This window comes from Aegilops tauschii, chromosome 3 (genome assembly GCF_002575655.3).
Source record: "Aegilops tauschii subsp. strangulata cultivar AL8/78 chromosome 3, Aet v6.0, whole genome shotgun sequence".
Classification (NCBI taxonomy): domain Eukaryota; kingdom Viridiplantae; phylum Streptophyta; class Magnoliopsida; order Poales; family Poaceae; genus Aegilops; species Aegilops tauschii.
The window spans coordinates 59,029,772-59,101,290 of record NC_053037.3 but is presented as its reverse complement, the minus strand read 5'-3'; the positions used below and the strand labels follow the sequence as shown (position 1 = coordinate 59,101,290).

The 71,519-nt window shown below is 44.7% G+C and overlaps 6 protein-coding genes and 1 pseudogene across 6 annotated transcripts; 5 read left to right on the top strand and 2 right to left on the bottom strand.

The window, feature by feature from the left end:
- Window positions 1-9,830: 9,830 nt before the first annotated feature.
- Window positions 9,831-12,169, bottom strand: LOC123497546 (uncharacterized). The gene is made up of 4 exons (XM_073495895.1): window positions 11,629-12,169; window positions 11,056-11,161; window positions 10,512-10,961; window positions 9,831-10,142 (listed from the first exon to the last, which is right to left on the bottom strand). The coding sequence occupies exons 1-4, from the start codon at window positions 11,904-11,906 to the stop codon at window positions 9,939-9,941; spliced, it is 1,038 nt and encodes a 345-aa protein (XP_073351996.1). The 5' UTR covers window positions 11,907-12,169; the 3' UTR covers window positions 9,831-9,938.
- A 19,043-nt stretch (window positions 12,170-31,212) lies between these two features.
- LOC123497545 (protein FAR1-RELATED SEQUENCE 5-like) lies at window positions 31,213-31,725 on the bottom strand. The gene has a single exon (XM_045234129.1). The coding sequence runs from the start codon at window positions 31,723-31,725 to the stop codon at window positions 31,213-31,215; it is 513 nt and encodes a 170-aa protein (XP_045090064.1).
- Window positions 31,726-33,143: 1,418 nt separating this feature from the next.
- Window positions 33,144-37,586, top strand: LOC109749511 (uncharacterized; annotated as a pseudogene).
- Window positions 37,587-41,813: 4,227 nt separating this feature from the next.
- LOC141042709 (uncharacterized) lies at window positions 41,814-47,427 on the top strand. The gene is made up of 2 exons (XM_073511587.1): window positions 41,814-41,957; window positions 46,900-47,427. Exons 1-2 carry the CDS (start codon window positions 41,814-41,816, stop codon window positions 47,425-47,427), a joined length of 672 nt encoding a protein of 223 aa, XP_073367688.1.
- Window positions 47,428-48,123: 696 nt separating this feature from the next.
- On the top strand, window positions 48,124-48,720 carry LOC141020924 (uncharacterized). The gene has a single exon (XM_073495894.1). It carries the CDS (start codon window positions 48,124-48,126, stop codon window positions 48,718-48,720), a length of 597 nt encoding a protein of 198 aa, XP_073351995.1.
- A 4,231-nt stretch (window positions 48,721-52,951) lies between these two features.
- LOC141042708 (uncharacterized) lies at window positions 52,952-58,559 on the top strand. The gene is made up of 2 exons (XM_073511586.1): window positions 52,952-53,095; window positions 58,032-58,559. The coding sequence occupies exons 1-2, from the start codon at window positions 52,952-52,954 to the stop codon at window positions 58,557-58,559; spliced, it is 672 nt and encodes a 223-aa protein (XP_073367687.1).
- Window positions 58,560-59,257: 698 nt separating this feature from the next.
- On the top strand, window positions 59,258-59,854 carry LOC109749510 (uncharacterized). Its single transcript, XM_020308461.1, has one exon. It carries the CDS (start codon window positions 59,258-59,260, stop codon window positions 59,852-59,854), a length of 597 nt encoding a protein of 198 aa, XP_020164050.1.
- The last annotated feature ends 11,665 nt before the right edge of the window (window positions 59,855-71,519 follow it).

Below are 71,519 nucleotides of genomic sequence, written 5' to 3'. Positions count from 1 at the left end.
ATCGATCGATAAATCATCATTGACGTGCCGTGAGCTTCAGAACTTTTTTGATTCATAGTCACGAAAGATGGCAAAACTTGTTCGCAGGTGCATCCATGCACTACTCCAAAACGTCCTAGCGGTATAGTAAGTAGTGCAAGTGCAACGCACGAAGTAGCTATATTTTGATGTAAAGAGGCATACAGCCAACAATCATATCCAAGTAGAATGCAACAAGGTGTACCGGCCCGCGGCGTTGCGGGTGTCCAGCACCAGCGGGGACGCCAGCACCGTACGCGCGGCCGCGACACTGTGCTCGACGCGAGAGCAGCCTTCGCGCGCCCGTCGCGCCACATACACGTACATCGCCTTCCATTGCGGCGGCTGCGCCTCTCTCTCTCTCTCTCTCTCTCTCTCTCTCTCTCTACTTCCGCGTCTGGTTTTTTCCAACAGTTGCTAAATCTTAGTGAAATGAGACTTGGTTATGTCTTGGTTAATAATAATCGTGAGATCTTATGAGATCCATCAAGTCCTATTTTGGTACACATTATGTCACTTGACTATGATTTAGTTAAATCTCATCCGATAGAACAAAAACATAAAATAAAATTACAGCAAGGTATATTTGAATTTTAATATATGATAAAAATGGACCCGGGGCCCATAATTTTCACTAAAGACTTCTCTTTTGAAGATAGCATACGGTGGGTAAACAAATTATTGTTGAGCAATTGATAGAAAAATAAATAATCATGACGATATCCAAGGCAATGATCATGTATATAGGCATCACGTCCGAGACCAAACCGACTCCTGCCTGCATCTACTACTATTACTCCACGCATCGACCGCTATCCAGTATGCAGTATTAAATTTCATAAAGAACTGAGTAACGCCTTAAGCAAGATGACATGATGTAAACAAAGTAAACTCAATCAATATGAATAAACTCCATCATTTTATCCTTAATGGCAACAATATAAATACATATCTTGTCCTCTTGTGTCACTGGGATATAAATCACCGCAAGATTAAACCCATCACAAAGCACCTCTCCCATTGAAAGAAAAATCAATCTAGTTGGCCAAACCAAATCAGTAGATAAGAGAGAAATACAAAGCTATAATAATCATGTATAAAAGAGTTCAGAGAAGACTCAAATAATATTCATGGATAATCTGATCATAAACGCATAATTCATCGGATCCCAACAAACACACCGCAAAAAAAGATTACATCGAATAGATCTCCAAGAACATCGAGGAGAACATTGTATTAAAAATCAAAGAGAGAGAATAAGCCATCTACTCCCTCCGTTCTAAAATAGATGACCCAACTTTATACTAACTTTAGTACAAAGTTGGGTCATCTATTTTGGAACGGAGGGAGTAGCTACTAGCTATGGACTCGTAGGTCAGTGGTAAACTACTCACACATCATCGAAAGGGCAGCATGGTTGATGTAAAGCCCCTCCGCGGTCGATTCCCCCTCCGGCAGAGTACCGGAGAAGGCCTCCAGATGAGATCTCTCGAGAACAGAAACTTGCGGCGGGGAAAAAGTTTCGGGTGGCTCTCTCATGTCAGGGGAATATTTGAGAATTTATAGAGGCGGAATTACGTGAAGAGGTGCCACGAGGGGCCCACAAAGCGTGGGGGGCGGGGGCTTGCTCACCCCCTCGGGCGCGCCTCCCGAGCTTGTCGCTCCCTCGTGGCTTTGTCAGGTCTTCTCCCTTTTTCCTCCGATTGGACTCCCGAACCATCCAGGGTCTCTTCTGGTCCAGAAAAAATTAATCCAAAGTTTTTCCTCCGATTGGACTCTGTTTGATATTGATTTCCTGAAAGCCAAAAATAAGCAAAAAAAAAACTGCAACTGGCACTAGGTTAATAGGTTAGTCCAAAAAATGATATATAATTGCGTAATAAACATCCAAGATTGATACTATAATAGCATGAAACAATAAAAAAATATAAATACGTTGGAACTTATCATCTACTGGCAGTGTCCTCGCCCAGGGGTCTCTCACCACATCGGTTCCTCACCTGGTGGGTCGGGCTGAGGACCCGTAGGTCGGTCCCGTGCTAGACTGCATTGCACAGCCCATGATGCATTATACTAAGACTCCGAAAGATTTGAGGTAGCTGAAGATACGGGAGACGTGGAGGACTTTGACTCCACCGACATAGACGACTAGGATTCGTAACCCTAGGAGCCCCGGTGTGTTATATAAGCCAGGGTCAGACTCATCGATAGACACATAACAATCCCTTGATATTCACATGTACGTTGTACACACCCCAATTATAATATACACGAGTAGGAGTAGGATATTATCTTGATCATGAGGGCCCAAACCTGGGTAATTCCTTGCCTCCTGTTACCATCAAGCCTAATCGCCTAGCAGATATACCCTACAGAGGGATCTACCAGATTTAACTACATTTTGTGTGCATGTCCGAAGTATATTCTGATTCCGGCATAAAAGAAATTGAAATAAGTATTTATAATTTTTGTCATGTTAGGTATAGTTGTACAATATTTTGAAAAATAGTTTCGTGTTGTTTTTTTCAAGGGTAAACCATTCTCATAATTCAATTTGCTCTTCCTTAGAAAGAAAGTTTTCCATTGTTTTTGTTGTTGTTCATTTATTTTCTTTCAGGTAAGATGGTGAAAAAAAATTCTTACTCCCTTCTTTCTTGAAGTAAAATTTTACTTTTTAACCTACTTAAATAATAAAATATTACTAAAGTTGCACTAGTCTAAATTTGATCTTGCACAATGGGGAAGAGTGCTAGTTTTACGTAATCAATGTGCAAGTTTCCAAATATATTCTAATTCATGTGTGTCTGAGTTTGACAATAACTCTTTATGATATTTTCATGTTATCCATAGTTGTTTAATATTAATTTTCCTTTATTTTTTGTTGCTTTTAAGGTTAAGCAAGTCCCACAATTCATTCTACCGCAGGAAAGTAGTTGCTTCTTAATTTTGGTTTTTTTTTCCTTTTTTGTCTTCTTTTAGGGTAATAGCAATGTACTTAGTTCATTCTACCTTAGAATAACATATGATTTTGTTTTGTATTTATCATTGTTTATTAATAAGGAAAAATATTGTTTTTTGTTCTAATTTTTTTGCTCTTGCTTTTTAGCTGTTGCTTAGTCAATTTTTGGTCATTGAATTTTATCCTCATATTCATGCATGCGGCATCAGTTTGACACGGTTAAATTTGGTGTTTGAGACTTTAACTTGAATTCATTTTGTATAATAACTATTACTCAAGTTACAGCACTTCACAATTATTTTTTCACAACATAGAAGAGTGCAAGTTTTGTATATCTTGTGTTTAAGTTTGCAATATATTCTAGTTCCCGCATAAAAGAGAAGACCTTGACATAGGTCTTTATGATTTGTTCATGTTAGGTATAGTCGTATAGTATTTCAAAAAATAGTTTATTGTTATTTCTGTAAGGGGTAAACCATTCCCATAATTCATTGTTACTGAGAAAGAACGTTTTATTTGTTTTTGTTGTTTTGTAGCACAACATTTTATGTCGATTTTTAAACCATTTTTATACAATATTTAAAAAGTAGTTTCCTTAGAAAGAAACAATGCAGGCAAGTTCACCTCGGATATGACCAAATATATTACGTGCTTACATATATTTCAGTTGAGTTCTATTATAACTATAAAACATGTTATTTTCTTGTTGAAAATAGAAAATGCTATAATATCTTTTATGTTGAGTAGAAAAAGAGGTGATGGTTTCTACTGAGCGAGTGTCAATATCTGTAATTATCTATCATATTTGCAGATTCATTTCTAACTTAGTCAAAGCCACGACAGAATGAGTGTAGGATTGTGCTCTTTTTTTAGACAAGTGTAGGCTTGTACATGCATGTAATTCTGACAATAAAGGATTTTCCCCGCTTTATATTATAAAGCAACCATAGTCCCGGTTCGTGACTGAACCGGGACTAATGTGAATATTGCCCTGTGACGAAAGCCCTGTTTTGTACTAGTGCATGGGTCCGCCCGACGCCCGCGAGGGGGGCACGAGCGGGCAGGGAGGCGGAGGAGGAGGGGCGCGACGCGCGCGGCCGGCTGCCGGAGGCGGCGGGAGGGGAGGGCGGCCGGCGGCGGCGGGGGGGGGGGGGGGGGAGCGGGAGGAGGAACCCTAGTCCTGTCTCATGGCTACTTTATTAACTCATAATAAACTTACATCGTTTGCTAAAGCATTCAGAATGAAAAAAGAAGGTGTATCCGACCATACCGTCGGTGGATTACCCCTCCCAAAATTAGCTAGCTTATGAGCAACCATGTTCAACTCTTTACTACAATGTTCGATAATGACGTTCCGGAAATCTTTAAGCAAGTTATGGCAATCCTCAAGTATTGGCGCTGCCACCAAAGCATACCCTTCATTCATCCTCAAAGCATCCACGATAATCAAGCTGTCAGACTGGACCAAAATGCTATCACACTCGAGACCGCGTATGAACACGATACCTTGGTGCAATAAAATAAATACAAGTTTTACAGTAGTTGGCATTTTTTGGAGCCGTTCGTTTGTCTCGATCTAACGGCGCATACATACGTAGTACTCGAAAGTACGCGGATGAAAGTACTCGAAAGTACTATTAGTCTAGGGGCATTTTAGTCCTAGGAAATATATGACAAGGTGGGGCCCTCTCGTCCAATGCAAAACCGCCGCCCCTCTCCTCCAATGCAAAACCGCCGCCCCTCTCGTCCAATGCAAAGCCGCCGCCGTGCTCCTTCCCCTCTTCCATCACCATTGCAACCGCGGCCATCTCCTAGCCTTCTCCTCCTTCTCGCGGCTGCAACTTTGCTCTTCTCATCTTCCACATCCACCACCCTCTTCCATCCACGCAAGATCCTCGATGGAGCAGCAGATCGAGCACATCGGCGGCGGCGAGAATGCCGACTTCGTGGAGATCGCCGGCGGCGACCAGGTCAAGATGGCCAGGTTGACGGAGATCCGTTCTTGGTTTCACTACATATTGCAGATGAACTGGACGGCAATGGCCACTTTGAAGCAAATGACGAGGAGGGAGAGGGCAAAGCTTTCCCCCCCACCCGCACAACCGATGCACAAGGTCGAGATCCTCCTCTAGGCGATGGAGCAGGCCGATTCGTCTAGCCCGTGGACCAGGCATAGGTGGTGGGCGTTCAGATCCAGGGTAGAGCATCCACTGGATCAGGAACCCACGGTGCACGAGGTGCCGTTGCAGATTGTGGAGCCTCCAACCGAGTCGGAGATGACTCCGAAGCGCAAGAGGACGAGGACAGTGGTCGCGACATCGCTTCCCCGCCGTTCTCCACGCTTCCCTCGCCGCTCTCCTCGTCTGAATGGCGGCCGTAGCTATGTTTAGGGTATGATTGCTGAATTTCATTCATCATTACTTGCCACTTGCTTAATTTGATTCTCTGCAATATGTTCTTGCTACCTGTGTACTTGAATCCGTAGCCTCTGGATGGCAGCTTAGTTTGATCGACGAGGCTGTAATGAGTCTAGGCATATAGCATTGCTATGTTTACTTGCTACGTTTTGATGTGCTGGAGTTGTATCCATGATAGGAAATTTTGTCTGTCACCTCAAGAGTTGTGTTCAAATTACATGATGCAATCTGTGTAAATTGAACTGGCAATATTTTGGCTGCAAGCAGTGCCTCCAGAAAAGTTCAGTACACAGTTTAGAGTGATAGACTCTGGGTTGACACTGAAATATTTCAATACTGCAAGTTTAGTAGATAGTTGTAGGCATTGAAATATTTCAGTACTGACAGGTTCACACTGAAATATTTGAGTAGTGCAATTGCAGTACACACGGGTACGCACTGAAAAATTTCAGTAGTGCAATGCAATTTGAGTACACATGGGTAGACACTGAATATTTCAGTATTGCAGTTTCAGTACACGCATGCAACCCTAGAAATATTTCGGTGTAGCAGTTTCAGTACACGCGCGTAGCCACTGAAATATTTTGGTGGTGCTGTTTCAGTAGAAGCACGTAGCCTCTGAAATATTTCGGTGGTGCACTTTCAGTACATGCACGTACCCACTGAAATATTTCAGTGGTTCACTTTCAGTACACGCACGTACGAAATGAAATATTTCAGTGGTGCTGTTTTAGTACACGCATGTAGCAACTGAAATATTTCAGTGGTGCTGTTTCAGTACACACACGTAGCCACTGAAATATTTCAGTAATGCACTTTCAGTACAGAGATGTAGACACTGAAATATTTCAGTAGTGCCATGTCGGTGATCTTGCATCCAAATATTTAGGGCTTCCTAATGATTCAGCAAAAAAATAGACATAAGCAGTGAAATAATATGTTGGCTTACTCATGTTTTAGAGTGGTTGGGCTTTTTTAGAACCGTTCGTTGATGTCGATCTAACGGCAGACAAATACGAAGTACTGGGTAGTACTCCGATGCCATATCAATGTTGCTGATATGAATATGCATGTTTTCACCAAGTGTTTGCAGCATGCCTGATCAGTGAAGCAACACTGACGCGGCATGTCTGATCATTGCAGCAGCTAAATTCAAGCAAATCATACATCTAAGGAACCATAATGGCAAATTTAAGGGACAGAAATATAGATAGCAATATATATTACTACCATAGATAGCAGCATCCACACAGCACACTTGCTGATGCAGACACCTCGAAGTTCAGACCACTAGCATATTAGATATGTTTACACATGACAGTACTACACTTAGATAAAGTTCATACTACATTAGCACTAAAAGTTTCCACCATCAGAATACCACATAAAGTTCACCAAAAGAACTGAGGCTTCCTCCATCATACGACAACCAGGGTCTAGGGCAACTACATGTTAGGGTTTTTCAGGACCTTGTGGAGGGCAGAATGCTGAGCACTGATCTTGTAGTCATGACTGCTGATGGATGTAGCCCGACAATGCTCCATCAGATGCTCATGCAACCCAGACCTGGGCTTGGGCTTGCTGCAGTAGGGGCACCTGTACTTGTCCTTCCTCCAGTTGTAGTACATGGCAGATCCTTGGGCCCTGATCTTCTGCACCTCCTTCTCTTCAAAGGACTCGACGTTCCCCTCGTCCACATCATCTCCAGATTCATACTGCACACATTAATGACTGACATTAATACATTATGCATTCAAAAAACTATAAACACGTAATACTAACTCAATGCACAAATAACATTTCAACTAGGCCTTACCTCGTACGGCTCATCTTCATCAGAGTCATATGGGTAGAACCCAGTCTTTTCCCACTTCCTCTTGTTGCCCACAAGATCCTCCTCCTCCTGCTATATTGTCAAACAAGCACATCAATTAAAATGAATTGAATTGCAGTTAACAGAATGTCATTACAAACAAAATTGTGAATGTGAACCACATTGGTATGTTGCAAGTGACCAAATGCTTTCCTTATAAATAAAGAATCTAAGCAATCAATCAAAAGACAAATGATTTCCTTCATAAATGCTAATGAAAATGCAAGCTGGATTCTTGACATTCCCTGAATTTACCCAACACTTTTCTTTTGAGGGAATTCCCCCCCCACACTACTTAATGGAAACATATAGTATATTTTGTTGCTAGGATCCTGCCTTGGAATGTTTACTTCACACTTTACATATAGTATATACTAATTACAGAAGCCAACTACAAATTTCAATATGCACAGATTACTGTTTTTGGGATAATGCAGCAAAGCTCCTACACATATTAACATAATGCAGTAGTTAATTAGGTACAACTTCAACTATAAATGCATACATCTCCAACAAACATCTAAAATTTCATTACTTACCAAAACAACAACAAATTATACTATAGATGAATCTTGTATCATCTAAATCAATTCATTGGCACATCAAAATTAATGCATTCCAAATCAAATATGTTTCCATCCAGTATCATTGAACCACAGATCAAATCAAATAATCATAAATGTCAGCAGCATTGAACTACAGATCTAATAATCATATGACATCTATCTGACCTTAAATTCCCCCTTAAATAAGCTATTCAACCTCATACTAATTAAAATCTAACAAGCAAAAATTCAACTACTAATCTAATAAGCATCTGAAAAAACCCCAAGATGCTTTTATCTCTGAAGCAACGGCATTGCAGAGGATGTTCAATGCTGTCAATATGTCTGAAGCAACAACAAAATTCCACAACTAACCCAAACTAAATAAGCATAGACTGCCCCTTCCCCTCGACCACGCTTCCCCTCTCCTTCAGAAGCCCCAATCCAGCACACAAAAAGCCAGCCCTTGAGAAGCTCTTTTGGATTAACATGACAACACCCAGTACATGAGCACATCCTTCACTATATTTACAACCAAACTAATGCACCATCTAATCACCTCAGGTAGACAATTTCCAAATCACAAGGCCATGCACAAATCTAACCAAACAAAGTTCTGGCCACAAACACTACAATCTAAAAACTACCAACTAAAAGTGATAAGCAGATACCTTCTGCTCCGCCTCCTCCACGCCGGAGCCGGCCTCCACCTTCTCCACCTCGTGCGCCTCGCCACAGCACGCCCCCACCTTCTGCGCCTCGACAGAGCCCGCCTCCACCTTCTGCGCCTCGCCGGAGATCGCCAGAGCGGGCGCATCTGGCTGGACCGCGCTGCTGCGGCCCGGCCCCGCCTTCTCCAGATCTCCAGCGGAGGGAGCACCGCGCTGGACGCCGGCACGCCCCCTCACAAAGGTGCCCGCAGCGACCTGCCGCGCCTGCTCCACCAGATCTGCGCCCCAATCGGGGCGCTCGCCTCCTGCGTCCGCCATGGCGATGGAGAGGATGCGGTGAGGGAGACGAGGAGGTTGGAGAGGAGAGGGTTTTGGGGAGTGGGGAGTGGAGAGAGGGAGACGATGCGGCGGGGGGAAATGGTGGGCGATGCGGCCGGAGGTGGTTGCCGTCCACATTTATATGATGGGACAGTTTTGGCAACTACCCGTGACACGTGCTGCCCCACGCGCGGGCGGCTTCACGCGTGCACGAAAGGCCGCCGTATACAAACAAATACGTATACGGCCGGGCATACGATCCTATATGACGACCAACACGCCCGAAACCAAGGAAGCGTGGACCCGCCGTCCCTCGTGCGCCCTTAAGGCCAGCCCATGTGAGGGGCGGGAAGCCCCTTTCGTTTTTCCTTTTTATTTTTTTCTGTTTTCTATTTTTCCTTTTGAAAGTAATTCAGGATTTCTACAAAGTTGCAAATTGCGAAAAAATGTTCGCATTCCAAAGTTCTTCATGGCTTGAAAAAATGTTCAGGACATGATAAATCTCACAGATTCAAAAAATGTTCGTGATTTCAGAAAGTGTTCATATGTTAAAAAAATGTTCATGAATTTTTAGTAAATGTTCAAAATATTTTGAAAAATGTATGAATTTTTCAAAAATGTTCATGAATTCGTAAAAGATATTAGGAAATTCTAAAAATGTTCACAATTTCAAAAATATATTTCTGAATTTGGAAAATTTTCCTGATTTCAAGAACAGTTCATCGTTTAAAAAATTGTTCTGAATTCAAAATATGTTTATGTTTTTCTTAAGAAAGCGTGAATTTTAAAAAAATTCGCAATTTCTTAATAATACGAATATTTTTTGAAGTTGATGAAAAAATATAATTCATGAACATTTTTTAAACGATGTATGTAAAATTCTTCGGAAGCTTCAGCAAACATATATAACAGTTACCATTTAACACAGTGGAATAATCAAAGGTAGTAGAGCATTAGTTACCAGTTAATAATAGTTGCAATCCATCACAAGCAATAGTACCTAGATATGAGTGGATATAGGTACGGTAATACACGACAAGTACTTGCAAACAAGAGCTAACATAATAAGTTCATTTCACATTGATACATGGCCCACCCCAGTTCTAAATGAGGTGGATGGTGATCATCATCCTCAAGTCATGGCGACGGGTGTTCGCAACACTGAGTAGGATGGCCTGTCCTACCCGAAGATTCTTGGCACGAAGGAACTTCTTCCACCCTGCCCTGCTCAAGACAGTGCGACCGTCCGTGTCCACTGCATAGGCACAGCTGGTGATGGAGCCCGTTCTGGTAAGGCGTAGTCCAGCAGCCATGCCTTCTTCGTCCGGGTCGATGCCACAGCTATCAATTAACCTCTTAGGTAATTTCTGAAAACAGTTGACATGATATATGATCATGTCACGTGCAATTATCAACAAAGCATACACTTCAAGACACATATATCATTGGATTCAACACTGAGCATATATCATCACATCACTACACTATACGCCAAGCATCAAGTTACTACAGTAATTAGGCATATCATTAGATTACTGCGTACACTAAGCATATCATCGCATATTACTACACTACATGCATGTCATAAAATTCTTCACTAAATGAATTCTAAACTAGGCCTCTCATCACAGTACTACAACATGCATATCATATGAACTACTACACTAACTAAGCATGCATATCATGTAATTACCACACTAAGTAACATACCATGATATGCCGTTTAACATTCGTCCTTGTGAGGCGGGTCACGAATGGCTTCCCTAGGTAGTCTTCACGTAGCGGAAGCATGTCCCAGAGGTTGCCGATTTCCTCGTCGCCCAGTCTGAGTCCTTGGGCATACAGGTATTCAACAAGTGGGTTCTCGTCATCATCTGAATCAGCACCATCTTCCTCCTCATGAACTTCATCCTCACTATCCGGAATGAAATTTAGATAGATAACAGAAATCCTGGGCCTATCTGTTCTGAAGGAGAACCTGATCAATTCACCCCCACTAAGACGCATGCGGGCGATGAAACGATCCCAATCATCTCCTCCTATCTGGGTTATCTTTCGCCCCTTCTCGACCTGCATAGTGTATGGGCCCCCAAGAGCGTCGAAGGTCACGGTGTCTCCGATGAGCTCATCGAATGCCAATCTCACATTGCATGGTACGATCTGTGTTAGATAAAAACAAATAACAGACACAATACATTAGTGGAAATAGCAAAAAAAAAGAATGTACTGTCAGAAGGTTCATATAAATTGTTACCGCTGCAACAACAAAAGAAGGCTGGAAGTAGATGCCGAACAGCGTGGCAGTAGAAAGGCTGGTCCGGCACCGTGAGTTGCAGCGTCCACATGGTGCTTCCTCCATTCTACACAAAACATGTTGAACTCTAAGTTGAATTGTACATAGTACAATACAAAGATCATACATATAATAAATCATAGTGATAACCTATACTGGCAATGGCCAATCAATCTATTTACTATCATCTACGTAATAAAGCAATGCCAATGACAATGGCAATGCCCGTCTCATCTAAACCTGGGAATAGTTCGGCATCCAAACTAAAACCAGTCCAATCCACGGCACACATCAAAACCGAACCAATCCAGATATTTTCATTTAGAATCTAGACCAAACCAAACTATACATGCTCGTCATCCAACCCAGTCCAAACCGTTTTCAACTTTTGGATTGAATCCAAAGGTTCAAACCATAGAAACCAAATCAAGATCCAATCCAAAAACTAAGTTTTAGTCCAAACCAATCGGCTCAGATCTGCCTCCGTAGGGAGACGCGGTTGGGGAAGGGAAGAAGAGGGGAGATCTCACGTACTTGCCGGAGTTGGCGGCGGCCGCGCACCGGCAGCGAAGAGAGGGGTCGTCGGGAGATGGCGGCGGCGGCGGCGCTGGTCGAGAAGGGGAGAAAGAAAGATGTGGAGTGGTCGAGACGGGGAGAAAGAAAAATGTGGTACATGTGGTGGCGCGGTTGTGTGGATGACAAGGGGACCCACTTGTGAGACCGATAGCAATTGATGGCAAACCGCAGGAGGTGCACGACCGCGTGCACTTGTGAGACCGATAGTACTCTGTTTTTTGCTCTCTTTTTTTCATGTCAGAAGTGTTTTAAGCATTTTATCGTTGCAGGCCCGTGGGTGGTTACAGAATGGAACACGAACAGCACGAGCCCCACGACCCCCACGATCACGATAACGACGAGCGCCTCCCTCACGCGACGAACCGCCTCCCCCAGAACTCAAAAAGGCACCTTCTCCTCCATTCCTCCCTCATTATGCGAACCACGTCCATCTACTCCACAAACTGCAACCACCGTCTCTGTCTCAAAACCACCGTCGCTGGCGAAGGGCAATAGCGGATGAGCCGTCTACCAAGCGTCACTGTGGCGAGACGTCCGACCAGAGCATCAAGGAAGAGCAGAGCATCAACGAAGACGACGTTCAGGTCCCCGGTGAGAAGCGCGACTACACCACCAAACTTGACAAGGTGGAACTCCACGGCAAAGAGACGCTGGAGGTCGTCTACACTAGCAATCCAGACACTGCCGACGAAATGCTCACCAGGCTCTTCATGAAAGCCGTCGGCAGGTATCCTAGATTCGTCGGCGTTGATGTGGAGTATACCAGGGATGACGAACCTCCGCAGTACGCAGCAGTTCTGCAGTTATGCGTGGATGAACTCTGCCTGGTCTACCACATCGCTGCGGCCACAAAATGGTGAGCCATCCTACTCATATACCCTAGTTTCTCAACTACATCTACTAGTGTAGATTGTGAAGTGCACGCACTAGTGTGGTTTCTCAAGTACATGGACTGGCATAGATTTTTACCCTGATGCACTGGATTAGTATCTTAAAATCTTGCACCAGATTAATCACCAAACATGATATACTAGTGTAGTTTCTGATCTTGATGCATTAGTGTTGTGTCTACCGCCCGTGGATGCATTAGTGTTATTTTCTGAAGTTGATGCACTGGACTAGATGTATTAGTGTTGTGTCTACTAGTGTAGTTTCTGATATTGATGCATTAGTGTCGTGTCTACCGGTGTGGATGCACTGGACTAGATGTATTAAAAGTTGTTTCTGAAGTTGATGTAGTGAAGTAGTTTGCTGTAGTGTTATTTTCAACTGTATGATCCAAAAAGAGAAATAACATCATGTACTTCATGCATTCATCTTCAAAATTACTACTAATCTTCAATATGTCTCTCCCCTTGAAGGCCCAAGCGCCTCAAGAGCTTCCTCCAGGAGAAGAAGTTGTTCACCTTTGCCGGTTTCAGCATTCATAATGACAAAGAGATGCTGAAGATGTCTGGTTTGGAGATCAATCCCGAAAAGTACATCGACATTCAGAAAAACTATAGAGTTCCATATGCCGGCAGAAAGAAGCAGTACGACTCCTTGGCTGATGTTGCAGCCAGCGTCATCCATCCATTTTACCAAAACATGAAGAAGAAGATCAACAGGATCGAAGACCATAAACTGTGAGGGATCAGCCCGCTGCCAGACTACCTCATCGAGTACGCAGCGAAGGATGCGTACGCCACCTACAAGGCTTGGAAGATAATAGACAACATCAAATCAGGTGTGGAAATTTCAGAAGCACAGGAGGCTGACCCCTACTACCACTGCCACTACGCGGCATGAAGAGAGATCAAAGTCTGCCTTCAAGTTGCTAGCGCAGTGTCCTTTTATGATATCTATGTTTCTTTGTTGTTCGATGTGTCTGAACTTATGTCCTATGGTGTGTCTGAACTTATGCTGTGCGGTGGTTGATCTGCCGTTTATCTTAAGAGTTTGCTGCTACTCTGGTTTAGTGTTCCAAGTTGTTAATACTATTTTGGTGATGCATGATAAGCCTTGTACAATGCTTGATGCGTACGGTGGTGCTTAGAAAAATAAACAGGGTTTTTCTGAAACACTGGTGCCTATTTCTACAGGAGAGACGCCTAGTTATGCGTCTACCCTGTACAAATAAGCACCTGTGCTTAAGAAAAGCCTGGTTTATGACTATGGTAGTTATAGCTTGGCATGATTATGTTTAGTGTATAACTCAGTATGATTATAGCTTCACAAAATTAAACCATGCAAATGATTGCCGATTCCACCTATTGCCAAATCAAGCTTTGTACTGATGATGCATTAGATATTGCTATAAGTAGAGGATGCTCATGATTGCCAAAAGTACCTATTTCCACTTTCTGATAAGAACTAAACGTGTATGAAATGATGCTAAAAGTAGAGCATGAGCATGAGCATTTATCAATTGATGATCAATTGATGCATACTATTTGTGTTTGAATGGGCTCAATAAAGCTGGTGCTGGTTTATGCTCTCTGCGTGACCGTGATGGAAACGAAGACACTTGGTTGGCTATGGTCTTGCTGTCAAATTTAAGTTTCAGTTCTTTAAGACTCTTTGTTTTTGCTGCTTCCTTGGGATTGACTAGCTTTCTCGGGCGTCCACGTGCTCTCTTCCTTTTTGGGGAGTTGGGTGCACCGGTATCCTTCTGGGAGTTGGATGTGTCGGGTTCGTTGGAACCATCAGGATTGTTTACTAATTGCACGTCGTCTTCTGAACCATCAGGTAGAACTGCTTGCTGGGCATCGTACACCTCCTTCTGTATAAGAGAGAGTGCTGCGTTAGTTCTAATCATGAGAATTATGAAATAAATGATATATTCTTGATGTAGCACTAACCGTTATGGGGAACTTATATGATTCGAGACGAAGCGCGTTGCAATTTAAATGCAGTAAGGCTGTACATCTTTTCCACCTGAAAATATCTATCCTTGCCTATATTTGATAACCGACACTTATGTCAGCATAGCTTTCAAGCTAAACAAAGTACAAATGTTAATTAGGCATTCAATTACCTGGTTGAAAATATCGGTCATTTCATCCCCGTTCCATGACAACATGTACTGCAGTGTCCAAACCACACAGGAAGTCTTGCAATGTTTAGTTAAAGATCAGTAATCTTATTCGTGTAGGCAAATAATAATTTATGAGGCCATGCCTACCCATCGGTCTGTTGTGGTATGTTCTCATAGCGTTTTTTGGTCCATTCGGCAAAATTGATGTTCTTAGCTGGTGATATCAACCCATTCTTGACAGCTTCGTCGATGCAGAACTGAATCGAGTCCACCTAGGGTACGACGAGTTATACATAGGGTTACGGTACTTTGGGAGCTCATGTGCCATGCGGATCAAAAGAGGCAGCAAGAGAACACTTACAAGAGAATCTTCCTTGGTCTTGTCGCAATGATAATTCATGGAGTTCAGAGTCTGAATTTCTTTTTTTTTCAAAATTAAACATCATTAGCATCCAATGGTTTTGGTGTACATTCAGTGGGACATGCACTTGCAGTAAAATTTGGGTTGGGTTGAGAACTGAAATTTGTCGTGTACAGTGTGTACATAAACTATGAAACTGAGGAAAACATGTACCTTTCGGCGCCCTACAAATTTTTCTGCTACACGAGCTAACCACGAGGTTGCACGTCCAACAGGAACCACCCCCTTCATTTGTAACAGCTTTTCGGTTTCTTCAGGGGATATGATTGAGGTAGTATCATTCTCAATTTGGCTAATGCGAGCATATGCCATAATAACCTGCCAAATTTTCAATCATACAATAATAAGAAAGTTGTTGCAGTAATGATGTAGACTAGAGTATAATGGGCTTACATCACCATAAATGTATTCCTCGTCCAAATTTCGCTTCAGTTTTTCTGCTGTGAGGGTAATGTCTCCGATTCTAGCTATTTCAACAGGGTCGTATGTTCCGCGGAGGTAAACGGCTGTCTCTATGTCCTCATCCGTGAACTTGTAATCATTACCAAAGACAGGCTTCATCGGAGTTAATTCTGGATTCTCATTGTTTTCCGTCACATGTCTTGCACTTGGTGTAGTCGAAGTCCCTGCCGTGAATTGTATAGCCCTAGGAGTTCCTGTCAGTGATGAATTGCACACATTGACTTGATCCTACAAAGAACAAAGGTAGTTCATCATTAGTTTGTTACTTTTAGATATTAACGTGTTGGGCCATAAAGATCACCTGCACGCCTCCTTTCTGTGACACTGATTGTCGGTTGCTTCTAAATTCGTATTTTAATTCCTGTAACAATGCAAACAATAATGAACATGAAGGAACATATTCATACAAAATACAAAATGCACAGTATGACATACATGTAGTTCCCTCCTTAAGTCTTTAATTTCGTCCTCGGCCTTCGACAACCTAGGATTAGTGCCAGTTTTAGTCTTCATGTCGATCAAGTCTTCAGCTAGCGTCTGGTATTTGACATCAAATCTGTGCTCAATTTCCATTAACTTCCTGCCTACCTTCTTTTCATGATCATCTAAGCGTGCATTCATGGCTTCAACTACCATGTCAGTCTGTGTAAACCAAATAAAACCCCGTTGATAACAATAGCTAAATGAATGAGGTTCCATGACACCTATTTGTGATATTGCAAAAACAAATAGTCTTTGGAGTACATACTTGCTGGCTACTAAATTGCTGTCCTTGTGATGGTGCTCGATACGAATCATGTTGATGCACATGTTCATCATTTTTTCTTGGAAAATTATTAGAATTCTCAGACGGTCGTTGAGGAGCACAAATTTCCATGACAGCCTTTTTTAATAAAATATAATGAACCATTAGTACCAAATAAAAATTCGGATATAGAAAGTTCAATTGTAGATAGGTACCAGCCCGTTATGAAGACCTCCTTTGTCGTAAGCATCGCTTCTTAAAGTAGCCGTCGTTTCGTCCCATCGTGCGATCAATGGTGGGGGTCTAGAAGCATACATCAATCGGCCACTACGCACGTGCTCCCAGTACCAATACTACACAATAAATTAGTTCATCACCATACAGATATGCAACAGAACAATAATTAAAGGACATTAAGTAGTGATCTAGCACTAACCTGGAGCAGAATTAGATTTCCTTGTAGATTTACGTGATCTCGAGTTCTAAACTTGTGAACGGACTTGAACAAGTGATTAAGTGTGAAACATCCCCAGTTAAGTTTCCGAAGGTTTTGAAGATCTGTAACAAGGTTGAGATATTTCGAGTCCACATACTGTTGTGCTGGTGGTGCTAGTACAGTACCAATTGCGTACAGAATGAACCGTCTCAGGAAATCGCCGTCTGGGGCTTTGGAAGCTCGGATCGCCGTTTCAAGGTCAGAAATCAAAATTTGCCCATTGTTTGCATAGGCGGTAAACAATTCTGTGTCGGTTTGCATTTCCAGATGTGGCTCTATATCCTCCCCTTCTATCGGAATGCCAAATATACACTGCACGTCCTCTTTTGTTATAGGAATTGGCGTTTTTCCGATGGTAATGGATTGGGTGTCCATATCTATGCTCTTGGCTAGTCTAACCAACATTATGCGCCGTAGAGTCACTTCATGCATCTGGGTTAGACCGCCAAGACTGGTTTCTGATATGATGTACTTTTTGTGGTCTGGTGACAACAGTTTCATGGTTTTTCCGAACCTTGTCTGTGAGCATACTAACTTCATATGACCATGCTTTTCGTCGATTTCCTATTACATGCCATTAAATTATACTGAGTACACATGAATTATGTGTACGAAACGATTGTACACAAACAGTCAATTACTTACTGCATCGGTAATTTCGGAGATGGGCTTTTCTCCATTATGAAGGTTCGTATCTGAAACTGACATTGCTGGCTCCTATGCAATGATAAAATCCGGCTCAATTAATCTGAACAAAATTGGAAAATGTATAACAAAATTAGCAGCGAATTAATTTTAACAAAATTAACTGGGTCATTTAACATATGATCCACTTATGGGTTTAAGCAGAGAACCTATTTGGGTGCAAAACCTATGAGGGTTCAACTACTAAAGGAGCGGCCGACAACGATTATAAAGAGTTACGATCAGGTAATACCTTCTCTCGGAGACGGTGCCGCCGAGTAGATGGCGGCGGTTAGTGCGTCGCAAACTATAAGTGCCGGTATAGCGCGGTCGACGGCGCAAAGGAAAAACGGCGCGTTCACGCGAGGAGGAGGCGGCGAGAAGAACACTGACGTCCGACCCCTCAGATCACGTTGGCGGTGGGCGGCGAGTGGTGGCCGCCGACTCCTGTATTCCGTGGGCGACCGGCGTCTCCGATCTGATCTTGCAGCGGTCGTGGGAGGTGCGGACGGCCCGGGTGGTTAGAATGCGGAGCTGTAATCGCGGGATTTAGGGAGGGGTGGGTCGCGTGAGTTATGTGAGATTTGGATAAATGATATAAAAAATAAGAAAATCTTGTCAACTCGTTTAGGGGTTTAGGGGTTTAGGGTTATTAGGGTTTAGGGGTTTAGGGTTATTAGGGTTTAGGGGTTTAGGGTTTAGGGTTTAGTGGGGGGGTAGGGTTATCAGGGTTTAGGGTTTAGTGTTGACATGCAAGCCCGGAAATGTGTGTGTCAGAGATCGTACTTGCGTGTACATGTACTAATGATCCCAAACTTTCTTAATGGCATCCCATGACCACATAGAGAATGCATGCATAATGGTTTCCATGTGGGGCAAAATTTTGAATGTTGTTACGGTTTAGTGGGGGGGGTAGGGTTATCAGGGTTTAGGGTTTAAGGGTTTTAGGGTCGCCGGAACTATGTTTGTCTTACAGTGGACGTAGCACACACACCGGACATTGGTGGAGCGTTCGTCTACAATGGATTCCCTCCGGTAGCATCGATCCGGTCCGTTGACTGGCTCGGCCGACAAACTTCGTCCCACATAGAGCATGCATCCATCCACTGGACCGGATCGATGTTGGGTTGGTTTCATACAGGTGAGGAACCCAGCTAGTGCTTTCGGGGTGTTGACATGCTAGGCCGGAAATGCGCGTGTCAGAGATCGTACTTGCGTGTATAATCCCAAACTTTCTTCATGGCATCCCATGACCCCATAGAGAATGCATGCATAATGGTTTCCATGTGGGGCAAATTTTTGAATGTTTTTACGGTTTAGTGGGGGGGGTTAGCGTTATCAGTGTTTACGATTTTAGGGTTGACGGAACTATGTTTGTCTTACAGTGGACCTATCACACACACCGGACATAGGTCGAGCGTTGGTCTACAATGGAATCCCTTCGGTAGCATCGATCTGGCCCGTCGACTGGCTCGACCGACATACTTCGTGCCACATAGAGCATGCATCCATCCACTGAACCGGATCGATGTTGGGTTGGTTTACATGTACATGTACAGGGACCGGAAATGCGCGTGTCAGAGATCGTACTTGCATGTACATGTACTAATGATCCCAAACTTTCATCATGGCATCCCATGACCCCATAGAGAATTCATGCATAATGGTTTCCATGTGGGGCAAAATTTTGAATGTTTTTACGGTTTTGTGTGTGTGTGTGGTGGGGGGGTGGTTAGGGTTCAGGGTACATGCCACATTGTTCACATTGTCCAGTTAACACTTTGTATAGATTTTTTGGGTACAAAATGAACGAAATGATGCAACTAATCTGAACGTAACGTTTGGCATGTATCCAACCAAGTAGCCACTATTCCTCAAAAAATAACCAGTTAGCCACTAATTGCGCCAAACATATAACGTAATAAATGGGTTGACAATTATTTCTTGAAATTCGTGGAAGGAATTTATTGCTCTTCCTTTTTTAGAGAACAATAAGTTACAAATTTTATTTTGGAAACAAGAAATCAGTTTTCAATTTTATTTGTCCTTTCCAATAGATTTCAAATGAGCTTTTCCTTGGTCTGGTCATACAAGGCATTAAGCACACATGACATTGCTTATACAGAAGCTGACTGAAATAATTTGTTAACAACTACTAACGACTGATGATCAACAAGTAAACAAATCCCACAACAATTATTGAAAAATAAAATCCCGCGGCCATCAGATTTGCGTGCTTCTTCAGATCGATCAACTGCCTTAAGTTCTTGTTGATCTTCTTCAATTCCACCTTGAGTTCCGCATCCGCCACCATCGGAGGAACATTGGCATAGCCCTTATTATCCACCGCCGATGGCAGATCTACCTCTAGGGTTGCCCCGTGCCTCAAATCAATGAAGCCATCCGTTTGAAGCCTCTCAACGTATTCATCCAGCCACTCAAAATGCTTGCATGTTTTTAGGTTCTGAAAAAGGGAAGGGAAACCCTAAATACCAATTCCGAGGAAATATAAATAAATCTGGGGTCAGAATTCATAGCAAAAAGACACAACAGAACATAGATTTAACCTTCCCCGCTTCTGGTTTGCTCTCGCATTTCACAAATTCCCGCCCATGGTTTCCATTCTTCTCCGATATGGTTGTCAAACGCTTCAGTGGCGCGATGCGTGGGCAGTCGGGGCATCTGGTCATCGGTAGTGAACCATACCGCGGCCATGATGACGGAGAGGCCGAACTGGACATGGACATCTCTCGTCTCTCACCGTCCGCCGGCGATGGCAGGCTTCGTCGCCGGAGAAGAATAACAATTTGGTGGGGCAAGGGAAAGGGAGGCAATGGTGGGCCGCGGGTTGGCATGGGCACGGCGATGGCTCGGGCTTGTGTGATATGTGGTTGGACCCGCGGTCAGTGCACATGTTTTGGAAGCCCCAAAAAGATCGTGCTCCTTAAAAAAATTGCATCAAAGCGCATTACTTCAAAATAACTAATTATCCCTACAATCACGGATATATACCTTCCCATTCTACCGCATATCAACCCTATCCTAACCACCCCCATCTACCTTGTTTCTCCTCACATAGCCATCGCCGGGATCGCGCCATCGCTTCTGAAGCGACCACGCCGACGCCGGATTAAAAAGGTCTCCTCCACGGCTCCTCCCATCTTCGATTGCAGTGCTGATTATTTTTTCCATTGATTCGACCAAGAAGTCATTTCCGAAGAGATTAGAAAATACAGCCTTTGCCATAGTTGAGTAGTTCTGGTGTAATTGGAGTACAGGATGTCATGCAAGAGCTTTTTGATTGATAGTTTGTAGTAGTTGTTCGTACGAACTGGTTATGAATATATTTTCTCGGTGGTATTGTTAGGAATTAGTTGGATGAGGTTGTGGATACAGTTTTCATACTATGGGTATATGTGTTGTTGTAGGGATCATGGTCTCAGAGGCGCATTACAACCATGCGGAGTACGACAAGTCTTTGCATGAAGCGCGCCGGGAGATCGACTTGAAGGTGCAAAAGGATCGCGCTGAGGTAGATAAGAAACTCAAAAAAGAACGTTCATATGTGGACAGGATGATAAAGGAGGAGCGTGAGGAGTTTTCCCGTAAGATGGCGAAGATGCGTCTTGAGATTGAAGAAAAGTATAAGCGGGACTGTGAGGACATGGAAAAAAAGTTTTTCCTTGGCTACAAGGAAATGCATCAAACGTTGCAGAAGGACCGGAAGCTTGTGGACAGTATTATACAGACAGAGCGAGTCAGGATGGATGCCTATGTGTTGCAGGCACGTTCGGATATGGACAGCAAGCTGCTACAGGAGCGGTCGGACATGGATTATAAGGCCATGCTGGAGAAGGTCCGTTTGGAAGGACATATGTTAGAAGCCCGTGCGATCTCACGGCCACCCCGACAACATGTCTTCAATTTTTCTCCCCCCTGTAAGTATTTCACACCGATTGTATATATTAAGGACCTTAGTATTCTATGATACAAACATCTTCAATTTGTGGCAACCTTATGTCGGCGATTGTATGTAGGCTAAGCATCATGAGACGGCACAGTCGCCATCCACTCGAGAAAGTGCGATAGAGTCACCCGTTCAATGCCACATCACTCCACCCCAACAACATATCTTCAATTCTCCCCTTGTAAGTACCTCCCAACGATGCCATACCCAAGATATGGTATGACCTTTTAAAATTTGTGTGTAAACCCACTGTCGACGTTTCATACGCAGGATAAGAAACGTGGGATGGCAGAGTCCCCAGTCACACCACATGAAGGATACATTCCACATAACAAGGTGAGAAGGTTTGAGATGGCACAATCCCCAGTCACTCGACATGAAGGATACATTCCACAAAAGCAGGTAACAACACCGCAATTTTGCTATGGACATAAAAATTATGTTTGCCCCTTTACTCATTTAATGTATTAACTCTGATGTGAGATACTAGGTGCTGGTCATGGAATTTATTGTTAGTAGGGATGATGAGATGTCACATGTCCCGAGAGCATACTTTGATGAACACCCGGCAGAAGTCAGAATTTTTGAACCCCTCAAAGTGACCTACGATCTCATTATGAGTGAAATGAGAGATACTTTTGGTTGCAAACTGGGAGCAGAACTGTACTACTTCTTACCCGAGTCTGCGTGGAAGCTGCCAGAAGGAATGTTCTTGATTGCAGGACCAGATGATGTAGAAAAAATGCTTTCTGATCTGAATGGCAGCAAGAAATGTCACCTGTACATTGTGTACAATAGAACTACGGGTCGTTATCCCGAGCATGACTTTGATCCAGAGGTTCAAATTTTACATGTTACATGCATCTAGTTTATGGCTACGTCATTTTTAAGTTCTTCCTAATACAATTCCTATGGTTTTCTACAGGAAGTGAGAATCCAAGAAATGGAGGGTCTTGCTAGAGAGTTGGCGGAGAAAGAACAAGAACAACTTCAGTTGTATGGTTACATTGATGTTAAAGAGAAAAAGATTGAAGCACATGGGTCGTCGCCAAGCCCGACGCAATCTCCAACGTCGCAACGCAAGAGGTCACTGGATTTTGGCAGTGCAGAAGACCATATGGAGTAGGCTCAATTGTTTTTCAACCAGTTTAAGCTTCAAACCAGGATTATTTTGTTGCAAACAAACATTTTTTTTGTTTCACACTATGTTCGCAATTATGGTACAATTTATTCATGAGACAGTTCTTTGAACAACAATGCATGAGTTTTATGATCAATCATACAGTTGTTTCTGAGTTGTTTGTGAGATGGCATTGCATCTAAAGAAGTTTCCATCTATAAAACTTGTAAAAAATCATTGATGTTGTCTTTGTTGAAACTGTTTTTTCGTGCCTTTCATCTACACGTGTAATCATTATAGCCTACAAAACCATGCAACGTCGCAAAACAATTTCCAGTTGGCATGCATGCTTGTCATGTTGGTACAAGGGTTTCAAAAAAATTTTGGGTCCATTTCAAGCATGCCGAAAAAATCCGTCTTCCCAGATGGAACATCCCCTGCTACCCGAACGGCTAAGTTGAATGACACCAATTTTTTCCATCAAGCGCGCAAGCACACCCCCGTGGGCCGCGTGAAATCTGAGCTAACCCCAAAACTTGCTGGTTTTGACGTCAAATAAGATAGAAATATCAAGGGAAGAAGATAGAAATAGCAAGCAAAACACAGATAACCAACAACATATCAAATAGACGGGTAGAAATCATAACATAGTTCGGATAGATAAAGTTCACGGTAGAACCAACAACATGATTTGCTCTTAATAGAAATATTTAAAAGATAAAAAACTTGCCCTAACACGCTAAGGCAAGACAAGCTGACGAGACCGGGCCTTCACCACCATCTTCACTGCGCCTCCTCTCCAGTGCTCCTCTCCATCCCGTCCTCGCCGATGTAGTAGGGGAGGGTGTGCATACCGTTGCGGGTGGGGAAGACGCAGTCGAAGTTTGTGAAGATGTTGTGGGTTGTGAATGCGATGAATTCGCATCCACACCAAAACACCTTGCCGAGGAGGTAGTACGCATCAAATCTGTTGGTGAAGGTGACGGTGAGCCCTATCGGCGGAGACCAGGAGTTTGGACGCACTTCATGCAGTCGGAACATCACCGGCAAGCCCGCCGGGAGGTGGGCGAAGCCTGCACGGAGGAACCACTGGGCAAAGCCCCTTGCACCCCTCCAGCGTGAGAACGCCCACACGCGAAGCGTGCTCTCCACGACGACGCCGGCCGGATACTGTCTCTCCGGCACGGTCGGTGGGAGCCGGTAGGTGGGGCCGTTGTACTGCATCCTCGCGGCTCGCTCAGAGAGTGCTCTGGGTTTGGGGAAGAAGAGAAGGGCGGCGCAAATGGATGTGTGCAGAAGGTGAGGGCTGGTGGTTTAAATAGGGAAAGGGGAAGGGAAGGGAACCGACCGCGCTTACGTTCAAACTAGCCGCGTCGAACGATCCATATGCCACTTTAATTGCCACGTTGAATAGATGCGGGTGGATCAAAAAAGTGTGAAACCAAGGTTTTAATTGCCACGTTGAATTGAAAAGTGTGAAAACAAGGTTTTAATCGCCTCGCTCGCATGCATGCACGTCCGCCACCCGCGCATGCAAACCCACGTCGTCGCCCTTCCCATGCATGCAGGCCTCAGGCGCAGATAACGAGATGGCCCAACGGTCCATCCAGCGACCCAACGGGTGAGGCTGGCGTGGGACGGCCCACCCAAATTAGGCCCAAGCGAGCTTCGCGCCGGGCACATCCCAGGGGTGCAGGGAGTTTAGTCCCACCTCGCCGAGCGAGGGGAGCTGGCACCGGTTTATATAGCACGCTGAGCTTTCCCTCTCAAGTTCCTTTCTAAAGCGGGCAGCACATTGCCTAACCGTCTCCGTCCCTGCCCTGTGGGGCCTACTTGCTACCTGTTTTCACAATCTGGCGGGCCTCTGCATCCTGGCCCAATAAATGATGGGGTTACTAGTCGTATGCAGGCCGTTGAATTGTGAAAGCGGGCAAGTAGGCGGGCTTTTTTTGCACCGGCCCGATTACTTTTGTACACTGGGGGTATACATGTATTGTACGTGGGCGATTCGTTTTCCCTTGTCACGTGCGGCGGTCGTGGGTGTGGGCGGCGGTGGTCGAGGGCTAGCCACGCGGCGCACGAAAACTTCCAAAAACGTCACATCCTATAAAGAGGGAGGGGAACCACCACCGGCCGCATCTCCCCCACCTTTTCCCCCAAATCGGCTCACCCCCTCTCTCCTTGCCGCATCGTCTCCCCCTCGTCTCCATCGCCCCGCCACTGCACCTACTCGCTCAACTCCACCGCCTCCCTCTCTCCGGTGGGTTCTCTTAGGCTTCGATGGCGCAAGGTGGTGGCGCTGCCGCCACTGCGCACGGAGTTGCGGTCGAGGCCGCGAACACCGCGGTAGATGCCGTCCAAGAAGTGGCCGCCGTCGGCGGTGCGGGAGATGCTGCACCCGCAGTCGCTGGATCGGTCGCTGCGGCGGCGGATCTGGTGGAGCAGGGGGTGGTGGGCTCGGACTCCGTCGTGCCGGACCTGGTGGTGACGATGTCTGGCGGCGCACTGGATGCAGGTGCGGAGGCGAGCGACAAGCAGGTGGTGGATGTGGTAATCCTTCTCGTTCCCCTCCTCTCTTAGTTGTAGTTGTTAAGCAGAAGATTTAGTAGATAGGGTTTTTTATTGTAGATTTGTGATTGAATGCGGCACCCCTTCTGCTTGTTAGGGTTTGTTGATTGAATGGGGAACCCCATTTGAGAGTTAGGATTTTTTGTAGTTGATTCGTGGTTGAATGCTAGAGAGATCATAATGAGAGTTAGGTTTTTTATATTAGTATCTGGATTGCCTCATGTGCTCAGATTTTGTTATATGCTGTATATGTTGTTAGATTTGTTTTGCATATTCCCTCAGTGGGCCACGGCAGGGGCTGAGCCGCCACCCAGTGTATCTATTAAAGTTGATATTGTACAAATGAGGTTAAAATCCTACTTTGTTCATTTGATGTACCACTATGTACATTACATGAGCCAGATGAAGTAAATGCAATTACTTGTTGTCAACCAATGTACTACCTCCATTAATTGGCAGACCTGAGCACTCACAAAATTATTGTTGGTGCCCAGTCTAGCATTACAGTTTGAAGGACCACAGTCAGCATGATCTAAAATTTTAGTTTGACCAAGCTATCATTGTAGAATGCTTGACCTTTGGATAATTTTAGGTCAAAGTAACATTTTAGGTTATTAGAAGCACATTGCAGATTGCTTGACCTTTGTATACTATGTTATATGTAGTTAGTAGTATAATTGAATTAATTACTTGTATTGCAGAAAGAGGAAGCTGCTGGCAACAAGAGGAAGCTGGACATCGCTGGGTTCGACGACCCGTCTGAGTCTGACGACGACGAGGAGGTAACCCCAAGTTGTTTTTGGTGTGTTTATTAATCTGTGTGAGATGTTGTTTGTTGATGATGCCCTATATGAATGCCTCTAAATTGGAATGTTATATAGTTTATTCATTGTTATCATAAAGTTGTGTTGTTTGGTCATTAATTAGCTCTAAATGGCATATTTGTGGTCTTTGATCATGAAACCTTATCTGAATGCACATAAATGGAAATATTGTGTTGTTTGTCCATTGAATTATTCTAAAATGGAAAGTTTTGTTGTACTTTCAATTAATTCCTCTGAAAGTTGTGTTGTTTGTGCATTAATTAGCTGTAAATGGGATATGTGTGATGTTTTTTCATGAAACCATATATGAATGCATATAAATGGAACTATTCTGTTGTTTGTCCATTAAAATCTTCTAAATGGAACTATTCTGTTGTTTGTGCATTAATTAGCTGTAAATGGGCTATTATGTTTGTTTGTTCATTAACGGGCAAGTAAATGGCAATTATTTGATGTTTGTTAATTACATTACTCTAAATGGGAAGTATGTATTTATGCAAATCATTTGTATGTGCAGTACAACTCTGGAGATGAGGTGGAAGAGTGCAACCACAAGTCCTTCATTGAGCATGAAGCCAACAAGATCAGGGAGAAGGGGAAGGCGGCGTACTACAAGGGGGGCAAGTTCAGGTGCCCATACTGCACCACTAAGCCAATTCCCAAGGATGGGCAGTATGAGCACCTTATGTCGCATGCACGCGCTGTAGCGACGAGTGGGAACGACGTGAAGATCAGGGCAGAGCATGCAGCCCTCCTAAAGGCTATGGGTCCCATCTAGTCACCCTCTGTGAAGCTGGTAGTGCTACTCATCATCAATATAGTTGATGATGTTTAACTTTTGCGCTAGTATGGTTGTGAACTGTGAATCTGGAAGGTGGAAGTGTTTGTGAACTGTTAAGTAGTATGGCAGACTCTTAAGTAGTATGGCAGACTCTTAAGTATGGCAGAGACTTAATTAATCTAGTATGTCTCTGAAGTATATCAACTGTCTAGATGCAGGTCAGCTATGCTTTGTTGCAGTGTTTATATTCTGATGCTGCAATGATCACAGTAGGTGCTTCAATGTTGCTTGACTGATGAGACATGCTGCATACAGTGGGCATGTGCTTGGTAATGCTAGGTTTTGTTCAAGGTGAATTTTTCGACCACCTCCAAATCACCTCAATTTTGGCACACATGATCTCTTGCACAAACAATGCTAGGTTTCCAAGGTTTTGTATTTTTTTGAATTTTTTTGAATTTATAATGCCCTCTAGACTGACTGCTGAAAACATCGGTCTATGCCTCAAGGGGGCATTGTAAAATAAATTTTTTCAAAAATTTCTTTCATAGACATGTTTGGCACATGTGTGTCACCATGTACAGGAAAATTGGGGTGATTTGGAGGTGGTGGAAAAATTCACCTTTTTTCAAAAACTGGCTTAAGTTAGACCAAATGGTCCCTCCGGAATGCGGGCATTTTTTCGACCACCTCCAAATCACCTAAATTTTGGCACACATGATCTCTTGCACAAACAATGCTAGGTTTCCAAGGTTTTGTATTTTTTTGAATTTTCTTGAATTTATAATGCCCTCTAGACTGACTGCTGAAAACATCGGTCTATGCCACAAGGGGGCATTGTAAAATACTTTTTTCCAAAAATTTCTTTCATAGACATGTTTGGCACATCTGTTTCACCATGTACAAGAAAATTGGGGTGATTTGGAGGTGGTGGAAAAATTCACCTTTTTTCAAAAACTGGCTTAAGTTAGACCAAATGGTCCCTCCGGAATGCGGGCATTTTTTCGACCACCTCCAAATCACCTCAATTCTGGCACACATGATCTCTTGCACAAACAATGCTAGGTTTCCAAGGTTTTGTATTTTTTTGAATTTTTTTGAATTTATAATGCCCTCTAGACTGACTGCTGAAAACATCGGTCTATGCCTCAAGGGGGCATTGTAAAATAATTTTTTTCAAAAATTTCTTTCATAGACATGTTTGGCACATGTGTGTCACCATGTACAGGAAAATTGGGGTGATTTGGAGGTGGTGGAAAAATTCACCTTTTTTCAAAAACTGGCTTAAGTTAACCAAATGGTCCCTCCGGAATGCAGGCATTTTTTCGACCACCTCCAAATCACCTCAATTCTGGCACACATGATCTCTCGCACAAACAATGCTAGGTTTCCAAGGTTTTGTATTTTTTTGAATTTTTTTAAATTTATAATGCCCTCTAGACTGACTGCTGAAAACATCGGTCTATGCCTCAAGGGGGCATTGTAAAATAATTTTTTTCAAAAATTTCTTTCATAGACATGTTTGGCACATGTGTGTCACCATGTACAGGAAAATTGGGGTGATTTGGAGGTGGTGGAAAAATTCACCTTTTCTCAAAAACTGGCTTAAGTTAGACCAAATGGTCCCTCCGGAATGCGGGCATTTTTTCGACCACCTCCAAATCACCTCAATTCTGGCACACATGATCTCTTGCACAAACAATGCTAGGTTTCCAAGGTTTTGTATTTTTTTGAATTTTTTTGAATTTATAATGCCCTCTAGACTGACTGCTGAAAACATCGGTCTATGCCTCAAGGGGGCATTGTAAAATAAATTTTTTCAAAAATTTCTTTCGTAGACATGTTTGGCACATGTGTGTCACCATGTACAGGAAAATTGGGGTGATTTGGAGGTGGTGGAAAAATTCACCTTTTCTCAAAAACTGGCTTAAGTTAAGACCAAATGGTCCCTCCGGAATGCGGGCATTTTTTCGACCACCTCCAAATCACCTCAATTTTGGCACACATGATCTCTTGCACAAACAATGCTAGGTTTCCAAGGTTTTGTATTTTTTTGAATTTTTTTGAATTTATAATGCCCTCTAGACTGACTGCTGAAAACATCGGACTATGCCTAAAGGGGGCATTGTAAAATACTTTTTTCCAAAAATTTCTTTCATAGACATGTTTGGCACATGTGTGTCACCATGTACAAGAAAATTGGGGTGATTTGGAGGTGGTGGAAAAATTCACCTTTTTTCAAAAACTGGCTTAAGTTAAAAAGACCAAATGGTCCCTCCGGAATGCGGGCATTTTTTCGACCACCTCCAAATCACCTCAATTCTGGCACACATGATCTCTCGCACAAACAATGCTAGGTTTCCAAGGTTTTGTATTTTTTTGATTTTTTTTGAATTTATAATGCCCTCTAGACTGACTGCTGAAAACATCGGTCTATGCCTCAAGGGGGCATTGTAAAATAATTTTTTCCAAAAATTTCTTTCATAGACATGTTTGGCACATGTGTGTCACCATGTACAAGAAAATTTGGGTGATTTGGAGGAGGTGATTTGGAGGAGGTGGTGGGCAATGTCAGTTCGAAAACTCTAGAGATACTTCCTCAACCAATGATGCGACCCAGGGACCTTCATGCAAAAACTAGGCACCTGCATGCAAGAGTCGGGGACCTGCATGTGAATAGTGATTCATCAAGGCCTTGACAACTGCTGGCACAGCGGCTGCCGCCCGATTTGCATGCAGCGAAGATGAACGTGCATGCAGGTTTCTCAAATATTTCCAAGCACACCCTACTAGGCCCCGCTTATTTAAAAAATACGTCAGTCATTAATGATCTATAAATGAAGAATATGCATGATGATTATGAATATGCGTGCAGAAATACATCACAAAAATTATTCTACTCGAAAATAACAAGTGCTCCATGCTAGCCCTTATTCCTGTTCGAAATACATCATCATTCTTAAAGTTGGACATCAAATGATACACACAGAAAATGAAAACGAAAGATGTCGAACTAATACAGTTACATGGCAGTACAACCGCACTTCACTAAATTACTGTCACGATGAAATAGAATGTAAAGACCACGTCACACAAAGCTGAATGGCACACCACTTTCTCTGGCTCATCGTCAGTTCATGCTGTATGTAGACATCACAGTTCAGCCTCGAGATCCTACACAGAAGAATAGAATAAATCACATGGACATCAATTATGAGTAAAACACATGCAAAAAATAAATATGAACATATTTCGTACCTCTAGCAATTTAGCGCATTTACGTCGATTGTGACCAGGATTCTTGCAATAGCCACACATATTCTGTGATCTTGACTTCTTTGTCTTTGCCTGCAGCCTTTTCTTCGGTGCACCTCGGCCTGGCACATGCACGGGATCCAGAACCTTATCAACTTTCTCCGAGTGCGGCATCAACGGGCCAAACCTAATGCTGTTATGCTGAGCATTAGTTGACTCCTTGCTGTCAGCTTGTTCAAAACTTGATTGCTTGCCATGATGTTGTGCTTCCAAAAGCATCTTTAGACGGTGATAGTCCTCATCAGAGTGGCATGCCTTGAAACTTGCGGCGTGACTACAATTCCGCAACTCGCGGTACCTCTGCAGGCTTACCGAATAGTCATACATCTGGTTTTTTCTGGTAGGTGCGTATGCACATTTTGCATTCATAGTCCACCTAGTGGGAACGCAACAACTGGGCAGAATTGTTTGTTTCAAAATCCCCAATATGTAAAAAATGTGGGAACATGGTGTGCCTGCGCATTCCAGCTTACGGCAAGAACAACTCACCCTGTGCAAAAGACCTCCTTGCTCTTCAATGCGCACTCCAAACTTTTTATCCATTCTTTCCTGCTTGGACACAACATAAGTGGAATCTTCTGATCCATCTAGTATCTCTCTCATCTGACATTTGCTGACAGCATCTATGCTCCATAAGACCATCTTAAAGACACTAGGTGTGAAAACTGTTGCGGCGTGTTTCTCAAGCGGCGAAGCATTTTCCTCTGTAAATGGAACGGACTGCAAGGCTTCGACGTCTTGGAGAGCTTCGTTAATCCGTCGCGACGCAAGGCAACGCTCATAGTGCTCTAGCATTTCAAACAACGACATCTTACCCTCAAGATGCGTATGTAGCACAGAGTTCAAGCTCTCACTCCTCTGATTGCTGCTCAATCCTAGGAAACAACGCCCCTCAAGATATGGAGCACACCACAACTTTCTCATCTGATACATCTGATGCAGCCAAGACTCCTCACTGGTTACTTTATTCCGTTGTAAGAATTGTATCCATTTTATCTCATGCTCTTCAATGAAAGAAGTATCATAAATGAAAGATCTGAATTCCTCCTTTACGTCGTCATCATGCAGATGGCGTTCAATGTTCTGCTGAATGTGCCATATACATAGTCTATGGTTAGAGTCTGGCCAGACCACCCTGATTGCTCACTGCATTGCAAGGTCCCCATCTGTGATCACAGATATCGGATGCTTCTGTGCCATGCAATCAGAAAAGGTCCGCAACATCCACTCGTATGCCTGGCTTGTTTCATGAGAAATTATACCACAGCCAAAAATAACAGTGCTGCGGTGGTGATTCAACCCCACAAACGGCACGAATGGCAGATTGTATTTGTTGGTTCTGTATGTGCTATCGAAAACAATGACGTCTCTGAAAGCCTCGTAGTCAAGTCGCGATTGACTATCAGCCCAGAACAGTCCCTTCAGATGGCCATGCTCGTCTACCAAGTACTTGAAGAAAAAATCCACATCTCGCTCTCGCCTCGCCATCATGTGCATGATCACCGTATTAGCATCACCGGCACTGATTGTCTCCTGCTTATTAGCATGGCAGAAATTATAAATGTCCCTCTTTATGCATCCAACCTTATCAAATCCACCGTATTGAAAGCACAAAATATCCATAATACGGTATTTGCGGATCCCACATTTTTCCATGTCCGCTTTCTGCTCATCGCTAATTCATCTGTGCGAACGCAGCAGACAAGAAAGATCCCGTGGGGCTAGAGGATGGCTGTGCTCATCGATGAAATCCTTGACAAACCACCGACCGGTTTCCTCCTGTCTCGTAATGACCAATTTAGCATTACACCCAACACGAGTTAAACTTCGTGGCCTCCTCTTTCTATCTTCCATCTTTCTTTTCATGTGCTTCTCTTCGCGAAACCCTTCACGACTACACACAATTTTCCTTAAAATTATGTATTTGTTGGATCCATCCCACTCAACGTAGCTTTTCCTCACACTAAAACCTTTTTCAAGAGCATATTTGTTGTAGAATTCATAGCCTTCAGCCTCACTATCAAACATCTTGCTGACAACATTTAGATACTCGAACATACTCTCATCACTTGCATACGCCATGTCTTCCTGCATATGACATGTGAGGGAAACCAATCATCAACATCTTTCTGTTTATCAATGTTGCAGGTGTAAAATAGCTCATAGGAAAAGACAAGTGCATGGAAAAGACTTTGCTCGTTTGACATGTGAGGGAAACCAATCATCAACGCCCAAGTTTAATTCCCCGCAAGATCGGACGGCTAATAAAAATCAGACATGATCAGAGATGTAAGTACTGCTAAATTGAATTGCATGCACTAGGGAAACCTAAATCGATGATGACTAAACAAATCTAAGTAGGAAGTGCAGGCTACGAATCAAAGTAAGTTGAGATTCAGGCGATTCATACCTTAAGATGCAAGTCCGGAAGCGATGGGATCAGTGGGGGGCTTTCTCCTATACCGCCGCCGCCGTCGCCACCGACACTGCCGCCGTAGATGTCACGCCTTATTCTTCTTCTTGCCGCCGACCACGTCTTTTATAGTGAAGGGGACCAGGAGGAGGACGAGAACGACGCCGACGACGGTGAATTGGTTCCTCTCGCCGGGCTCGTCGGACAGAAGGAAGAGGACGAGAAGGAGGACTTGACCGAGCTACTAGATCTAGACGTGGTTCTGGTCGAGAAGGAGGACTTGACCGAGCTACTAGATCTAGACGTGGTTCTGGTCGTGGACGTGATCGGTTGAATTTTTTTTTACCCTGGACCATTATGCCCTTCTCTGATTAAACTAATTAAGTTAATTCATTTTTAATCCCCACCAGATCGAACGGCTAATAAAAATCGAAGGGGTAAGTACTTGAAAGTACTCCCAGTACCGCCCCAATCACCGTAAAAGGGCTCTAAAATAAAATGTACGAGGAAAACAGAAGTGACTGAAGCGTAAAATAATTTCAGGCAACTAACATCGAGCTAGCCTCTCCGTCCTCGAGCACAAGTAACAAATAGCCTCACGTCACCTATTAAGAGTATCACAGAGAGCGAACGAGAGAGAGAGCGCGCACCGACGCCGGCAATGGAGGTTTGGAGGAACACGACGGTCGAGGCGTCGGCTCACAGTTTTGTTGGGGCCGCCTCCTCACAGCGCTGCTCTTCTTCCTCCGGCTGCCTCTCACAGCTCACAAGGACATGGAAAAACACAAGAACATTGGTGCCGAGCTGTTTCTCACAGCCGGCCTTTTTCTCTTTTCTCTATTCTCTTGGCTCAACTCTCTTTGTCTCACACAAGAACACACACACGCACACAACAAAGGAAGAAACCCAACAAGGCTTTGCCAGAACACTCTTCCTTGGTGCACATAAAGACTACATTTTCCTATAGCCCTCATGGCTTCCTTTCATTAAACCAATGCACCACATATATACATAGGAGGTTAGGCATGCCGCCACACCCAGCCACACTAACCCACTAACACACGTCCATCGCCTTACCTCCTAGAATCACTCCCGGTCTACATAACTAAGCTACTAACTTGACCGGCTGCTCAACCAACATGCACGGCTCAATTAGCTAGCCCACTAACCAACTAATTCCATGCACTACTGTGGTCTTATCTTCTCCTAGAATCTCTCTAGGATCCCAAAGAATAGTACGTGCATGCAGCTAACAACCTATACTACTCGGCAGTACATGTCAAGATTAATTCCAACAAGCTTCACCTACATTAACGGGACGAATGCAATAGTGGAGGCCATCATTGGCGCCCGCCAGCAGTACCGCCTGGCCACCAAGGACTGCCACAGATTCCGCCCGGGCGTACATTCCCCGTCCAACGCCGGCCAGGGCGCTTCAGCAGGTGGCGACATGACGACATCATCAACCTCGCCCTCGGCCAGATCAAGTGCTTCAGCAGGTTCCACGCCGGCCGTACTGGGAAACGTCTTCTCCCTCTGCGCTGAGCACATCGAGCTCCAGGGCAACGCGCCGTGGCGGCGGGACAGGTGGCAATTCCACCACGCCGACGCTGCCCGCCACGCGAAGACGGCGCTGCAGACCTGCAGTGCCTACTCTCCGCCAAGTCGCACGGCCATGCGGCCCTCGCCGTCTTCCACGTCATGCTCAATGTACTCTCCGCCAAGTCGCACAGACCTGACTGAGTTGTCGTTTCCAAGCAGACCACTACCCGTGTAAAACACAGCCCGGTACAACACAAAGTTGGGTAGGCATCGAATAGGTGCTTTCGATCGTCGTTTCTGGCCTGTAAAGATTACTCCGAATTTCAATGTACTCGAAAAGTTATTGAAGCACTTCTCAACACATCGGTCTCTCTCTCTCTCTCTCTCTCTCTCTCTCTCTCTCTCTCTCTCTCCCTCTCTCTCTCTCCGTAGGTGAGTGCATGCATGGGCCATCACCGGACAGACGTCCGAAGCCATACGGGACGGGGCGAGGCACCAGCGATGGTGACCTCTGTCCTGCTGTGTCTTCTGGCTGCTTCGTGCGCGGGTCCTTGGTGTGAGCGCCGCCACGTTGCTTGCCGACGTGCGACTGGAGGTCCGGTCGACCACAGGGCAGGAGCCAGGAGAGGGCGGAACTGGAGATGCGGCAAAATGAACGGGAGGCTGTCGTGGAGGAGACGGGAATGCAAGACAACCGACGATGTTCTGCGAGAGGCCGCTGTGGAGATCCCCATGGCCATGGGTCTGTTGCACGTTGCAGTATCCGTGGAATCCCCGCCATGGTTCGGGCACAACTCCCGTTAACTTGTTCTTTCCGTTTTAGGAAGATGAGGTGAAGTGGGGAGTCCCATCGATGAACTAACTTGAATCCAAGGGGAGCAGGAAGCAAGCCAGGCTGAGAGGACGAGTTGATCGCAGCCAGCGATGTCGAGTTCATGGTGGCGGCGTGCTAGATAGGGAAATGGAAGTGAAACTGCACCGGTATTCTTGTACAGTTTAGCTACACATCAGCTGATTCAAATTTGGCATTAGTCGATATGAAGGAAGGAGAAGGGAGGGCCTCGCCGGAGCCCAAAGAGAAGGAAGGGGCCGCCGTCATCACCCAAGTGTCTATCTTAGGGTTCCGTGGTGGTCGCGGCGGTGGGGGTGGTGGTGGGGCGGTAGTGTGGGGATTCGCCGGAGAAAAAGCTCCGTGCGGTGGGCCCTAGAGGGATGGCAGGGGCGGAGGAGGACCGGTGGTGGGAGTGGTTCCGGGGAGAGCGGGGCGGCGAGGCAGCGCGGGAGTGCCACCGGCCGCGGGTGGCGGGAGCCGGCGGTTTGGCCGGTGGTGGCTCTCGGCTCAAGGAAGGAGATGCGTCGAAAGGTTGAAGAAAGACCGTGGGCTATTGATTTTGCGTCCAACGGTTCAAGAATCAACTAACCTCAAACAAAATCTTCAGCTGACTAATTTCTAGCCACGTCCATTTTTGTACAGTACATCAAACTAATATGACCCATCCATTTTATCCATCCCATGGACTAGATTAACCCACACTTATATGAGCTAACTATGTAGTATTTTTCGTTGAAGGGGTAAAATCGGAGTATTGACACAACACTGCACACGGCAGTTCGTGGGGGCGAAAGCAAATCCCAACATGGTGGATCTGGTGCAGATCAAAGCAAGGAAAAAGGAAAAAGTTAGAAGTGACACGGTCCTTAGTCTGTGTTCGCATGCGTGCGTGCGTACTTTTGTGTTTTGTCACTAGCTCCTTGTCCGGACGCCCCGCACGAAACAGCCCGCACGCCCCGCGTCGCTCTCGCGAGCGCGTCGGGCGAACACTAGCCTCAACTCCGCGGCCGCCTTCTCCAACCTCCCTTCCCCTACCGCCGCCGGAGGGTCGCCCGGCGGCGTCGGCGGCGGCGGGGTTCTCTTCCCCTCCTGGTGTGTGGCGGCAGCGCGAGATGCGGCAGCGCGGCGGGGGCGTGACGCTGGTGCGGGGCATGGCGGCGGGGCTCTCGGCCGTGCGGTGCGGGCGGGCGTCCAGGCCGTGGTGGCTGCACGGTGCAAGACCATGGCGTGGCGGCGGATCGGGGCTGGCGCAGGGGCGGCGGCGCAGGCGTGGATCCGGCTCGGATCTGGCCCTGCGGGCGCAACCTCGGCTTCAGCGCGGGGAAAGGCCGGATCCTGGCCGGGCTTGGCCGGATCTAGCTTCTCCGCCCCCGTTGGCCGCCTTCGATGGGGCTCGGTGGCTTCGTTCCGGCGGCCAGCGAGGGCTGGATCCCGGGGCGGCGGCCCCGGACGGCGGAGGATGTGTCGGCAGCTGTGGACAAGCGACGGGCGATGCGGCGGCCGCAGTGGTGGACGATCTGTGCACAAGACGGTTGATAGAGGCTATTGGAACAGATCTGGGTGAAGACCTGCTCGCGGCTGCTGCCGAGGCCGGCGATGGCGGCACTATTCGGTGACGTTCCCTTGTTGAAGGCATCGCTGTTGAGAAGTTTCAAGCCACTATCTGCTACCTCCGGGGGAAACCCTAAATCAGTAGATCGGATGATGGCGCATTATTGTGTCGTTTCCCTCTTGTGGCGTCATTCTTGGAGGTGTACACGGGCTCGAGGGACCAGTGGACGGAATAATTGGTGGAGCGGTGATTCATCCTGCACATTAATGGTGGCGTTTCTCCGCCGCGTGGCGCAGTGGAGACTCGGCGCCCGATGTGTGGCGAGGGACTCGCGCAGGAGGGTGACGTTATCAGCCGTCGTGGTGGCGTCAATGGCAGAGAGGCCGGGCAAGGTGGTGCAGCAGTACAACACTGAAGATGGATTGGTGGCAGGTGGCTGCGGCGGCCTCATACCCGGCAGGCGTCCTGGTTGAGGAGTGCGCCGGACTGGTAGGTGCCCCATACCCGGCAGGCGTCCTGGTTGGGACCTCTGTTCTTAGATGTTTAGGTTTGGCTGCAATGTCTGTTTGATATTAGGCCCAGACTATCAGCTCCCCTTTATCAATTGGATAGGAGTAGCGACAGTTGTTGCTTAGACGGTGGCTTTAGTCTTACTATTGTATGACGTTGTAAGGTCTTGTGAGAATAATTAATAAAGTGGCCGTATACATCCCCAGATGCAGAGGCCGAGGGTCCTCCTCCTTTTTTTAAAAAAAACTAGAATTTAAACTAAAACCATGATAAGAATTATGAAATGAAGTACGGATTAGCATCGTATACTTGCGTCTGCCAGTGGAATAAATATAATTGCTAATTTCGTACGTGAGTTTGTCGGCAAATCAATCATCCTATCAGGTGATTGTTTGAAAGTGACCTTGGACGTGTGCGTGTGCGTCTCGGCCAAAAGTAACAAAAAGGTACTTCTTGGACCACATTCCATCAAAATAATGTTTTACTTTATGGTGACTTTGAATCTGGTCCCATCGCCGCCAGCAGTCGCCCACGCCTGGGCACCCGCGGCCGAGCAGCTCCTGCGCCGCGCGATGGACGATCTGGCCATGGCGGAGGCCGCGGTGGAGCGGATATGACCGGCCATTGTGGCCCAGTACTCCGACGCATGGATGCTTCTGCATGGCTGATAGCATGCGCGGCGACGTAGCAACGAGTCGGCAGAGATCACCGATCTCTCTTCTTTTTGGTTCATCGATACCTGCATGCAGGAATTGACGATGTACTCCTATAGTTTCAGTTTGTAGATCGAACGTGCTCAAAGATTCGACGCTGCGGGAACTGCACTCCACGTACGTACATCGATGTGTAGCTACTACTGCAACTGTTTTTTTCACTATTTTTCAGATAGCTCACCATCCATACCAAATGGTAGCTACTATTGCAACTTATTTCGACAATTTTCTTTAAACCCAATCCTGTTTGTCAGGTACTACATACAATCACCTCCGGCTTATAGGGTTTCACTCAGAATTTTTGTTTTTTCTTTGTGACAAAATTAGATCTATTATAAAAATTCACCGGAAGTACAAAAATTATCTCAAACATAATAAAAGTTATGGCGATTCCAAGACCATCGAACGACCACCGTTGCCGCCAGAATGAGCCGCCTGCGTGCCCTTATCGCCGCTTCTCTACTCGAGCCGGCTTCTCCTTGTCGATGACAGGCGGAAACTCTTCATGCACGTGCAACTAAGGGCCAACGCCCAGGAGCTGCAGTCGTCGCCATTGAACCTTTACATAGATCTGAAGTACCTGATATCAAATCTTGTCACATGACGAGAAACACTAACCTCACCGTCTCAAGAGACGGCAAGAGTCTATGTCGGAGCTCCGTTGACTACGTCCAGACGAACGAACTCGAGGAGGATTGGAGCCCCAAAGACAAACTCAAAGAAGGAGCGCCACCATCTGCTCGAGTCTGCACCACCGAGGACTAAAAACCCTAACCTAAACTACTAGCTGAAGTGGAGGCACCGAGATTCCCCATTCCCGTCACCGGTCACTGGAGTGGTAGGCAAAGGAGAGGCGAATCCACGGACTCGTCGGTGAAGCTTGGAGAGGAGACTTTGCTCTAGCCGACTAGGGTTATGTTATAAGTCTCATTTTTATTGCGTTCCATCGCATGTTTAAATTTTGAGCTACATTATATTGATGCATGCAAGGATTCAAAGAACACTCACTAACGCATGTAAAAGTTCTTAGTTATTTATTGTTCACACATGCAATCATTGCAGTCAATGCATCGGTAAACACAACTTAAAAAAAACAAGCACATCGATCGAGTACTTTTGTAAACTATAAAAATTATTTCACCATTCATCATGGTGAGGTTTTTGAATCGAGCCCTCCAAATTGAAAGAGACGAAGTATGATCGATAACTCATCATCACATGCGGTGAGCTTCTGAACTTTTTGATTCATAGTCACAAAAGATGACAAAACTTGTTTGCAGGTGCATGCGCTAGTCCAAAGGTACTGGCTATTTGATGTAAAAAGGGGCATACAGCCAACAATGAATGGCCAAGTATTATTGGAGCAGGAATTATGGCCTGCTGACTGGGTTGTCGTTACCGAGTAGACTGCCTGTGTAAAACCCAGCCCGGTAAAAACAAAGTCGGGTAGTCATACTCTCTCTCTCGCGCGCGATTGTGCGACCTACGCACAGGGACGAAGCTAGAAAAAACTGGGACCGGTGTCAACGTTGCCCGCAAAAAAAAAACATTGCCCACAATAGCACCGACAGTAGCAATGCAATATAAAGAGTGAAAATATGCAATGAGCCAATGATATAAATTTTATTATATTAAAATGATTTTCATACCCGAGTACTGGTTGAGCGAAGTAAAAAAGCCACTTGTTTACATATTCAGTAAAAAAATAAGAAAAGCTGAAAGGTAAGTTGGGAGCATTTAATCTGTATAACTTAGTGAAAACAATAAACAAAAGAAACAAATTATTTTTACAACAATGTACGAAACAAATGATACATAAAAATACGATTAAGGAAAAATATATAATGATGTGAGACTCACATGTTATAACTTCCTTCTCGACCTTTAATCTTCTTCATTCAATAAATCATTCATGGAATCATTCGTAGTGATAGTAAATATATATTTATCCACATAGCAACTCAGGCTATCACTCATGAACTGGTCACCCATGCAAAACAGTCTTGACAATATCCATTTCCGAGAAGCATCTCCTCATCGATTTGGTCAACTGGCAAAATTAGCACCAATTTTGGAAGGAGATACACCAGAGGAAAAGCAAGATGTTTCTTAGTGTCAGCTAAGACTTCAGAAAGATCTGCAATGTGATCCAAATTGGCAAATCCTTGGTCTGTTTGGACATTGCCAATTTACGTTCGAAGTTCACGATCAAGATCCATCAATTATGTTGAATAAAAGTCACCAGGATAAATCTTAGATAGTTTAAATAAATAGTCCAAGTTAAAAGAAACAAAAGATATTTAAAGTCTGATTTGTCTGCAAGGTCCTCTGATTAAATATCTCGGTTTGATCCAATGTTGCTTCTTAGCATTCGTAGTCTATTGTGATATTCTTTTTCGATCAGCTGAATCTGAAAGAAGTTCATCTAAATTTATTTCTCCTAGAGCAGTAGCACCAACGTTTCATAAACTACATAAATCTATTTCGGTAGTCCTTTCATGACCTTGAAGTCTCGGTTGGATCAGTGTCTCCTGTCCGCTTCAGTAGAAATCTATCTGTAATCTTCTAGTCCTAGTTGAATCAAGGAGATAAATTATGAATTTAAATCTTAGTATTACACACATGTATGTCAGTGCCTCGGGTACATGGGATGAACCGAAGTGGACAATCAAGAAGTGCAGCCGGCCGGCCACAATAGATTAGGCTGACGCGGCCGGCCGACGACGGACATCGCCGAACCAAAATTAGCATCGTCCACCGTTGTGTAGTTCCCTGATAGCAGCGGTAGGTGTGCAGAGGATTTGGGATCTACGTCATTGAGGAGGAAGCGGATCACTTGAGAGAGGCGTGCTTCGTGACCTACTGCGACCTGGCGGCCGGCTGCATCCAGGAAATAGTAGGGACAGGCACCAGATAGATTGGGCCTTCTGGACTGCGTGCTAGGTTAGCAAACAGATGGATACTTCTTCTTTACTGTTGTAGTTATCTAACTGGGCTAAGACTTTGGGCTTTTGTTTTGTGGTGGGCTGGGGTCAATCGATCTTTTTTGCTGGGGTCAAAGGCACAAATCGGTAAAGCTATTAGCTGAAGCATCGAATGGCATTGGTGTCAACTGACACCAGTGCCTACCAGGGACGAAGCTAGAAAAAATGGGGACCGGAGTCAACGTTGCCCACAATAGCACCGACAGTAGCAATGCAATATAAAGAGTGAAAATATGCAATGAGCCAATGATATAAATTTTATTATATTAAAATGATTTTCATACCCGAGTACTGGTTGAGCGAAGTCAAAAAAGCCACTTGTTTACATATTCAGTAAAAAAAAAAGCTAAAAGGTAAGTTGGGAGCATTTAATCTGTATAACTTAGTGAAAACAATAAACAAAAGAAACAAATTATTTTTACAACAATGTACGAAACAAATGATACATAAAAATACGATTAAGAAAAAAAATATAATGATGTGAGACTCACATGTGATAACTTCCTTCTCGACCTTTAATCTTCTTTATTCAATAAATCATTCATGGAATCATTCGTAGTGATAGTAAATATATATTTATCCACATAGCAACTCAGGCTATCACTCATGAACTGGTCACCCATGCAAAACAGTCTTGACAATATCCATTTCCGAGAAGCATCTCCTCATCGATTTGGTCAACTAGCAAAATTAGCACCAATTTTGGAAGTAGATATACCAGAGGAAAAGCAAGATGTTTCTTAGTGTCAGCTAAGACTTCAGAAAGATCTGCAATGGGATCCAAATTGGCAAGTCCTTGGTCTGTTTGGACATTGCCAATTTACGTTCGAAGTTCATGATCAAGATCCATCAATTATGTTGAATAAAATTCACCATGATAAAGCTTAGATAGTTTAAATAAATAGTCCAAGTTAAAAGAAACAAAATATATTTAAAGTCTGCTTTGTCTACAAGGTCCTTTAATTAAATATCTCGGTTTGATCCAATGTTGCTTCTTAGCATTCGTAGTCTATTGTGATATTCTTTTTCAATCAGCTGAATCTGAAAGAAGTTCATCTAAATTTATTTCTCCTAGAGCAGTAGCACCAACATTTCATAAACTACATAAATCTATTTCGGTAGTCCTTTCACGACCTTGAAGTCTCTGTTTCATAAACTTGGCCAGATCTAGCTTCTCCGCCCCCGTTGACCGCCCTCGATGGGGCTCGGTGGCTTCGTTCCGGCGGCCAGCGAGGGCTGGATCCCGGGGCGGTGGCCCCGGATGGCGGAGGATGTGTCGGCGGCTGTGGACACGCGACGGGCGATCGGCGGCCGCAGTGGTGGACGATCTGTGCACAAGACGGTTGATGGAGGCCATTGGAACAGATCTGGGTGAAGACCTGCTCGCGGCTGCTGCCGAGGCCGGCGATGGCGGCACTATTCGGTGACGTTCCCTTGTTGAAGGCATCGCTGTTGAGAAGTTTCAGGCCACTATCTGCTACCTCCGGGGGAAACCCTAGATCAGTAGATCGGATGATGGCGGTATTATTGTGTCGTTTCCCTCTTGTGGCGTCATTCTTGGAGGTGTACACGGGCTCGAGGGACCAGTGGACGGAATAATTGGTGGAGCGGTGATTCATCCTGCACATTAATGGTGGCGTTTCTCCGCGGCGTGGCGCGGTGGAGACTCGGCGCCCGATGTGTGGCGAGGGACTCGCGCAGGAGGGTGACGTTATCAGGCGTCGTGGTGGCGTCGATGGCAGAGAGGCTGGGCAAGGTGGTGCAGCAGTACAACACTGAAGATGGATTGGTGGCAGGTGGCTGCGGCGGCCTCATACCCGGCAGGCGTCCTGGTTGAGGAGTGCGCCGGACTGGTAGGTGCCCCATACCCGGCAGGCGTCCTGGTTGGGACCTCAGTTTTTAGATGTTTAGGTTTGGCTGCGATGTCTGTTTGGTATTAGGCCCAGACTATCAGCGCCCCTTCATCAATTGGATAGGAGTAGCGACAGTTGTTGCTTAGACGGTGGCTTTAGTCTTACTATTGTATGATTGTAAGGTCTTGTGAGAATAATTAATAAAGTGGCCGTATGCATCGCCCAGATGCAGAGGCCGAGGATCCTCCTCCTTTAAAAAAAACTAGAATTTAAACTAAAACCATGATAAGAATTATGAAATGAAGTAGGGATTAGCATCGTATACTTGCGTCTGCCAGTGGAATAAATATAATTGCTAATTTCGTACGTGAGTTTGTCGGCATATCAATCATCCTATCAGCTGATTGTTTGAAAGTGACCTTGGACGTGTGCGTGTGCGTCTCGGCCAAAAGCACCAAAAAGGTACTTCTTGGACCACATTCCATCAAAATAATGTTTTACTTTATGGTGACTTTGAATATGGTACCATTGGCTACCTTGAAGAGGCAAGAGCCACAAGCAAGTTAAATAACCCCTCTATCCATATATATGGAGGCTAATGCATTTTTTGAGACTAAATTTCACCACATGTTAAAATAATAATATATGACATGCAAGTTACACAAAGTATACCGTCAAATTTGTACTTAAAAGGCGCTTCCCATGATATAATTTTCACATTATACATCGCATATACTTTAATCTTACCAATAATCATAGGCTGTTTCAAAAAATGCATTAGGCCCTATAGGAGTTCATGGGTGGAGGGACTACTGCTATACGAGTTCATGGTTGGCTCCGTGCATCTGCATAGGTTGGAATATGGCTGGCGGGGGTAATGGAGTGTCTGGATCACGATAGAGGAGAAGAGGAAGCGGCCAACAAGATTTGTTAAGTTGAGTGAGGTGAGACAAAATGAGATGACTTGCCGGCGGTAGCGTGGTCTGGTTAGTCTGTTCAGACCTGCGTTAGTCTGTTCTCAAGAAAAAAAGCCCCACGTGGTTTGCTATAAAAAGAAATAATAACTTCGGAAAAGCTATCTGGTGAACGTTCGCCGGGACGCCAATCCTAGCGAATGCTCTCTCCACCGTTGCACGGATCTTGGCACAAGCCCCTAGCCACGTAAGATTGTAGAAGTCGTTCACTATCATGTGATTCCTCGCGGACGCTCTCTGTTTTTTTCTTCCAAAAACTACACGACAAAGGTTGTGCGCTTGGTGGGGTTCGAACCCGCCGTCTCCTGCATAAGGGGCGGGGGGCTTACCACTCGACTAAGTGGGGGGGGGGGGGGGGGGAGGGGGTTGTGGACACTTGAGACCGAAACTGATATATCTTTTTAAAGCTAAATTTGTTCTAAATTTTTCTTTTAGAAAAACCTGGATTTTCACATTTTTTTAAGAATAAAGTTCCTATTTTTATAGGCAATTTTTCCTAACTTGCCTTGTGCATTTTGTTTATAGGTAGAATGGCATTTTTTATTTATTATTATTATTATTATTATTATTATTATTATTATTATTATTATTGTAGGTACCATGGCACTTTTATTATAATCCACATGGTATTTTCTATTGTTAAGATATTGACATTTTAATAAGTAAAAACATGCCACTTTTTATCATTAAGAGGATGAAAGTTTATTATTTATAGCATGGGATTTTTCTTATTATAAATATGGAAAATTAATTATGAATTGGATGTTTTTTAATTATTGGGGGCATCTCATTTTCATTATTTGTTGATATGGCATTTTTATTATTAGGAGGGTGACAGTTTAATCATTAACAAGATGTAGTCTTTTTATATAGAGCATGGCATTTTTATTATTGTTGACATGGCATTTTTCTGATTAGGAGGATGGCAATTTAATTATTAATAGGAAGACAATTTTATTTTATAGAGCATGGAATTTTCATTATTTTTGACATGGCACTTTTATTATTAGGAGGATGGCAATTTTTATTTCCTTATTTACATGGCAAATAAATTGCATTGACATAGCATTTTCATTATTAGAGCATGATAATTTTTATATGAATTTTTGAACAGTGGACCAACTCAAGTAAAAAATTCATCATGGCATTTTGTATTTTGGCCCATGACAGCTTTTAGAAAGCAGTGTAGCTTTTCATGTTTTTTTTCACAAGAAATGTATTTTTTATTCATGACATTTTTGTTAACATTTTTTAAATGGGCCTCTGGGCCAAGGGGGTTTACCCTGGTGAACAAAATCAATGTGATGGGCCTTTCCCTGGTGAACGTTAAGGGAGGGAGCAACCGTTCCCTTGGGGGGGGGGGGGGGGGGGGGGGTTCCTCCCTGGCGCCCTGATGCTACCTATTGGGGTCCAAAAACCCTTACGAGATAACTAGCGGAATTGCGAGACCGCCACACCGAAATAGGAGCTAGCGGGATTGTTCGTTTGGTCATTTTGAATCCCGTCCAGAGACACAATTGTAGCCTTGCCCGCATACACAATCAATTCCTCGATTCTATTGGCCATCAGGTGCTCGGCAAGTCGCATATCCCAACGCATGAGTAGAAGCAGCCGGTGGCCAAGACCAAGGTGAGGGCAACACCGATCTGTGCAACATGTGCACTCAAACTTAATCCTTGTTTAATTTAGATTTCTTTTGTTTTGTTGAATAATTATATTAGTGAACATATTGTGTTTGAAGCATAAATGTAAAAAAACTTTGTTATTGGCGAAGACCGTGTACTTCGTGGCAGATTCTATGGTGCTCCCACCGATCCATATTACTTTTCAATAAAACAGACGTATCTAGACATATTTCAATTCTAGATACATCTGTTTGAGCGACAATTAATATGTATCACAGGGAGTATTTGTTTTAGAGAAAAGTATGTTTCTGGTCCGTCAAGTTCACCAAAAGTATGGACTTGATCTCTTAAGATTTATTTGTTGACATTTGATCCTTCAACTCTCTAAACCAGATAAGTTTGGTCCAAAACCTGATTTCGAGTACGTTAGCCAAGTTTGACTGGGTTGACCAGGTTTGACTGATGAACAGTAAATTCAAAAAAAAAAATAGCAAACCGATTCAAAAAAATCTGAAATTTTGTGCCAGACAAGATGCTTGGGTGTGCTAGGTGCGTGTAAATTTTTGTGGTCAAATAACATTCGAGAAGCTCTAGCAAAAAAATAGCTTTTTTGTGAGCCAAAATTTGTTTTATTTGCCATGAGCTCCTTGAATGTCGAAACTCCAGATAAACTTGCATGCACCCAGCGCACCCAAGAATAAAAGAGAAGACTTTGATATATGCGTTTATGATTTGTTCATTTTAGGTATAGTAGTACAATATTTAAAAAACAATTTGTTGTTGTTTCTTTAAGGGGTAAACTATTCCCATAATTCATTCTTCATGAGGAAGAAAGCTTTCCTTTATTTATGTTGTTATGTAACATGGCATTTTCCTGTCAATTTTTAAACCATTTCATATTGAGCATTTAAAAAATACTCCCTTTTGGATCACTAAGTGATCTGAACGCTCTTATATTTCTTTATAGAGGGAGTAGTTTTCTTAGAAAGAACGATGTAGACAAATTCACCTCGGATAACAGCAAATATATTACGTGCTTACATATATTCCAGATGATTTCTATTGGAATTATAAAAATGTATTATTTTTTTGTCGGGAACAGAAAATACTGTTATACACTTTATGTTAGGTAGAAAAGGGAGACGGAGATTTGTACCAGCAGCGAGTGTCAATATTTGTGATTATCTATCATGTTTGCAAATTCGTTTCTAATTACGTCAAAGTTGTACAATTATGAAAGTCAGGGCAAAATGAGTGTAGGCTTGCACTTCATGTAATCACCACCGAACGTGCGGGTGCATGGCGTCTGCAGACGAGTGTAGGCTTGCACATGCATGGAGTCACGGGGCTTTGTTTCAATCAGCTCAGTGCAGCGGGCCCTGGTGTTGGGTTTCTTTTTCTTTTCTATGTACCTGAGCAGCACATGTACGAGGAAAATAATCGAAGGAGACTGACATATAGACGCCCCCTTTTCTCCCCTCTCTGTCCTCGAGGCCCTTCATGCTGAAATAGTCAGCCCTCCAACTTAGAGCATATCCAACAGCGGCGTCAAAAAACGCGCGCGGGTAAACTTTCAGTTTAGCACGTGCAAGACGTTTTGGCGCGCTCCAGCGGCGGCAGGAAACAAGTGCGCGCGTGGGGAAAAGGCGGCAGCTCGCACGCTAGATTTGGCGCACCGCTTCGAGCGCGCCTATAAATTGCGGCGCTCGCCACGCGGCCTCCACACTGCCACACGCGATCTTCCCGCTCACTCTGCCGCTTGCTCGCCGCTTCCTCGCCCCCGCCACTACCGCGCCACCATGCCGCCACGCCGCCGGGGATTGTCTGGCTAGCGCGGCGTCCGCGAGCGCCCCGGCGGCACCTACTACGCCGAGATCCGGTCCGGCGACATCCGGCTCGACCTCGGCACGTTCGGGACTGCGCACGAGGCCGCCCGCGCGTACGACGCGGCGACGTGGCGCCTAGAGAGGCCGCCGGTGCAGATGAACTTCCGCAACGTCTTCACGCGCGAGCAAGCGCAGTCCGTCACCCCTCCGCCTCGTCTTATCACGGACCAGGACCGTGCGGAGCACTGCCGCCTCCTCATCGCCGAGGAGACGAGCGAGCCATGGCGGAGTGGTGCCGGCGCCACCCGGAGGACGTCGTGGCGGAGCGCGCCTTCTGGGCGGAAAGGACGGCAAAGCGCCGAGCGGAGCGGTTTGACAGGCGTCGGCGGAAGGCCCTGGCGATATCGCAGTGCGATATCGTTGAAGCAGGTGGGGTGTCGATTTTTTGGGGATAATGATCCTCGTTGTGAGGACATGTGGATCGATACCTCGGACAACACCAGTCTGGATGAGGACGAGCACGACTCGGAGTAGGTTGTAGTTGCACTGTAGTTTTCAGTGTAGTTGCATCGTAGTTTTATCTATCTATGTATCGTTTATCTATCTATGCTATGAACTATGTAAAATATCTATGTATCATTTTTTATATGAATTTTATATGTATCTCTTTTATTAAAAAATATGTATGCAATGTTCGTGCGATAGCGCGCGCTTGCTGGAGCTACGCGCGTGCGCTAAATTTTAGCGCGGTTGCTGGAGCCAGCGCTGCCCGCCGTGCTTTTCCAGACGATGGATGCGTGCGCTGCAAAATACTTTTTAGGGTGGCGCTCCTTGGGCGGCTGTTGGAGATGCTCTTAGCAACCTACCAATGCCATCATAAAACATGTTCACTGACATGTGTGTCCGTCCTAGATGGGACCAGACGTTTAGTGGGTCAGTAATAGGTTCAGAAGCACATGTACGAGGTTCAGAAGCTAGGCTAGCTCGCTACTCGTGCCCCGGCGATGGATTCTTACGTGGGAGCGAGATGATTCAGCGTGACAACGACAGTTTCACTTGGACGTGTGGTGCATCCTGCAGGGCCCTACACTGTAAACCCCACTGTCTCCAGAAACTACCTCGCCGGCTGGCGGGTGCTGCGCTACAAATAGCCTCAGCTGACCACGAGAAGCACACGTAACAAATAGCTGAGCGTCACAGAGAGAGAGAGAGGGAGCACCGACGCCGGCAATGGAGCAGTGGAGGAACACGGCGGCCGAGGCGTCGGCTCGCAGCTTCACCTACATCAACGGGACGAATGCAGTAGTCGAGGCCATCAATGGCGCCAGCCAGCAGTACCGCCTGGCCGCCGAGGACTGCCGCAGATTCCGCCCGGGCGTGCATCCCCTGCCCAACGCTGGCCAGGGCGCTTCAGCAGGCGGCCTCATCATCGACCTCGCCATCGGCCGGATTAAGCGCATCAGCAGGTTCCACGCCGTACTGGGCATCGTCTTCTCCCTCTGCGCTGCGCACATGGGGCTCCAAGCCAACGCGCCGTGGTGGTGGGACAGGTGGCAACTCCACCACGCCGACCCTGCCCGCCACGCGGAGACGGCGCTGCAGTGCCTACACTCCGCCAAGTCGCACGGCCATGCGGCCCTCGGCGTCTTCCACGTCATGCTCAGGCCGCCATCGCCGCGAGCAGTCGCCCACGCCTGGGCACCCGCGGCGGAGCAGCTCCTGCGCCGCGCGATGGACGATCTGGCCATGGCGGAGGCCGCGGTGGAGCGGATGCGACCGGCCATTGTGGCCCAGTACTCCGACGCATGGATGCTTCTGCATGGCTGATAGCATGCGCGGCGACGTAGCAACGAGTCGGCAGAGATCACCGATCTCTCTTCTTTTTGGTTCATCGATACCTGCATGCAGGAATTGACGATGTACTCCTATAGTTTCAGTTTGTAGATCGAACGTGCTCAAAGATTCGACGCTGCGGGAACTGCACTCCACGTACGTACATCGATGTGTAGCTACTACTGCAACTGTTTTTTTCACTATTTTTCAGATAGCTCACCATCCATACCAAATGGTAGCTACTACTGCAACTTATTTCGACAATTTTCTTTAAACCCAATCCTGTTTGTCAGGTACTACATACAATCACCTCCGGCTTATAGGGTTTCACTCAGAATTTTTGTTTTTTCTTTGTGACAAAATTAGATCTATTATAAAATTCACCGGAAGTACAAAAATTATCTCAAACATAATAAAAGTTATGGCGATTCCAAGACCATCGAACGACCACCATTGCCGCCAGAATGAGCCGCCTGCGTGCCCTTATCGCCGCTTCTCTACTCGAGCCGGCTTCTCCTTGTCGATGACAGGCGGAAACTCTTCATGCACGTGCAACTAAGGGCCAACGCCCAGGAGCTGCAGTCGTCGCCATTGAACCTTTACATAGATCTGAAGTACCTGATATCAAATCTTGTCACATGACGAGAAACACTAACCTCACCGTCTCAAGAGACGGCAAGAGTCTATGTCGGAGCTCCGTTGACTACGTCCAGACGAACGAACTCGAGGAGGATTGGAGCCCCAAAGACAAACTCAAAGAAGGAGCGCCACCATCTGCTCGAGTCTGCACCACCGAGGACTAAAAACCCTAACCTAAACTACTAGCTGAAGTGGAGGCACCGAGATTCCCCATTCCCGTCACCGGTCACTGGAGTGGTAGGCAAAGGAGAGGCGAATCCACGGACTCGTCGGTGAAGCTTGGAGAGGAGACTTTGCTCTAGCCGACTAGGGTTATGTTATAAGTCTCATTTTTATTGCGTTCCATCGCATGTTTAAATTTTGAGCTACATTATATTGATGCATGCAAGGATTCAAAGAACACTCACTAACGCATGTAAAAGTTCTTAGTTATTTATTGTTCACACATGCAATCATTGCAGTCAATGCATCGGTAAACACAACTTAAAAAAAACAAGCACATCGATCGAGTACTTTTGTAAACTATAAAAATTATTTCACCATTCATCATGGTGAGGTTTTTGAATCGAGCCCTCCAAATTGAAAGAGACGAAGTATGATCGATAACTCATCATCACATGCGGTGAGCTTCTGAACTTTTTGATTCATAGTCACAAAAGATGACAAAACTTGTTTGCAGGTGCATGCGCTAGTCCAAAGGTACTGGCTATTTGATGTAAAAAGGGGCATACAGCCAACAATGAATGGCCAAGTATTATTGGAGCAGGAATTATGGCCTGCTGACTGGGTTGTCGTTACCGAGTAGACTGCCTGTGTAAAACCCAGCCCGGTAAAAACAAAGTCGGGTAGTCATACTCTCTCTCTCGCGCGCGATTGTGCGACCTACGCACAGGGACGAAGCTAGAAAAAACTGGGACCGGTGTCAACGTTGCCCGCAAAAAAAAACGTTGCCCACAATAGCACCGACAGTAGCAATGCAATATAAAGAGTGAAAATATGCAATGAGCCAATGATATAAATTTTATTATATTAAAATGATTTTCATACCCGAGTACTGGTTGAGCGAAGTAAAAAAGCCACTTGTTTACATATTCAGTAAAAAAATAAGAAAAGCTGAAAGGTAAGTTGGGAGCATTTAATCTGTATAACTTAGTGAAAACAATAAACAAAAGAAACAAATTATTTTTACAACAATGTACGAAACAAATGATACATAAAAATACGATTAAGGAAAAATATATAATGATGTGAGACTCACATGTTATAACTTCCTTCTCGACCTTTAATCTTCTTCATTCAATAAATCATTCATGGAATCATTCGTAGTGATAGTAAATATATATTTATCCACATAGCAACTCAGGCTATCACTCATGAACTGGTCACCCATGCAAAACAGTCTTGACAATATCCATTTCCGAGAAGCATCTCCTCATCGATTTGGTCAACTGGCAAAATTAGCACCAATTTTGGAAGGAGATACACCAGAGGAAAAGCAAGATGTTTCTTAGTGTCAGCTAAGACTTCAGAAAGATCTGCAATGTGATCCAAATTGGCAAATCCTTGGTCTGTTTGGACATTGCCAATTTACGTTCGAAGTTCACGATCAAGATCCATCAATTATGTTGAATAAAAGTCACCAGGATAAATCTTAGATAGTTTAAATAAATAGTCCAAGTTAAAAGAAACAAAAGATATTTAAAGTCTGATTTGTCTGCAAGGTCCTCTGATTAAATATCTCGGTTTGATCCAATGTTGCTTCTTAGCATTCGTAGTCTATTGTGATATTCTTTTTCGATCAGCTGAATCTGAAAGAAGTTCATCTAAATTTATTTCTCCTAGAGCAGTAGCACCAACGTTTCATAAACTACATAAATCTATTTCGGTAGTCCTTTCATGACCTTGAAGTCTCGGTTGGATCAGTGTCTCCTGTCCGCTTCAGTAGAAATCTATCTGTAATCTTCTAGTCCTAGTTGAATCAAGGAGATAAATTATGAATTTAAATCTTAGTATTACACACATGTATGTCAGTGCCTCGGGTACATGGGATGAACCGAAGTGGACAATCAAGAAGTGCAGCCGGCCGGCCACAATAGATTAGGCTGACGCGGCCGGCCGACGACGGACATCGCCGAACCAAAATTAGCATCGTCCACCGTTGTGTAGTTCCCTGATAGCAGCGGTAGGTGTGCAGAGGATTTGGGATCTACGTCATTGAGGAGGAAGCGGATCACTTGAGAGAGGCGTGCTTCGTGACCTACTGCGACCTGGCGGCCGGCTGCATCCAGGAATTAGTAGGGACAGGCACCAGATAGATTGGGCCTTCTGGACTGCGTGCTAGGTTAGCAAACAGATGGATACTTCTTCTTTACTGTTGTAGTTATCTAACTGGGCTAAGACTTTGGGCTTTTGTTTTGTGGTGGGCTGGGGTCAATCGATCTTTTTTGCTGGGGTCAAAGGCACAAATCGGTAAAGCTATTAGCTGAAGCATCGAATGGCATTGGTGTCAACTGACACCAGTGCCTACCAGGGACGAAGCTAGAAAAAATGGGGACCGGAGTCAACGTTGCCCACAATAGCACCGACAGTAGCAATGCAATATAAAGAGTGAAAATATGCAATGAGCCAATGATATAAATTTTATTATATTAAAATGATTTTCATACCCGAGTACTGGTTGAGCGAAGTCAAAAAAGCCACTTGTTTACATATTCAGTAAAAAAAATAAGAAAAGCTAAAAGGTAAGTTGGGAGCATTTAATCTGTATAACTTAGTGAAAACAATAAACAAAAGAAACAAATTATTTTTACAACAATGTACGAAACAAATGATACATAAAAATACGATTAAGAAAAAAAATATAATGATGTGAGACTCACATGTGATAACTTCCTTCTCGACCTTTAATCTTCTTTATTCAATAAATCATTCATGGAATCATTCGTAGTGATAGTAAATATATATTTATCCACATAGCAACTCAGGCTATCACTCATGAACTGGTCACCCATGCAAAACAGTCTTGACAATATCCATTTCCGAGAAGCATCTCCTCATCGATTTGGTCAACTAGCAAAATTAGCACCAATTTTGGAAGTAGATATACCAAAGGAAAAGCAAGATGTTTCTTAGTGTCAGCTAAGACTTCAGAAAGATCTGCAATGGGATCCAAATTGGCAAGTCCTTGGTCTGTTTGGACATTGCCAATTTACGTTCGAAGTTCATGATCAAGATCCATCAATTATGTTGAATAAAATTCACCATGATAAAGCTTAGATAGTTTAAATAAATAGTCCAAGTTAAAAGAAACAAAATATATTTAAAGTCTGCTTTGTCTACAAGGTCCTTTAATTAAATATCTCGGTTTGATCCAATGTTGCTTCTTAGCATTCGTAGTCTATTGTGATATTCTTTTTCAATCAGCTGAATCTGAAAGAAGTTCATCTAAATTTATTTCTCCTAGAGCAGTAGCACCAACATTTCATAAACTACATAAATCTATTTCGGTAGTCCTTTCACGACCTTGAAGTCTCTGTTTCATAAACTTGGCCAGATCTAGCTTCTCCGCCCCCGTTGACCGCCCTCGATGGGGCTCGGTGGCTTCGTTCCGGCGGCCAGCGAGGGCTGGATCCCGGGGCGGCGGCCCCGGATGGCGGAGGATGTGTCGGCGGCTGTGGACACGCGACGGGCGATCGGCGGCCGCAGTGGTGGACGATCTGTGCACAAGACGGTTGATGGAGGCCATTGGAACAGATCTGGGTGAAGACCTGCTCGCGGCTGCTGCCGAGGCCGGCGATGGCGGCACTATTCGGTGACGTTCCCTTGTTGAAGGCATCGCTGTTGAGAAGTTTCAGGCCACTATCTGCTACCTCCGGGGGAAACCCTAGATCAGTAGATCGGATGATGGCGGTATTATTGTGTCGTTTCCCTCTTGTGGCGTCATTCTTGGAGGTGTACACGGGCTCGAGGGACCAGTGGACGGAATAATTGGTGGAGCGGTGATTCATCCTGCACATTAATGGTGGCGTTTCTCCGCGGCGTGGCGCGGTGGAGACTCGGCGCCCGATGTGTGGCGAGGGACTCGCGCAGGAGGGTGACGTTATCAGGCGTCGTGGTGGCGTCGATGGCAGAGAGGCTGGGCAAGGTGGTGCAGCAGTACAACACTGAAGATGGATTGGTGGCAGGTGGCTGCGGCGGCCTCATACCCGGCAGGCGTCCTGGTTGAGGAGTGCGCCGGACTTGTAGGTGCCCCATACCCGGCAGGCGTCCTGGTTGGGACCTCAGTTTTTAGATGTTTAGGTTTGGCTGCGATGTCTGTTTGGTATTAGGCCCAGACTATCAGCGCCCCTTCATCAATTGGATAGGAGTAGCGACAGTTGTTGCTTAGACGGTGGCTTTAGTCTTACTATTGTATGATTGTAAGGTCTTGTGAGAATAATTAATAAAGTGGCCGTATGCATCGCCCAGATGCAGAGGCCGAGGATCCTCCTCCTTTAAAAAAAACTAGAATTTAAACTAAAACCATGATAAGAATTATGAAATGAAGTAGGGATTAGCATCGTATACTTGCGTCTGCCAGTGGAATAAATATAATTGCTAATTTCGTACGTGAGTTTGTCGGCATATCAATCATCCTATCAGCTGATTGTTTGAAAGTGACCTTGGACGTGTGCGTGTGCGTCTCGGCCAAAAGCACCAAAAAGGTACTTCTTGGACCACATTCCATCAAAATAATGTTTTACTTTATGGTGACTTTGAATATGGTACCATTGGCTACCTTGAAGAGGCAAGAGCCACAAGCAAGTTAAATAACCCCTCTATCCATATATATGGAGGCTAATGCATTTTTTGAGACTAAATTTCACCACATGTTAAAATAATAATATATGACATGCAAGTTACACAAAGTATACCGTCAAATTTGTACTTAAAAGGCGCTTCCCATGATATAATTTTCACATTATACATCGCATATACTTTAATCTTACCAATAATCATAGGCTGTTTCAAAAAATGCATTAGGCCCTATAGGAGTTCATGGGTGGAGGGACTACTGCTATACGAGTTCATGGTTGGCTCCGTGCATCTGCATAGGTTGGAATATGGCTGGCGGGGGTAATGGAGTGTCTGGATCACGATAGAGGAGAAGAGGAAGCGGCCAACAAGATTTGTTAAGTTGAGTGAGGTGAGACAAAATGAGATGACTTGCCGGCGGTAGCGTGGTCTGGTTAGTCTGTTCAGACCTGCGTTAGTCTGTTCTCAAGAAAAAAAGCCCCACGTGGTTTGCTATAAAAAGAAATAATAACTTCGGAAAAGCTATCTGGTGAACGTTCGCCGGGACGCCAATCCTAGCGAATGCTCTCTCCACCGTTGCACGGATCTTGGCACAAGCCCCTAGCCACGTAAGATTGTAGAAGTCGTTCACTATCATGTGATTCCTCGCGGACGCTCTCTGTTTTTTTCTTCCAAAAACTACACGACAAAGGTTGTGCGCTTGGTGGGGTTCGAACCCGCCGTCTCCTGCATAAGGGGCGGGGGGCTTACCACTCGACTAAGTGGGGGGGGGGGAGGGGGTTGTGGACACTTGAGACCGAAACTGATATATCTTTTTAAAGCTAAATTTGTTCTAAATTTTTCTTTTAGAAAAACCTGGATTTTCACATTTTTTAAGAATAAAGTTCCTATTTTTATAGGCAATTTTTCCTAACTTGCCTTGTGCATTTTGTTTATAGGTAGAATGGCATTTTTATTTATTATTATTATTATTATTATTATTATTATTATTATTATTATTATTATTATTATTATTGTAGGTACCATGGCACTTTTATTATAATCCACATGGTATTTTCTATTGTTAAGATATTGACATTTTAATAAGTAAAAACATGCCACTTTTTATCATTAAGAGGATGAAAGTTTATTATTTATAGCATGGGATTTTTCTTATTATAAATATGGAAAATTAATTATGAATTGGATGTTTTTTAATTATTGGGGGCATCTCATTTTCATTATTTGTTGATATGGCATTTTTATTATTAGGAGGGTGACAGTTTAATCATTAACAAGATGTAGTCTTTTTATATAGAGCATGGCATTTTTATTATTGTTGACATGGCATTTTTCTGATTAGGAGGATGGCAATTTAATTATTAATAGGAAGACAATTTTATTTTATAGAGCATGGAATTTTCATTATTTTTGACATGGCACTTTTATTATTAGGAGGATGGCAATTTTTATTTCCTTATTTACATGGCAAATAAATTGCATTGACATAGCATTTTCATTATTAGAGCATGATAATTTTTATATGAATTTTTGAACAGTGGACCAACTCAAGTAAAAAATTCATCATGGCATTTTGTATTTTGGCCCATGACTGCTTTTAGAAAGCAGTGTAGCTTTTCATGTTTTTTTTCACAAGAAATGTATTTTTTATTCATGACATTTTTGTTAACATTTTTTAAATGGGCCTCTGGGCCAAGGGGGTTTACCCTGGTGAACAAAATCAATGTGATGGGCCTTTCCCTGGTGAACGTTAAGGGAGGGAGCAACCGTTCCCTTGGGGGGGGGGGGGGGGTTCCTCCCTGGCGCCCTGATGCTACCTATTGGGGTCCAAAAACCCTTACGAGATAACTAGCGGAATTGCGAGACCGCCACACCGAAATAGGAGCTAGCGGGATTGTTCGTTTGGTCATTTTGAATCCCGTCCAGAGACACAATTGTAGCCTTGCCCGCATACACAATCAATTCCTCGATTCTATTGGCCATCAGGTGCTCGGCAAGTCGCATATCCCAACGCATGAGTAGAAGCAGCCGGTGGCCAAGACCAAGGTGAGGGCAACACCGATCTGTGCAACATGTGCACTCAAACTTAATCCTTGTTTAATTTAGATTTCTTTTGTTTTGTTGAATAATTATATTAGTGAACATATTGTGTTTGAAGCATAAATGTAAAAAAACTTTGTTATTGGCGAAGACCGTGTACTTCGTGGCAGATTCTATGGTGCTCCCACCGATCCATATTACTTTTCAATAAAACAGACGTATCTAGACATATTTCAATTCTAGATACATCTGTTTGAGCGACAATTAATATGTATCACAGGGAGTATTTGTTTTAGAGAAAAGTATGTTTCTGGTCCGTCAAGTTCACCAAAAGTATGGACTTGATCTCTTAAGATTTATTTGTTGACATTTGATCCTTCAACTCTCTAAACCAGATAAGTTTGGTCCAAAACCTGATTTCGAGTACGTTAGCCAAGTTTGACTGGGCTGACCAGGTTTGACTGATGAACAGTAAATTCAAAAAAAAATAGCAAACCAATTCAAAAAAATCTGAAATTTTGTGCCAGACAAGATGCTTGGGTGTGCTAGGTGCGTGTAAATTTTTGTGGTCAAATAACATTCGAGAAGCTCTAGCAAAAAAATAGCTTTTTTGTGAGCCAAAATTTGTTTTATTTGCCATGAGCTCCTTGAATGTCGAAACTCCAGATAAACTTGCATGCACCCAGCGCACCCAAGAATAAAAGAGAAGACTTTGATATATGCGTTTATGATTTGTTCATTTTAGGTATAGTAGTACAATATTTAAAAAACAATTTGTTGTTGTTTCTTTAAGGGGTAAACTATTCCCATAATTCATTCTTCATGAGGAAGAAAGCTTTCCTTTATTTATGTTGTTATGTAACATGGCATTTTCCTGTCAATTTTTAAACCATTTCATATTGAGCATTTAAAAAATACTCCCTTTTGGATCACTAAGTGATCTGAACGCTCTTATATTTCTTTATAGAGGGAGTAGTTTTCTTAGAAAGAACGATGTAGACAAATTCACCTCGGATAACAGCAAATATATTACGTGCTTACATATATTCCAGATGATTTCTATTGGAATTATAAAAATGTATTATTTTTTTGTCGGGAACAGAAAATACTGTTATACACTTTATGTTAGGTAGAAAAGGGAGACGGAGATTTGTACCAGCAGCGAGTGTCAATATTTGTGATTATCTATCATGTTTGCAAATTCGTTTCTAATTACGTCAAAGTTGTACAATTATGAAAGTCAGGGCAAAATGAGTGTAGGCTTGCACTTCATGTAATCACCACCGAACGTGCGGGTGCATGGCGTCTGCAGACGAGTGTAGGCTTGCACATGCATGGAGTCACGGGGCTTTGTTTCAATCAGCTCAGTGCAGCGGGCCCTGGTGTTGGGTTTCTTTTTCTTTTCTATGTACCTGAGCAGCACATGTACGAGGAAAATAATTGAAGGAGACTGACATATAGACGCCCCCTTTTCTCCCCTCTCTGTCCTCGAGGCCCTTCATGCTGAAATAGTCAGCCCTCCAACTTAGAGCATATCCAACAGCGGCGTCAAAAAACGCGCGCGGGTAAACTTTCAGTTTAGCACGTGCAAGACGTTTTGGCGCGCTCCAGCGGCGGCAGGAAACAAGTGCGCGCGTGGGGAAAAGGCGGCAGCTCGCGCGCTAGATTTGGCGCACCGCTTCGAGCGCGCCTATAAATTGCGGCGCTCGCCACGCGGCCTCCACACTGCCACACGCGATCTTCCCGCTCACTCTGCCGCTTGCTCGCCGCTTCCTCGCCCCCGCCACTACCGCGCCACCATGCCGCCACGCCGCCGGGGATTGTCTGGCTAGCGCGGCGTCCGCGAGCGCCCCGGCGGCACCTACTACGCCGAGATCCGGTCCGGCGACATCCGGCTCGACCTCGGCACGTTCGGGACTGCGCACGAGGCCGCCCGCGCGTACGACGCGGCGACGTGGCGCCTAGAGAGGCCGCCGGTGCAGATGAACTTCCGCAACGTCTTCACGCGCGAGCAAGCGCAGTCCGTCACCCCTCCGCCTCGTCTTATCACGGACCAGGACCGTGCGGAGCACTGCCGCCTCCTCATCGCCGAGGAGACGAGCGAGCCATGGCGGAGTGGTGCCGGCGCCACCCGGAGGACGTCGTGGCGGAGCGCGCCTTCTGGGCGGAAAGGACGGCAAAGCGCCGAGCGGAGCGGTTTGACAGGCGTCGGCGGAAGGCCCTGGCGATATCGCAGTGCGATATCGTTGAAGCAGGTGGGGTGTCGATTTTTTGGGGATAATGATCCTCGTTGTGAGGACATGTGGATCGATACCTCGGACAACACCAGTCTGGATGAGGACGAGCACGACTCGGAGTAGGTTGTAGTTGCACTGTAGTTTTCAGTGTAGTTGCATCGTAGTTTTATCTATCTATGTATCGTTTATCTATCTATGCTATGAACTATGTAAAATATCTATGTATCATTTTTTATATGAATTTTATATGTATCTCTTTTATTAAAAAATATGTATGCAATGTTCGTGCGATAGCGCGCGCTTGCTGGAGCTACGCGCGTGCGCTAAATTTTAGCGCGGTTGCTGGAGCCAGCGCTGCCCGCCGTGCTTTTCCAGACGATGAATGCGTGCGCTGCAAAATACTTTTTAGGGTGGCGCTCCTTGGGCGGCTGTTGGAGATGCTCTTAGCAACCTACCAATGCCATCATAAAACATGTTCACTGACATGTGTGTCCGTCCTAGATGGGACCAGACGTTTAGTGGGTCAGTAATAGGTTCAGAAGCACATGTACGAGGTTCAGAAGCTAGGCTAGCTCGCTACTCGTGCCCCGGCGATGGATTCTTACGTGGGAGCGAGATGATTCAGCGTGACAACGACAGTTTCACTTGGACGTGTGGTGCATCCTGCAGGGCCCTACACTGTAAACCCCACTGTCTCCAGAAACTACCTCGCCGGCTGGCGGGTGCTGCGCTACAAATAGCCTCAGCTGACCACGAGAAGCACACGTAACAAATAGCTGAGCGTCACAGAGAGAGAGAGAGAGGGAGCACCGACGCCGGCAATGGAGCAGTGGAGGAACACGGCGGCCGAGGCGTCGGCTCGCAGCTTCACCTACATCAACGGGACGAATGCAGTAGTCGAGGCCATCAATGGCGCCAGCCAGCAGTACCGCCTGGCCGCCGAGGACTGCCGCAGATTCCGCCCGGGCGTGCATCCCCTGCCCAACGCTGGCCAGGGCGCTTCAGCAGGCGGCCTCATCATCGACCTCGCCATCGGCCGGATTAAGCGCATCAGCAGGTTCCACGCCGTACTGGGCATCGTCTTCTCCCTCTGCGCTGCGCACATGGGGCTCCAAGCCAACGCGCCGTGGTGGTGGGACAGGTGGCAACTCCACCACGCCGACCCTGCCCGCCACGCGGAGACGGCGCTGCAGTGCCTACACTCCGCCAAGTCGCACGGCCATGCGGCCCTCGGCGTCTTCCACGTCATGCTCAGGCCGCCATCGCCGCGAGCAGTCGCCCACGCCTGGGCACCCGCGGCGGAGCAGCTCCTGCGCCGCGCGATGGACGATCTGGCCATGGCGGAGGCCGCGGTGGAGCGGATGCGACCGGCCATTGTGGCCCAGTACTCCGACGCATGGATGCTTCTGCATGGCTGATAGCATGCGCGGCGACGTAGCAACGAGTCGGCAGAGATCACCGATCTCTCTTCTTTTTGGTTCATCGATACCTGCATGCAGGAATTGACGATGTACTCCTATAGTTTCAGTTTGTAGATCGAACGTGCTCAAAGATTCGACGCTGCGGGAACTGCACTCCACGTACGTACATCGATGTGTAGCTACTACTGCAACTGTTTTTTTCACTATTTTTCAGATAGCTCACCATCCATACCAAATGGTAGCTACTACTGCAACTTATTTCGACAATTTTCTTTAAACCCAATCCTGTTTGTCAGGTACTACATACAATCACCTCCGGCTTATAGGGTTTCACTCAGAATTTTTGTTTTTTCTTTGTGACAAAATTAGATCTATTATAAAATTCACCGGAAGTACAAAAATTATCTCAAACATAATAAAAGTTATGGCGATTCCAAGACCATCGAACGACCACCATTGCCGCCAGAATGAGCCGCCTGCGTGCCCTTATCGCCGCTTCTCTACTCGAGCCGGCTTCTCCTTGTCGATGACAGGCGGAAACTCTTCATGCACGTGCAACTAAGGGCCAACGCCCAGGAGCTGCAGTCGTCGCCATTGAACCTTTACATAGATCTGAAGTACCTGATATCAAATCTTGTCACATGACGAGAAACACTAACCTCACCGTCTCAAGAGACGGCAAGAGTCTATGTCGGAGCTCCGTTGACTACGTCCAGACGAACGAACTCGAGGAGGATTGGAGCCCCAAAGACAAACTCAAAGAAGGAGCGCCACCATCTGCTCGAGTCTGCACCACCGAGGACTAAAAACCCTAACCTAAACTACTAGCTGAAGTGGAGGCACCGAGATTCCCCATTCCCGTCACCGGTCACTGGAGTGGTAGGCAAAGGAGAGGCGAATCCACGGACTCGTCGGTGAAGCTTGGAGAGGAGACTTTGCTCTAGCCGACTAGGGTTATGTTATAAGTCTCATTTTTATTGCGTTCCATCGCATGTTTAAATTTTGAGCTACATTATATTGATGCATGCAAGGATTCAAAGAACACTCACTAACGCATGTAAAAGTTCTTAGTTATTTATTGTTCACACATGCAATCATTGCAGTCAATGCATCGGTAAACACAACTTAAAAAAAACAAGCACATCGATCGAGTACTTTTGTAAACTATAAAAATTATTTCACCATTCATCATGGTGAGGTTTTTGAATCGAGCCCTCCAAATTGAAAGAGACGAAGTATGATCGATAACTCATCATCACATGCGGTGAGCTTCTGAACTTTTTGATTCATAGTCACAAAAGATGACAAAACTTGTTTGCAGGTGCATGCGCTAGTCCAAAGGTACTGGCTATTTGATGTAAAAAGGGGCATACAGCCAACAATGAATGGCCAAGTATTATTGGAGCAGGAATTATGGCCTGCTGACTGGGTTGTCGTTACCGAGTAGACTGCCTGTGTAAAACCCAGCCCGGTAAAAACAAAGTCGGGTAGTCATACTCTCTCTCTCGCGCGCGATTGTGCGACCTACGCACAGGGACGAAGCTAGAAAAAACTGGGACCGGTGTCAACGTTGCCCGCAAAAAAAAAACGTTGCCCACAATAGCACCGACAGTAGCAATGCAATATAAAGAGTGAAAATATGCAATGAGCCAATGATATAAATTTTATTATATTAAAATGATTTTCATACCCGAGTACTGGTTGAGCGAAGTAAAAAAGCCACTTGTTTACATATTCAGTAAAAAAATAAGAAAAGCTGAAAGGTAAGTTGGGAGCATTTAATCTGTATAACTTAGTGAAAACAATAAACAAAAGAAACAAATTATTTTTACAACAATGTACGAAACAAATGATACATAAAAATACGATTAAGGAAAAATATATAATGATGTGAGACTCACATGTTATAACTTCCTTCTCGACCTTTAATCTTCTTCATTCAATAAATCATTCATGGAATCATTCGTAGTGATAGTAAATATATATTTATCCACATAGCAACTCAGGCTATCACTCATGAACTGGTCACCCATGCAAAACAGTCTTGACAATATCCATTTCCGAGAAGCATCTCCTCATCGATTTGGTCAACTAGCAAAATTAGCACCAATTTTGGAAGTAGATACACCAGAGGAAAAGCAAGATGTTTCTTAGTGTCAGCTAAGACTTCAGAAAGATCTGCAATGTGATCCAAATTGGCAAATCCTTGGTCTGTTTGGACATTGCCAATTTACGTTCGAAGTTCACGATCAAGATCCATCAATTATGTTGAATAAAAGTCACCAGGATAAATCTTAGATAGTTTAAATAAATAGTCCAAGTTAAAAGAAACAAAAGATATTTAAAGTCTGCTTTGTCTGCAAGGTCCTCTGATTAAATATCTCGGTTTGATCCAATGTTGCTTCTTAGCATTCGTAGTCTATTGTGATATTCATTTTCGATCTGCTGAATCTGAAAGAAGTTCATCTAAATTTATTTCTCCTAGAGCAGTAGCACCAATGTTTCATAAACTACATAAATCTATTTCGGTAGTCCTTTCATGACCTTGAAGTCTCGGTTGGATCAGTGTCTCCTGTCCGCTTCAATAGAAACCTATCTGTAATCTTCTAGTTGTAGTTGAATCAAGGAGATAAATTATGAATTTAAATCTTAGTATTACACACATGTATGTCAGTGCCTCGGGTACATGGGATGAACCGAAGTGGACAATCAAGAATTGCAGCCGGCCGGCCACAATAGATTAGGCTGACGCGGCCGGCCGATGACGGACATCGCCGAACCAAAATTAGCATCATCCACCGTTGTGTAGTTCCCTGATAGCAGCGGTAGGTGTGCAGAGGATTTAGGATCTACGTCATTGAGGAGGAAGCGGATCACTTGAGAGAGGCGTGCTTCGTGACCTACTGCGACCTGGCGGCCGGCTGCGTCCAGGAATCAGTAGGGACAGGCACCAAATAGGTTGGGCCTTCTGGGCTGCGTGCTAGGTTAGCAAACAGATGGATACTTCTTCTTTACTGTTGTAGTTATCTAACTCGGCAAAGACTTTGGGCTTTTGTTTTGTGGTGGGCTGGGGTCAATCGATCTTTTTTGCTGGGGTCAAAGGCACAAATCGGTAAAGCTATTAGCTGAAGCATCGAATGGCATTGGTGTCAACAGACACCAGTGCCTACCAGGGACGAAGCTAGAAAAAATGGGGACCGGAGTCAACATTGCCCGCAAAAAAAACCGTTGCCCACAATAGCACCGACAGTAGCAATGCAATATAAAGAGTGAAAATATGCAATGAGCCAATGATATAAATTTTATTATATTAAAATGATTTTCATACCCGAGTACTGGTTGAGCGAAGTCAAAAAAGCCACTTGTTTACATATTCAGTAAAAAAAAAGAAAAGCTAAAAGGTAAGTTGGGAGCATTTAATCTGTATAACTTAGTGAAAACAATAAACAAAAGAAACAAATTATTTTTACAACAATGTACGAAACAAATGATACATAAAAATACGATTAAGAAAAAATATATAATGATGTGAGACTCACATGTGATAACTTCCTTCTCGACCTTTAATCTTCTTTATTGAATAAATCATTCATGGAATCATTCGTAGTGATAGTAAATATATATTTATCCACATAGCAACTCAGGCTATCACTCATGAACTTGTCACCCATGCAAAACAGTCTTGACAATATCCATTTCCAAGAAGCATCTCCTCATCGATTTGGTCAACTAGCAAAATTAGCACCAATTTTGGAAGTAGATATACCAGAGGAAAAGCAAGATGTTTCTTAGTGTCAGCTAAGACTTCAGAAAGATCTGCAATGGGATCCAAATTGGCAAGTCCTTGGTCTGTTTGGACATTGACAATTTACGTTCGAAGGTCACGATCAAGATCCATCAATTATGTTGAATAAAAGTCACCATGATAAAGCTTAGATAGTTTAAATAAATAGTCCAAGTTAAAAGAAACAAAATATATTTAAAGTCTGCTTTGTCTGCAAGGTCCTTTAATTAAATATCTCGGTTTGATCCAATGTTGCTTCTTAGCATTCGTAGTCTATTGTGATATTCTTTTTCAATCAGCTGAATATGAAAGAAGTTCATCTAAATTTATTTCTCCTAGAGCAGTAGCACCAACGTTTCATAAACTACATAAATCTATTTCGGTAGTCCTTTCACGACCTTGAAGCCTCGGGTACATGGGATGAACTGAAGTGGACAATCAAGAATTGCAGCCGGCCGGCCACTATAGATTAGGCTGACGCGGCCGGCCGACGACGGACATCGCCGAACCAAAATTAGCGTCGTCCACCGTTGTGTAGTTCCCTGATAGCAGCGGTGGGTGTGCCGAGGATTTGGGATCTACGTCATTGAGGAGGAAGCGGATCGCTTGAGAGAGGCGTGCTTCGTGACCTACTGCGACCTGGCGGCCGGCTGCGTCCAGGAATCAGTAGGGACAGGCACGAAATAGATTGGGCCTTCTGGACTGCGTGCTAGGTTATCAAACAAACTGATACTTCTTCTTTATTGTTGTAGTTCTCTAACTGGGCTAAGACTTTGGGCTTTTGTTTTGTGGTGGGCTGGGGTTAATCGATCTTTTTTGCTGGGGTCAAAGGCACAAATCGGTAAAGCTATTAGCTGAAGCATCGAATGGCATTGGTGTCAACTGACACCAGTGCCTACCAGGGACGAAGCTTGAAAAAATGGGGACCGGTGTCAATGTTGCCCGCAAAAAAAAACGTTGCCTACAATAGCACCGACTGTAGCAATGCAATATAAAGAGTGAAAATATGCAATGAGCCAATTATATAAATTTTATTATATTAAAATGATTTTCATACCCGAGTACTGGTTGAGCGAAGTGAAAAAAGCCACTTGTTTACATATTCAGTAAAAAAAAAGAAAAGCTAAAAGGTAAGTTGGGAGCAGTTAATCTGTATAACTTAGTGAAAACAATAAACAAAAGAAACAAATTATTTTTACAACAATGTACGAAACAAATGATACATAAAAATACGATTAAGAAAAATATATAATGATGTGAGACTCACATGTTATAACTTCCTTCTCGACCTTTAATTTCTTCAATCAATAAATCATTCATGGAATCATTCGTAGTGATAGTAAATATATATTTATCCACATAGCAACTCAGGCTATCACTCATGAACTGGTCACCCATGCAAAACAGTCTTGACAATATCCATTTCCGAGAAGCATCTCCTCATTGATTTGGTCAACTGGCAAAATTAGTACCAATTTTGGAATTAGATATACCAGAGGAAAAGCAAGATGTTTCTTAGTGTCAGCTAAGACTTCAGAAAGATCTGCAATGTGATCCAAATTGGCAAATCCTTGGTCTGTTTGAACATTGCCAATTTACGTTCGAAGTTCACGATCAAGATCCATCAATTATGTTGAATAAAAGTCACCAGGATAAAGCTTAGATAGTTTAAATAAATAGTCCAAGTTAAAAGAAACAAAAGATATTCAAAGTCTGCTTTGTCTGCAAGGTCCTCTAATTAAATATCTCGGTTTGATCCAATGTTGCTTCTTAGCATTCATAGTCTATTGTGATATTCTTTTTCGATCAGCTGAATCTGAAAGAAGTTCATCTAAATTTATTTCTCCTAGAGCAGTAGCACCAATGTTTCATAAACTACATAAATCTATTTCGGTAGTCCTTTCACGACCTTGAAGTCTCTGTTGGATCAGTGTCTCCTGCCCCCTTCAATAGAAATCTATCTGTAATCTTCTAGTCCTAGTTGAATCAAGGAGATAAATTATGAATTTAAATCTTAGTATTACACACATGTATGTCAGTGCCTCGGGTACATGGGATGAACCGAAGTGGACAATCAAGAATTGCAGCCGGCCGACCACTATAGATTAGGCCGACGCGGCCGGCCGACGACGGACATCGCCGAACCAAAATTAGCGTCGTCCACCGTTGTGTAGTTCCCTGATAGCAGCGGTAGGTGTGCAGAGGATTTGGGATCTACGTCATTGAGGAGGAAGCAGACCGCTTGAGAGAGGCGTGCTTCGTGACCTACTGCGACCTGGGGGCCGGCTGCGTCTAGGAATTAGTAGGGACAGGCACCAGATAGATTGGGCCTTCTGGACTGCGGGCTAGGTTAGCAAACAGATTGATACTTGTTCTTTACTGTTGTACTTATCTAACTGGGCTAAGACTTTGGGCTTTTGTTTTGTGGTGGGCTGGGGTCAATCGATCTTTTTTGCTGGGGTCAAAGGCACAAATCGGTAAAGCTATTAGCTGAAGCATCGAATGGCATTGGTGTCAACTGACACCAGTGCCTACCAGGGAGGAAGCTAGAAAAAATGGGGACGGGTGTCAACGTTGCCCGCAAAAAAAAACGTTACCGACAATAGCACCGACAGTAGCAATGCAATATAAAGAGTGAAAATATGCAATGAGCCAATGATATAAATTTTATTATATTAAAATGATTTTCATACCCGAGTACTGGTTGAGCGAAGTAAAAAAGCTACTTGTTTACTTATTCAGTAAAAAAATAAGAAAAGCTAAAAGGTAAGTTGGGAGCATTTAATCTGTATAACTTAGTGAAAACAATAAACAAAAGAAACAAATTATTTTTACAACAATGTACGAAACAAATGATACATAAAAATACGATTAAGAAAAATATATAATGATGTGAGACTCACATGTTATAACTTCCTTCTCGACCTTTAATCTTCTTCATTCAATAAATCATTCATGGAATCATTCGTAGTGATAGTAAATATATATTTATCCACATAGCAAGTCAGGCTATCACTCATGAACTGGTCACCCATGCAAAACAGTCTTGACAATATCCATTTCCGAGAAGCATCTCCTCATCGATTTGGTCAACTGGCAAAATTAGCACCAATTTTCGAAGTAGATATACCAGAGGAAAAGCAAGATGTTTCTTAGTGTCAGCTAAGACTTCAGAAAGATCTGCAATGTGATCCAAATTGGCAAATCCTTGGTCTGTTTGGACATTGCCAATTTACGTTCGAAGTTCACGATCAAGATCCATCAATTATGTTGAATAAAAGTCACCAGGATAAAGCTTAGATAGTTTAAATAAATAGTCCAAGTTAAAAGAAACAAAAGATATTTAAAGTCTGCTTTGTCTGCAAGGTCTTCTAATTAAATATCTCGGTTTGATCCAATGTTGCTTCTTAGCATTCATAGTCTATTGTGATATTCTTTTTCGATCAGCTGAATCTGAAAGAAGTTCATCTAAATTTATTTCTCCTAGAGCAGTAGCACCAACGTTTCATAAACTACATAAATCTATTTCGGTAGTCCTTTCACGACCTTGAAGTCTGTGTTGGATCAGTGTCTCCTGTCCGCTTCAATAGAAATCTATCTGTAATATTCTAGTCCTAGTTGAATCAAGGAGATAAATTATGAATTTAAATCTTAGTATTACACACATGTATGTCAGTGCCTCGGGTACATGGGATGAACCGAAGTGGACAATCAAGAATTGCAGCCGGCCGACCACTATAGATTAGGCTGACGCGGCCGGCCGACGACGGACATCGCCGAACCAAAATTAGCGTCGTCCACCGTTGTGTAGTTCCCTGATAGCAGCGGTAGGTGTGGAGAGGATTTGGGATCTACGTCATTGAGGAGGAAGCGGATCGCTTGAGAGAGGCGTGCTTCGTGACCTACTACGACCTGGCGGCCGGGTGCGTCCAGGAATTAGTAGGGACAGGCACCAGATAGATTGGGCCTTCTGGACTGCGTGCTAGGTTAGCAAACAGATTGATACTTCTTCTTTACTGTTGTAGTTATCTAACTGGGCTAAGATTTTGGGCTTTTGTTTTATGGTGGGCTGGGGTCAATAGATCTTTTTTGCTGAGGTCAAAGGCACAAATCGGTAAAGCTATTAGCTGAAGCATCGAATGACATTGGTGTCAACTGACACCAGTGCTTACACGTGAGCTCCGTCCCTAGCCTACCCGTGAGCTCCGTCCCTGCCTAAGCAAGTGCATCGGCCATCACCAGACGGACGTCCGAAGCCGTACGGGACGGGGCGAGGCACCAGCGCTAGGGACCTCAGTCTTGCTGTGCTGTCTGGCTGCTTCGCGGGTCCTTGGTGTGAGCGCCGCCGCGCTGCTTGGCGACGTGCCACTGGAGGTCCGGCCGACCACAGGAGGTTCTACGGGAGGCCGCCGTAGAGATCCCCATTGGTTCTCATCAGTTGCATCATCTATGGAATCCCTGCCATGGTTCATGCACAACTCCCGACTTGTTAGTGCTGTTTTAGGAAGAAAATTAAGGTGGAATAGTGAGTCCCAGCGATGAACTAACTTGAACCAAGAGGGAGCAGGAAGCAAGCCAGCTGAGAGGATGAGTTGATCGCAGCGAGCGATGTCGAGTTCAGCTGTTCAGGGTGGCCGCGTGCTAGCTAGGGAAATGGAAGTTTCTTTTTCGAGACAAGCTAGGGAAATGGATGTGAATTAGTGAAACTGCACCGGTATTCTTTTAAAGTACATCAAACTAATATGCGCCATCCATTTTATCCATCCGGTGGACTAGACTAACCAATACTACAGCTCATGACCGTACGTTCTTTTTTTTATAGAAAAGGAGGATGAACCCCCGGCCTCTGCATCTGGACGATGCATACGACCAGTTTATTAATTATTAAGCACAAAAGACATTACAAAGTAGTACATTAGTAAGCCTGAAGCCACCATCTAGGCAATATCTGTCGTTACTCCTACCCCCTTGATGCAGTGGTGCCAAATGTCCGAGCCTAATACCAAACAGACATCGCACCAAATCCTAACATCTAATGCCGGATGCCCCATCCTAGCCACATACTGGGACTGGGTCACATGCCGGTCCGGCGCACTCACCGAGGCGGCCGCCGCCTTCTTCCACCGATCCATCTCCAGAGCAGGTACTGACGCACAGACTTTGCCAGGCCCACCGTCGACGCCACCATGGCGCCAGACAGCTCGACCACCCTGCGCTCGTCCATCCAGCCGCATCCGTCGTCGATATGCAGCTGCACCATGCCGCCACCACTCATCGTCAATGACGCGGTAGATACAACGCCGCACCACCTGGCAACCTCCACACCATCGCCACTGCTGGAGCTACTCGGAGCCCACCATCCACAACATCTCTCCCCCGAATAGGAGTTACTCCCAAGACGGCGCCTCCATGGAGGATACGACGCGCAGGACGCCGCCGCTGCCCAATCCAGACTGAATTTTGGACTTTCATCCGAGAGGGGTTCGGGGGTGGATAGGGGGGACCTCGGCTTCGCCTCCAGAAAGGGTAACGGCGTCAAGTGACGTCGCCGATGCCGGGCCGAACACGCCGACCAAAGTTTTCTCCGGTCCCCATCCTATGCCACCAAACCTCCGTGTACTCCGGATCCGGCAAGCCACGATCCGAAACCCGCGAAGATAAAGAGCCATGGGGCTCAACCCACCAGAAAGGATGTGACGCCCGGATAATTAGGCTACAGTAATCCCACGCTAATGATGCCACGTCACCACGGTTACTGTTGTCGATCTCGCGATGGTTCAAAATCAATACAAATTTAAATTTAAAATAGAGGCAAACAATAAAAGTTTTTAAATAAAGAAAACTAAACTAAAACTGAAAACTAAAATGTTCAAAATTTAGAAAATAAATCATGGCTGATTGTGGTGGAAAAACCACATTTTGACAAAATGTTTAGATGCAAGAAATTAATTAAAACAGGGGCTAAACACTTACTTAAATGCTTTTAAAAAAGAATAAACAATTACAAACCCGTTTATTTTGAAGAACTAAATTAATAGTGGCAAAGGCACAATTTGTAACACTAAGTTAGGTGCCACTTTTGTATTTTATTAAATCTAAAATAAATAGAAACTATAATAAATCAAAAAGGATAAATAAAAAGAAAACAAAAACGCCCGCGCCCGAGGGCTGCCGCCTCCGCCCCGAAGCTTCTTCACCGCCTCGACCACCGCGGCCCCCCTCGCCCGCCACCGCAGTCGTCCCTCCGCCGCCCCCATTGGCCTGGCCGCCGGCGCCGGCGTGCGCCGCGCGCGCCCAGCGCCCTCGGGCATGCGCGCCTCGGGTTGCGCCCGCACCCCCTTGCACACGGCACCCGTCGCCCGCTGCGCCCGCTCGGGCGCACACCCGCACCCGAGCGCCCGAACCCGATAGGCCCCTATGGGCCTATGACATATGGGCCCCGCCCATAGAACGTGTTTTAGGAAAAAAATTAAAATAAAATAAAATAAAAATAAATAAATAAAAATAATATCATTAATTAATTAAGATAATTAATTTACTTAATTAATCCCGTTAATTAATCTAATTAAGCCTAATTAATTAATCTAATCACTTAAATTAAAATTAACTAATCCTGTTTACTTAACTAAGTCAATGACCAGTGGGACCCACACGTCAGCGACCCGGTCAACACTTCTGTTGACTGCTGATGGCATGCTGACGTCAATAAACACTGTTCTGGATAATGTTGTATTAAATTAATTAAATAAATGCTAAAATTAATTTAAATCTTTTGAAAATCATATAAAATAATCCGTATCTCGGATGAAAATACTTTCTACATGAAAGTTGCTCAAAACGATGAGACGAATCCGGATACGCAGCCCGTTCGTCCGCCACACATCCCTGACATATCGAACTCACAACTTCCCCCCTCCGTTTCATCTGTCCGAAAATGCGAAACATCGGGAATACTTCCAGGATGTTCCCCCCCTTCGCCGGTACCACCTTCTGCCGCGTTAGGGCACACCTAGCACCGCTCATTGTCATGTCACGCATCGTCATGCTTATGTTTGCATTGTATTTACTGTTTCTTCCCCCTCTTCTCTCCGGTAGACTACGAGACCGACGCTGCTGCTGCCCAGTTCGACTACGGAGTTGACGTCCCCTCCTACTTGCCAGAGCAACCAGGCAAGCCCCCACTTGATCACCAGATATCGCCTATTCTTCTCTATACTGCTTGCATTAGAGTAGTGTAGCATGTTACTGCTTTCGGTTAGTCCTATTCTGTTGCATAGCCTCTCATTGTTGCTACAGTTGTTACCCTTACCTGCTATCCTACTGCTTAGTATAGGATGCTAGTGTTCCATCAGTGGCCCTACACTCTTGTCCGTCTGCCATACTATACTACTGGGCCGTGATCACTTCGGGAGGTGATCACGGGTATATACTATATACTTTATATACATGACACATATGGTGACTAAAGTCGGGTCGGCTCATTGAGTACCCGCAAGTGATTCTGATGAGGGGGCTGAAAGGACAGGTGGCTCATCCCGGTAGAGGTGGGCCTGGGTTCCTGACGGCCCCTGACTATTACTTTGTGGCGGAGCGACAGGGCAGGTCGAGACCACCTAGGAGAGAGGTGGGCCTGGCCCTGGTCGGCGTTCGCGGATACTTAACACGCTTAACGAGATCTTGGTATTTGATCTGAGTCTGGCCATTTGGTCTATACGCACTAACCAACTACGCGGGAACAGTTATGGGCACTCGGCGTTGTGGTATCAGCCGAAGCTCTTCTTGACGTCAGCGACTGAGTGGCGCGCCCCGCATTAGACCGTAAGCTCGCGCTTGTATTAAGGGGGCTAGGTCTGCTTCCGGCCGCGTACGCAACATGCA

What these genes read in the sequence shown, in the direction of transcription:
- LOC123497546 (XM_073495895.1), bottom strand. Translation starts at nt 11,906, where the DNA reads ATGAAAAAAAGAGAGCAAAAAACAGAGTACTATCGGTCTCACAAGTGC. An exon ending in GCCGCCGCCAACTCCGGCAA is followed by an intron (nt 11,162 to 11,628) that starts GTACGTGAGATC and finishes TGTTTTGTGTAG; the next exon opens with AATGGAGGAAGCACCATGTG. An exon ending in CTTCTTTTGTTGTTGCAGCG is followed by an intron (nt 10,962 to 11,055) that starts GTAACAATTTAT and finishes TATCTAACACAG; the next exon opens with ATCGTACCATGCAATGTGAG.
- LOC123497545 (XM_045234129.1), bottom strand. Translation starts at nt 31,725, where the DNA reads ATGGAAAAATGTGGGATCCGCAAATACCGTATTATGGATATTTTGTGC.
- LOC141042709 (XM_073511587.1), top strand. Translation starts at nt 41,814, where the DNA reads ATGGGGCTCGGTGGCTTCGTTCCGGCGGCCAGCGAGGGCTGGATCCCG. An exon ending in GACGATCTGTGCACAAGACG is followed by an intron (nt 41,958 to 46,899) that starts GTTGATGGAGGC and finishes TTGTCTGGCTAG; the next exon opens with CGCGGCGTCCGCGAGCGCCC.
- LOC141020924 (XM_073495894.1), top strand. Translation starts at nt 48,124, where the DNA reads ATGGAGCAGTGGAGGAACACGGCGGCCGAGGCGTCGGCTCGCAGCTTC.
- LOC141042708 (XM_073511586.1), top strand. Translation starts at nt 52,952, where the DNA reads ATGGGGCTCGGTGGCTTCGTTCCGGCGGCCAGCGAGGGCTGGATCCCG. An exon ending in GACGATCTGTGCACAAGACG is followed by an intron (nt 53,096 to 58,031) that starts GTTGATGGAGGC and finishes TTGTCTGGCTAG; the next exon opens with CGCGGCGTCCGCGAGCGCCC.
- LOC109749510 (XM_020308461.1), top strand. Translation starts at nt 59,258, where the DNA reads ATGGAGCAGTGGAGGAACACGGCGGCCGAGGCGTCGGCTCGCAGCTTC.